This window comes from Balaenoptera ricei, chromosome X (assembly GCF_028023285.1).
Source record: "Balaenoptera ricei isolate mBalRic1 chromosome X, mBalRic1.hap2, whole genome shotgun sequence".
Classification (NCBI taxonomy): domain Eukaryota; kingdom Metazoa; phylum Chordata; class Mammalia; order Artiodactyla; family Balaenopteridae; genus Balaenoptera; species Balaenoptera ricei.
The window spans coordinates 61917445-61989123 of NC_082660.1; the positions used below are offsets into that span (position 1 = coordinate 61917445).

Sequence of the window (71679 nt, forward strand, 5' to 3'; positions counted from 1 at the left end):
GAGTAGTAGTGTCACAGTAGCAGAAGAATCAGGCCAGTGCCCACACCCCTAACTCCTGTATAAGGACACAGAGTTTCTGCCCAAGAGAGAGACAGACCATAAGAACAGAGAACTCACACTTACATGGGAAATTAATCTACAACAAAGCAGTCAAGAATATACAATGGGGAAAAGACAGCCTCTTCAATAAATGGTGTTGGGAAAACTGGACAGCTAAATGCAAAAGAATCAAACTGGACTACTCTCTCACACTATGCACAAAAATAAACTCAAAATGGATTGAGGACTTAACTGTAAGACCTGAAACCATAAAACTTCTAGAAGAAAACATAGGCAGTATGCTCTTTGACACTGGTCTTAGTAATATTTTGGGGCATATGTCTCCTCAGGGAAGGGAAACAAAAGCAAAAATAAACAAATGGGACTATATCAAACTAAAAAGCTTTTGCACAGTGAAGAAAACTATCAACAAAATGAAAAGGCCACCTACTGAATGGGAGAAAATCATTTCAAATGATAAATCTGATAAGGGGTTAATATCCAAAATATACAAAGAACTCATACAACAACTCAACATCAAAGAAGCAAATAGCCTGGTTAAAAAACGGACAGAAGACCTGAACAGATATTTTTCCAAAGAATTCATAGGGGGACTTCCCTAGTGGTCCAGTGGTTAAGAATCCGCCTTCCAATGCAGAGGACGTGGGTTTGATCCCTTGTTGGGGAACTAAGATCCCACATGCCGCAGGGCAACTAAGCCTGCATGCCACAACTAGAGAGAAGCTTGCCCGTGCACCACAATGAAAGATCCCACATGCCACAACGAAGATCCCACATGCCGCAACTAAGACCCAACACAGCCAAAAAAATAAAATAAATACATTTAAAAAAAATAAAATAAATACATTTTTTTAAAAACGCAAAGGAAAAAAACCCTAAGAATTCATATAGCTAGCCAACAGGCACATGAAAAGATGCTCAACATCACTAATCATCAGGGAAGTGCAAATCAGAACCACAATAAGATATCATGTCATACCTGTCAGAATGGCTGTCATCAAAAAGACAACAAATAACAAACGTTGGCAAGAATGTGGAGAAAAGGGAACCTTCGTACACTGTTGGTGGGAATGTAAATTGGTGCAGCCACCATGGAAAATAGTATGAAGGTTCCTCATAAAAGTTAAAAATAGAGCTACCATACAATCCAGCAATTCCATTCCTGGGTATTTATGTGAAGAAAATGAAACCACTAATTAGAAAAGATATATGCACCCCTATGTTCATTGCAGCATTATTTATAATAGCCAAGATATTGGAAGCGACCTAAGTGCCCATCAATAGATGAATGGATAAAGATGTGAGATAGATAAATAGATAGGTAGATATACACACAATGGAATATTACTCAGTCACAAAAAAATGAAATCTTGCCATTTGCAACAACATGGATGGACCTAAAGGGTATTATGCTAAGTTAAATAAATCAGACAAAGACAAATACTGTATGATTTCACTTATATGTGGAATCTAATAAACAAAACAAATGAACAAACATAACAAAACAGAAACAGAGTCATAGATTCAGAGAACAAACAGGTGGTTGCTAGAGGGGAGGGCAGTGAGAAGAGGAGAGAAAAAAGTGAGGGAGATTAAGAGGTACAAACTTCCAACTGCAAAATAAATGAGTCACAGGTATGAAATATATAGTGTGGGAATATAGTCAATAAATATGTAATATCTTTGTATAATGATATATGGTAACTAGATTTATCATGGTGATCATTTTGAAATGTACAGAAATATCAAATAACTATGTTGCATAACAGGAACAAACAATGTTATAGGTCAATTATACTTCAAAAACAAACAAAAAAACTCGTAGAAAAAGAGATCAGATTTGTGGTTACCAGATGCAGGGAGTGGGGAGACAGGAAATTGGATGAAGGCAGTCCAAAGGTACAAACTCCTAGTTATAAGATAAATAAGTACTAGGGATGTAGTGTACAATATGATAAATATAATTAGCACTGCTGTATATTATAGTTGAAAGTTGTTAAGAGAGTTAATCCTAACAGTTCTAATCACAAGGAAAACATCTTTTTTTATTTCTTATTTTTGTATCTATATGAGGTGATGAATGTTCACTAAACTTATTGTGGTAATAATTTTATGATGCATGTAAATCAAATCGTTATGTTGTATACCTTAAACTTATATAGTGCTGCATGTCAATTATATCTCACTAAAACTGAAAGAAAAAAAATTTTTTTAAACAGAGAGCTCTGTAGCCCTCTTCAAAGGAACTGACATTATTTGGAATAGAGTATGGGGAAGTTCACGCCTGAGAGTGTTGTTCAAAACAATGGAGACCTTGATTGTGAACAATTAAAAGGAGGTTAGTAGCTCCAGAATACTCAAAGCAACAAGCAAAATGGTATACCACCTAGAAGTTTAACAGAAAGACACAGAGCCTATGTGGGATCTGAGCAGCCCCAAACATTGGTTAACACTCTGTTTCTACAAAGGGAATCTACTTTAATCAGATTAGACCATGGAGTGATTCATACCCCCAGGCCATCATCACAAACAACAGACAAATCAGCTAGCAATTAGTTGAGGCTAACAACTGGGTGGGATACCGGCAGAGGAAGACCAGCCCAGGCATTCAAGGAGACTATGCACTTGCCCAAGGCTGTGCCTCTGAGGAGTGACAGAATAGGCAGCATACTGTGGGTGAAACAGATATCACTGAAATAGTCCAGCCAAGTCACTAAACCATAACCAAGAAAACAAGCAAACAACAATAAAAACGAGCCCCCAAGGGACCAGGGGAATCAGTATCCAGGGTTGCTACAATATATTATCTAAAATATTCAGTTTTCAAAAAAAATACAAGATGTGCAAACAACAGGAAAGTGTGACCCATAAACAGGAAATAAAGTAGGCAATACAAACTGCCTGTAGAGAAGCCCAGATGTCAGACTTAGCAGACAGATTTTAAAACAGCTATTATAGATATGTTCAAAGAACTAAAGGAAACTAAGATTTAAAAAGTAAAGTAAGCTATGATGGCAATGTCTCATCAAATAGAAAATATCAATAAAGAGATAGGAATTATTTTTTAAGAGAACCAAATGGAAATCCTGGAGCTAAAAATATAATAACTGGAACTTTAAAATTCACTACAGGGGTTTAAGAGTAATTAGAGCTGGTAGAAAAAATCTGTGAACTTGAAGATAAATCATTAGAGATTATACAATCTGAAAAACAGAGAGAAAAAAGGAAGAAGAAGAAATTAACAGGGCCTCAGAGAAGTGTGAGACATCATTAAATACAGCAACATACAGGTAATGGGACTACCAGAAGGAAAGGACAGAGAGAAAAGCACAGAAAAATACTCAAAGAGGTAATGACTGAAAAATTCCCAAATTTGATGAAAAACATTAACTTACACACTGAAAAGCTTGATAAACTCCAAGTACAATAAAGACAAAGAGAGCCACACCCAGATACATCATAGTCAAAATGTTGAATGACAAAGACAAGGAGAAAATCTTGAAAGCAGCAAGAGAAAAACAAATCATCACATGCTAGGGGCCCTAATAAGATTAGCAGCTAACTTCTAATCAACAACAATGAAGACTATAAGGCAGTGGGGATGACATATTCAAAGTGCTGAAAGAAACAAAAATTATCAACCAAGAAACATACATGGCAAAACTATTTTTCAAAAATGAAGGAAAAATTAAGACATTCCCAGTTTGGCAGTTACTCTAAATGTAAACATGGGGTTACCATATGAAACAAGAAAAATGAAAACATGTCCACACAAAGACTTGTACATGCATATTCATAGCAGCATTATTCATGTTAGCCAAAGGGTGGGAACAAACCCAATGTCCATCAGTTGAAGAAAGGATGAACAAAATGTTGTATATCCATACAATGAAATATTATTTGGCCATAAAAAGAAATGAAGTACTTACTGATACATGCTAAACATGAATGAGCCTTGAAAACATTATGCTAAGTGAAAGATGTCAGTCACAATAAAAACATATTATTCCATTTGTATGAAATGTTCATAATAGGCAAATCTATAGAGACACAGAATAGGTTAATGGTTGTTTAGGGCTGGGGGCAGGGGTGGGGGGAGCTGAAGGGTGATGGCAAAGGGATTTGGGGTTTCTTTTTGGATTAATGAAAATGTTCTAAAATCGATGTGGTGATGGTTGCATGACTGTGAATATACTTAAAATATGCTAAAAACCAGTGAACAGTTCTATGGGTAAACTGTATAGTATGTGAATTATATCTCAATAAAACTGTTACCAAAAAAGGGGGGGGGGATAAAGTATCAATATCTGATACACACAACGTGTAGAATATAAAAACATTATATGACCAAAATAAGTAGAATCCTAAAAAGTGTATACTGTGTTATTCCATTATATGAAATTCTAGAATACTAACAAAATATATCCATGGTTGCCTATGGGGATCAAGGATTAACTGAAAGTGCAAATTACAGAACTTTCAAGTGTGATAAAAATGTTTTATATTTTGATTTAAAGTGGTAAAAATACAATGTACACATTCATAAAAACTTACTGAGTTATAACATTTGAGATATGTGCATTTCACTGTATGCAAATTTTATTTCAATTACAAGAGAGAATATAGGAAACAAGAGAAAGGAAGAGAGGAGGGAGAGAAAGGGAGAGGGGAGGGAGCAGATATAGAAGCTATTTATAAAGTAGAATCTATAAATTTGGCATTTAGTAGGATATAAAGAGTAAGGAAGAGGAAGGGATCTAAAATAACAAAAGGTGGCAGAGTGATATTCTATAAGAATCCTGGCTTAAAAGCCAGATAGTCCGCCAAGACCTGTCTGTGAGACTCTGGCAATCTCACCTCTCCGAGCCTTGGTTTATGGATCTGTATAAAAGAATTATGATTCCTCTTTCACAAGGTTTTTATGAGGATTAATGAAATAATACATATAAAGCATCTAGAGGTCTTTATTATTATGACTTCAGATTTCTAACTTTGCCCCTAGATAGGTCAAGCTCTGCCTCTGGGATGGGGTTAAGGGTCTTGGATACAGGAAGGATTTGTATAAGGAATATCTGAAGGAAGGAGCCAGAAGTGAAGATGAGCAGCGGTTTCCCAGCATGCTGAGGGATGGCCTTAGAGCCCAGGATGAAAGTTGCTAGATCTATTTCTAGGAGCCCTCTCCCCACCTAATTCTTAAGCTGGGAGGTGGGATGCCAGTGGTATCCTTACTCTGCCAGCTCATAATCAGAGAGGCATAAACCCTCCAAACTTGTCTGGCTGGTCAGGCTTGGCCTTGAACTCATTTTCTGGCTCAGTAGGTAGAGTAGTACTCTCTCTCAGAGCAATGGGACGTTTCCCTGGGGTCCACAGAGAAGCCTACATCTTTTGCATCAGATCAAGAGCCTGCTTCCTCTTCCATCCACGCCCTAATGTCCAAAGGTGTGCATAGCCCAGAGGGTGAAAGGTGGGCCAGCTGGGCTCTGGGCCATGTCTGACCTGCCAGAGCTACCTGGCAAAGAACGATAGAAGCTAAGTCATGGCTCCTGAGTTAACTTCAAGGCATACTTGGGAAGACTCATGCTCTTAGACTTTGAGATGGGTGCTCAGGGATCTTAGGGGCCTTCAGGCTGGTGATTTTGAGACTGAGCATGCTCTGAGAGAAAGTATCCCATTCCCAGTGTCTTGAACACCTTCTTTCTCCATTCACTTCCCACATCCCTAAAAGAGCCCTGATGTGTGTGGGGGGGTCTGGATACAGGCCAAAGTGGGCAGCAGCCCCTCTCAGTGATGGCCTGAACCTTACCAGTCTCAGGACTTGACCAAGTTGTGTCTTTCCCCTGTCCCAAGAGAGAGCTATATTCATGACAACACTGCAGAGAGGGTCGAGGTAGCTATAAGGGGCTGGGGAAAGTGGCCAGTAATTTGGAGGTCTGACAGCCTTTTTTCACAAGTCACCTCAGGTGAGGAAAAGTAACCTCAGTTACCATGGGGGGGTGGGCAGCAGAGGCCAATTTACAGAACCCTTAGCCTAGACTCAGAACTCCTGGGTTAGAATCTGTTTGCTCCTGTGCACGGAGTCATGCTGGGTCAGCTCAATCCGAGGCAGCTCAGTCCTAGGCAGCATTACCTCCCTGAAGCCCAATTCATATGAAACCCAATGTAGAGGGTGGAGGCGGTCCAAAGAGCAACCAGAGAAGTCAGAGAAGATGAAAGGCTCCAGAACACTGGAACAGGCTTGGGGACCCAAAATACCACAATAGAGAAGTTCAAAGCATAGTAAAGGAGGAGGACCGTTCTTTGCATATAATTTAGTTCAGTCCTTACTATGTCTGTGCACAGAAATCTTTCCCTCCCTAACTGACTCACACATAGAAACATTCTCCCACTTTTGATACTCTAGACTGAGCTTTGCCAGCCTAGAAGAACTCTTGCTCAGAACAGCTGCCTCAACTTCACCCCCAGATCACTGTAGCAATGGCTTTTCTCCATGTCTACCACGTTGGTTTCTCTGGCTCGGAAAAGCCATCTTTTTACTTTTATGGTCCATAAATTTAAGGTACCCAGATATTATAAGAAGGCAATTTAGGGACTCTGAGAAGAGTTTCACCCTCCCCTTGGGTACACCAAAAGGGTGAATCATCAGTGATTTCTTGGGGAAGAGGGTGAGTCTTAATTAGTTACTAAACTCAGAAGACATTGGCCATCCACATCCCACAAATGAGCTGAAAGCCAGAAGCACTCCTTGAAAAATAGGTCCTTATTGGAAGAGTCTAGAGGTGAGCTCAGACTTCAGAACAGGAAGAGAGAGACTGATAACTGACATATCAGAGCCTCAAAGGGCATCCACTCAAGAGGCTACATAGCTGATAGAATAAACAGGCCCAGATGTGAGTTTAGATCAACCTGTGAAAGCACTGAGCTTCCCTGAGGGATACCTTGCAGAAGCCTCACGTGCTTTTCCTCCTAAGCTCCCAGACCATGTGTGAAGTTCATACCAACTCCAAGAGATCCACTGGCTTCCTTCCTGAAGACATAGGGATTCAGCCTCCTTTCCTTTCCTCTGTAAAGCTGCCATTGGCACTCATCCCTTTAGGTGGGGCACAACTCTCCTTTGGGCTGGCTAAAGAGTGAGATAAAGTCATCCTGGCACTCCCCCAAAACTAAATCCAAAGATAACCCTCAGGTAGAGAGCTCTGTCGACTACCACCAAGGCAAAACAGAAAAGAAGTAACAAAAGCAACACGTTGCACATCCTAGGTTTGGTGAATTGTTACAGTGGAATGAACATAAAATGGCGAAGCTTCCATCTTCCAAAGTTCCCAGATTGAGGAGATTGAGAATGAAGATGTTGGGCTCTATCTCCTGACTCCTTTCTGAGATAGCCACTAGAAGGTCTGTGGGGCTTTCTCCCTCTGCATTCTTTATCCTGAGGGTGGGAATCACTTCCCCCTAACACCCCCTCACACACATTTGTCCCACTCATACCTGAGCAGCAAGGGCACGGAGACTCCCTTTCTCTGGATCTCGGAGGATGTTTGCCCTGAGGGGCATAAAGACAAGCACCCAGCCCACAAGCCTCTGCTATACACAGAAATTGTTCCCTCTGAGAATTTCTTGTTAGCTGAGGACCAGACTTAATAACCTGCTAGTGAATGTGTCTCAAGCAACAGAATAAAGACACGATGAGAGACGAAAAGGGAACGCCTACCTTGTCCTACAAGGAACAGTTCAAGGTGGACTAATACATACTAAGGGCCATGTAGCAGACACTTTAGAGCCATCATGACATTTTATCTACACAACAACCTTATGAAGTAGCTATTTTTCCCATTTTGCTGATAGGGAAACTGATAGGCTCTGATGGCTTGTACTGGGCTGGGAGGCAAAACCAGGCCTGCCTGACTCCAGTGTCTGTACTGTTTTTACTACCAAAGTGCTGCTTCCCAAAGAAGGTGGGAGCCATAGACTAGAGCCCACAAGGCCAGCTGAAAGAGGCAACTTTTAGATCACCGTACCATGCCCCAAAACTAAGGAGGAGAATCACAGACCCTCCAGGGGACAGGACAGCTACAGAGCCAAAGTGCAGCATATGCCAGGGTGTGGGCCCCTAGCCAGAAGCGGTACAGGAGCAGGTTGTGGGAGGGACTGAGGGGGAAGCCCAAGTCTAGGAAACCCAGGCCTTCCTTCCATCAGAGCTCCAGATCACGGATGGACCAGCATCCAGGGAAACTTGGACTCTACTGCTCAGCCCAGTTCTGCTGCTTTACCACCTCCACTCAGTTCCCTTCTATATTCAGCTCTGCTGGTGGCAGAAGGTGAGGCAGACAGTAACTTGGTACTGAGTTGTGGAGGATGGAGGCCCTTCCTTGCTCCCTGGGCCTGCCTTTCACCACCTTCACTAGGCAGCTCCCTATGGCTTGATGAGGCAGGAAGCTGCAAAGAGGGGCTTTCTGGTCTTCACAAGCAATCTACACCAGATCCCAGACCAGGAGCCTTTCTTTTGACCAAGGCCTTGCCCAGCCTAGGGGGCTGGCTCCAGAGAAGATCTAAAGAGCAGTGCTGGACGGACCCCATCTGCCCAATGCCAACTGGAAAATCTACTTCTGTCTCTATAGATAGGTCTCTTGTTGACCCATGAGAAACTACCCAGTGAATAAAGAAACCACTTCCCTCATTATGGGAAACCCATTGTACTGAAAAGAGAATCTCCATAGGGAAGAGGCTGTGGTTGCCTCCCAACTCTGGTCTATTAAATCTCCCCTTTCTCCTTAGGGCCCTAGGTCTCACTCTGACCTTACCACTGTCACTCCTTTAGCAAAATAGAACATGGAGTCTCTCAGACTGGAGCAAAGAAGACCTTGGGAAGGAGAGTATGCAGGAGGGAAGTTCTCACTCCCAGGACCCTTATAGTGGGCCCCATGGTAGGGCTCTGCCTCTTTCTTATTGACCCTACTGCCACATACCCAGCTCCAGGCATGTGCCACTCTCTTTTTAACACTCTGGCCTATGAGGGCAACGAAGCCAATCTTTGGTTTTTCCTGGGCACGGCAGAGGCAGCAGGAAGCATTTGCACAAAGAGCTTCCTGAAGCACTCTGGGGGAAGCATGGGGCGATGACAGAAACCCAAATAGCTCAGCTTCCACAGCAACATCTCTGAGCCAACCATGGCTAACCCTTCTCTGGGACTGACACACTGTCTGTACTACATCCAGGCTCCAAAGGGTCAGAGGCCTGGTCCCTTCCCTTTCTGTCCCTGGCCTGTGTTCACAGGGTGGTCACTTCTCACCTGCAACTTCAGTGAGGAAGTATTTGAGGGCTAGGTTCCCTCCCAGCCAATATTACAGAAACCTGATTCCCAGACGTCCTAGAGACCTCCTCCTCAGCCCTGGTTCCCTCTCTGACAAATATACTTCTTTCTCAGGTGATCCTCAAGGTTATGATTGATACCATTTATTAACCCACAGTTTAGGTGAGAGCCAGTCCCCTACACTGAGAGGCATGGCTTTGACCCCTACAGTCTAACAACAGCTCAACCTTACAAGGCCCTTAACATCCGAATAACAAGAATAGCCCACATACAGTATAACAGATGGCACCTCAATTCTCTGTACTGTGAAATGTGGGGACTTATATCCAGCCCAAAACAATAACCTTTATTAAGAACTCTTTGGATATAGCTGGGACAGTGTACTTCCATCCTTACTATGAGAAGCATGAGGAAATAGCTTTAAATTTAAGCAGGAAAGATGAAAATTGGAAGCAAGGTTGCCAGCGAATGACAGAACTGGGAGAGCCTTGGAAGTTAAAGAATCTCTATCCACTGCCCATAGCAATCCTCAATGTAGAAAAAAATGCTGGTCCTCCCAAATATGGACTAGAAGAGAACTTCTTTGGAGAGGGAAGGAAATGAATGTGGTGTCAATGGGGCTAGGATCCTAAAGTGGTTTCTTCCATGTCTTTTCCTTTTTCCATCCCAGAGGGTGTCTGAATCCTCTTTGTTCAAGCTACCCTTTCTGTGTACCAAACCCTAGAATCATAAAGCCCTGGATGGCAAAAATTTTATGTCATCTAGCCTTCTTATAGCTATTTAACTACAAGAAAGTCATTCAGCTTCTGCTTAGATACCTTCACTGAGGAGAATTTAGTACCTCTGGAGGCAACTACAAGGGAAAGACCCTCTGTTTCTACATTGTGTGGTTCATGTTTGGTATTAAAACACAGTCATGCTAGCAGATCTGTTAGAGCAAGGCCACATCCCTGTAATGGGGAGGGGATGGTCTCACTTGAAGTGTCTATTCATCCACTTGCTTACTCATTCATTCATTCATTCATTCAACAAATACTGACCATCTATATGTTAAGCACTACACTTGCTGCTAGATAAACAGGGAGAAAAAAAACAGACATGGCTCCTGCTCTGATGAAGTTTGGAGTGTAGTGGTTGAGACAGTAATAAACCAAGGAATCATACAAATAAGGGTGAAGCCCAACTGAGATAAGTACTGTGAAGAAAGGAAGACATTTCTTTGAGAGATATAACAAAGGAACCTGACCTATCCTAGATGGACTGGTCTAGAAAACCTTCCTTGAGGAAGTAATGCTAGAACTAAGATCTGAGTATTAAGTAGGATTAGCCAAGCAAAACAGATGGAGGTGGGAAGTAGAGAGAGTGTTCCAGTAAGTGGAAAAAGCATGTGCAAAGGCCCTGTGGCCAACAATGAATGGTATATTTGGAACTAAAAGAAGGCCACCATGGCTGGAGCATAGAGCATGAGGGAGAAAGTGATGTGAGCTGAGGCTAGAGATGTAAGTTTAGACAAGATCTTACAGGATCTCATAGGCCACATTAACAGTTCTTTATTCTTGGGCTTCTCTGGTGGCACAGTGGTTGAGAATCCGCCTGCCAATGCAGGGGACACGGGTTCAAGCCCTGGTCTGGGAAGATCCCACATGCCTGCCAATGCAGGGGACACGGGTTCAAGCCCTGGTCTGGGAAGATCCCACATGCCGCGGAGCAACTGGGCCCATGAGCCACAACTGCTGAGCCTGCGCGTCTGGAGTCTGTGCTCCGCAACAAGAGAGGCCGCGATAGTGAGAGGCCCGCGCACCGTGATGAAGAGTGGCCCCTGCTCGCCGCAACTAGAGAAAGCCCTCACACAGAAACGAAGACCCAACACAGCCAAAAATTAAAAATAAACAAATAAATAAAATTAAATTAAAATTAAAAAAAAATAGTTCTTTATTCTTTTAGGAGTCATAGGAAATTATTGGAGAATTGTTATACAAGATGATAACACAATCAGATTTAACTTTTGAAAACATCACTCTGGGTTGGAGAGAAGCCAGCATGGATATGTGAAGAACAGTCTACTGTAATAGATAAAATGAGAGATGACTGCAAAGTAGACAAGGGTGGTGGCTGGCACTGTCATTGGAAAGATGTGGATGGACTAAGAAACTTTTAAGAGGTAAAACAGAACTTAGTGATGGATTGGATATGAGGGAGAGGGGTTGCTGAGAATAACTCCTAGGTTTCTGAATTGCATAACTGGGTAGTTGGAGATTCCATTCACTGCAAAAAAGGGAACACTGGTAAAGAACCAGATCTCAAGGAGGAGATCCTAGGTTTGGTCTTCGGTGTATTGAACTTGAGTTGTGTTTCAGTCATCTCAGTAGAGATATAAATATGGGATACATAACATGATCATAGACAAGATTTCCTAGTGAAAGAGTATAAGGGGAGAAGATAATGCAATTTGAGGAACTCCAACATTGAAAAGCCAGTTAGAGAAAAATGAGCCCCCAAAGGAAACTAATAAGGCATTCTCAGAGAGGTAGGAGAAGAACAAAGAGGCTAACGGAAGAAAATGTCTCAATAAAGAGGAAGCAGTCAATAATGTCAAATGCCACTGAGATGTCAAGTGAGATAATGATTGAAAGAATTCTTTGAATTTAATGTCATGAAGGTCATTGGTGACCTGAGTGAAAGCACTTTCAGGGTAGTGATGGGGAGGAAGCATGTTTGGAGTAGACTGAGGAGTTAATGTAGACAACTCTTTTGAGTTTATTTTGGCAGGGGAGAAGAATGACTGATAATTGCAGGAGGGTGTGGAGTTGAGGGTGACATTATTTTTAAGATGGTAGAGACTGTTTTACCTGCTACTGATAGGGTGTAGTTGAGAGAAAGAGGTTGAATACATAGGAGAGAAAAGGGATTGTTAATAGTGTGAGAAGGAGGGAGGGGATAGGCTACAAACACCAGTGGAAGGAATTGCCCTCTGAGAAAAAGAGACACCTCCCCCACCATTACAGGAGGAAAGTCCTACAGAGGATGTTGATGAGGTAATGTGGGAAGTAGAGGCCCTGCCTGATGCTTCAATCTTTTGATAAAGTAAATGATGAGGTTATCTCTCATAGTCATCTGCTATGGGAGAGAGAGAGAGGAGACACAAGGTTTGGAGGTTTAAGAAAAGAGTGGAGAAGATTTGAAATTGTCATTCTGGAGAGTGAGAGATACTAAAACAATTTAGTACCTAGTAGGATTATGAAACAGTATTGAAGGCTCAACTGAGATTGCTGATTTATAGTGGAGCAGATCCAGTTTGTGACAATGGAGGTAGGTGGCTCAGGTGGAGTGAAAGAGATGAGGATGTTTAGGAAGCAGGAGGTCCAAGTGATGGCTGAATCATCGACATGGACACTGAAGTCTCTTAGGATGATGGCAGGACTTGCAGTGGGGAGAATGAAAGCCAGTGAGACAGAAACCAAAGTCTTCATTGAGAAAGAGCATGTATTGGGCTTCCCTGGTGGCGCAGTGGTTGAGAATCTGCCTACCAATGCAGAGGACACGGGTTCGAGCCCTGGTCTGGGAAGATCCCACATGCCGCGGAGCGACTGGGCCCGTGAGCCACAATTACTGAGCCTGCGCATCTGGAGCCTGTGCTCTGCAACAAGAGAGGCCGCGATAGTGAGAGGCCCGCGCACCGCGATGAAGAGTGGCCCCCGCTTGCCACAACTAGAGAAAGCCCTCGCACGGAAACGAAAGTCTCAATACAGCCATAAATAAATAAATAAATAAATGAATGAATGAATGAATGAATGAATGTAGTAGGATTTAAAAAAAAAAAAAAAAAGAAAGAGCATGTATTCATTTCCTAGGGCTGCTCTAACAAATTACCACAAAATGGTTTGCTTAAAACAACAGAAATTTATTCTCTAATAGTTCTGGAGGCCAGAAGTGCTAAATCAAGGTGTTGGAAGAGTTGATTCCTTCCAGGGGCCCTAAGGGGGATCTATCCCATGCACCTCTCCTAGTTTCTGGTGATTGTCAACAATCCTTGGCATCCTTTGACTTGCCCTGTAGACCCATCACTCCACTATCTGCCTGTGTCATCACATGGCCGTCTTCCCTCTGTGCCTGTCTCTGTGTCCAAATGTCCCTTGTCTTATAAGGACACCAGTCAGGGACCCACCCTAATCCAGTATGACCTTCTCTTAACTTTATTACATTTACAAAGGTCCTATTTCCAAATAAGGTCACCTTCACAGGTAATGGGGGTTAGGACTTCAACTCACTATGGAGGATATGACCAGGAGGTCTGTACATGACAGCAATGAACAGGATTGAGTGATATATCAATATGATGTGAGTCTCAAAAGAGCTGTAGTTTTTGCAAGAGGGAGGAAAACAAATGGTCTAGAAGTAGTAGTGGGGAGCAAGGAAGACACCTACCCTACCTCCTGACCCTAAAATACTGGACAAGAAAACAAGCAGCCTTCACATAAGAAGGCAGCAGGGGAAACAGAGCCCTCTGGGTAGAACTAGGTTTCTGTTAGGTAAAAGAAGTTGAGAATGCTGATTAGGGAGCAGCTGGTCAAGAGGGCTCTGGTGGAAGACTCGGGAAGGTGGAGAAAAACTGGAAGGATGGATTGGATAGTAGTACTATCACTACTCTGATAGCAATGGGAAAATCAGTGGGAGGGTGGAGGTGAGGCTTACACTGTGGGAGTGAACTGATGACTTTGGGAAATGTGGGTCAGGGTGGATTTAGTCCTAGTATCTTTGAGGAGTTATCAGACTCTGGGCCTGGTGGCCAGAAAACCAGCTCTCTTGGCCTGGGTTGGTAGCAGCTGCAAGAGCTGCAGGCCCTAGGGTAGTGGTGACCCCAGAGGTGGCTGGCCATCTCTACATTTTCAGCCTAGAGTGGAAGAGTCTAGGGTGAGGTCACTCTGTCAGTTACCTAGGATTGAGGTTGGATTCCTCACACTAGAAATTGGAAGCGAGAGGGAAAGCCCAAGGTGGGCTAAGATGTGAACATTTACTTCTCTTGGTTTGGACTGAGAAGGTATCAAAGTATCTAAGAGGAATCCCCTGAGTTAGAGGTCTTAAAATGGGGCCCTATATCTCTCTGCCCCATCTGTGCCAACTTACTCACCACAGCTGAACAATCAAGCAAGCTGCAAATGCTCTCTGGTGTTCAAATCTAGGCAATTACCCAGAATCGCCAACCCTCTTCCAAGAGGAGGTAAGGTGAGCATGAATATCTGTGTTCAAATTCTACCTCAGCCACTTGCTAACTGTGTGACCTTAGGCAAGTGACTTAACCTGTCTGTCTTCATCTGGAAAAATGGAGACAATAACAATTCCTATCTCGCTGTCCTAGAGGATTAAGTGACTTAATATATGTAAACGCTTAGAACAGTACCTGGTACATACCAAGCACTATATAAATGTTTGTTTTTATTGTTATTGATTCTCTCTCCCACTTAATCACTTGATACTACCCTGCTTGCTGTAATATCCCTGGCTCTGAACGCTAACTTGAATAATTACTTCCGACCCTTCCTTCTCTGGGCCTGTTTACCTCCAGACCAAATAAGCCCAGGTCTTTCAAGTGTTCCTCACATGATGTGGCTGCTGATGCACCAGCCTAGTGACTCACCTTTGGACACCTTGCACTTTGTCATTGTATCCTTATTTAAATGGGATGTCCAGGATGGAGCACAGTGCTCCAGGTGGGATGTGACAAGTGTAGAGAAGGGCAGAACCACCTTTTCTCTTGTTCTGGTTCTATACTTCTATTAATGCAGCCTAAAATCGAATTACCTCTTTTGGCAGTATCATCACTCTGTTGGCTCGCATTGACTTTACAATCAAATCAAGGTCTTTCTCACATGTGCTATTGTTAAACCAGGCAGGTCTCTTCTATCCTGTGCTAGTGGAACAAACCAGCTGTAGTTGCTGTGAGGAAGTCAAGTCCAGCAGTCAAAGCCAAGTATCTGCAGGGTTTAGTAATAAAGGAAATGTAGTCCAGGCAACCAGCTGGTGGTTGGGGTTCATGGCAGATGCTTCCAGTTGCCTGCTTAGTAAGGATCTCTCTTTCTTGCTCACTTACAGAATCCCAACTTTGCTCAGAGCAGCAATTTGCCAGCTAAAAGTATTGGATTTCCCAGCTTCCTCTGTAGCTAAGAGTGTCCATATGACACAGTTCTAGTCAAAGAGATGCAGGTAGATATCACTGGGGAAAGTGTTCCATTCTGACTAAAAAAGCAAAGTCTCTCTATAAGGTCCATTGTCCTTAGCCATCTTGCCCTGTGGCTGTTTCCCCTTCTTTCTGTCTATAATACAGACAGGAGGCCCAGAGCTGCAGCAGCCGTCTTGTGAACATGAGGCTAAAAGCAAATAGATGAAAGCTGACCCTAAGGATGGTGGAGATGATAAGCCAGGGTCTTGATGGCATTGTTGAACTGTTCTTCCATCCCTGGACCATGTACTCAGGGAACTTTTGTTGCATAAGACAAAGAAACATCTATCTATTTAAGCTGTGGTTGTAGAGTTGTCTATTATTTGCAGCCCAAAGCACACCTAACTGACATAGGGTTATAATATAGGAAAACTGGGGATCCAAATGGAGGGCAAACATGACTAGAGGCATCTAAACATTTATAAATACAAGTGGGCAGCAGGATCAGAGGAGTCCATCAGTAAGACATCAGGCCTCAGCAACTGGGTCGGGGCTTGGGGTCAGGACTCTCTCCCTAGATGGTGTACTAAAAGAGCATGACTGGGCCTAGGCCTTGACAGGTGACTGGTGGTCAGGCCGGGTCTCTGACTGGGGGACTCAGACACAGAACATGAGACAAGGCCAGGGATCAGGACTGAACAATGAGACAGCCTCAGTGGAAACTTGAGATCAGACTCAGACCTGTGGCAAAGGGACTACTAGATCCTGAGTTCTAGTGTGCAGGGTGGGGTGACTTCAATCCTTCCCGCCTTAGGACAGGTATAGCCTGCAGTTGGGAGGAAAATTACTCCAACTATGGAGGGAGGAAAGGGACAGAGGGTGGGATCAGGCAAAACCTGACAAGCTTCAGCTCAAGCTGTGCTTTAGCCATCCTGACACTCTTCTTACGGGTATGTAAATTCACCCTTAATTACGGGCTCTCATTTCCATCTTTTGCCCATGACCTTTTAAGATCTGAGCTTAACAGAAAGCTCCCTGTGTCACCACATTGGTCTCTTTAAATGGATCCCACTTTTACTTCTGCCTAATTGTCGGAATTTCACTGTGGAAAAACCCTTTCCCTCCCTCTACTCCAACTTGTCGTCCCCGCTGCCTGGTTTGAGAGCACTCTCTCACTCTTCTTGGGCAGTCTGGGTCCCCTCAGAAGTGACCCACCTTTACCCTCTGGCTTTAGCCCCTGCTGATCTGGGAGCAGGTAGAGAGGAAGGGCTGGGAAGAAGGCTGGCCAGGGTCCACCAGCTCTGCGAAGCAGCAGCCCCCTCCCCACCTGGCTATTCTGTTCCTGGGGCCCAATTAGAGGCCAGTGCTTTCCCTTCCCTCATCCCAATTTCCTGTGTCATCTAGAGCGGGAGAAAGAGAACTTCCTCTGACCCCTGGTGTGCTACCACTTCTCCTTTGTGTGCAGCGGGTACTGCGTGGGTAAGTTATTGTTATATTGTGTTCCTGTGATAAATGGACCTTTGTGAGACACTTTTTCACCCTGTCTGTGCTGGGGAGAAGGGAGGGAGTCTTGCCTGAGTGACTTCTCACAGAAAGCTCCAGAGGTGCTCAGAGCTGATAGCCTAGGCCTGGCAGGCTGCTCTTTCATTGGCACTCAAGGGTGTCAATCACTGTGGTCCTGCCAATCAGCTGTGAACTAGGTATCTGTAGGCGATTAGCCTTCTTTGTTAAACAGAACACTGAACCCTCCAAGGACTAAACAAAGAATGGCTCTGGAAAGACGGTTCCTAGGTGCACAGGGGCAGTCGTGCCCATGTCACTAATTTGAACCCTTTAGTTTCATCCTCCTTCTTCAGGCCCTGTCTCTCCTTGATTCCTTACATCTAGGCCCGTCCTAGGTTCTTTCAGTTCTACCCCTGTTATTTCCCTCCATGTGCATTTCTTCTCTCCTCCCCTGCTGCTGCTGGCCTTGTTCAGCCCTCAATAACTCTTACCTGGACTACTAACCAGTCTCCTAACCAGTTTCCCTGCCTCGAGTCCCCCGGACCCACCCCCTGCCCCACCCAACACAATCTCCATCCTGCAGCCAAATCAATCTTCTAAAAATACAAATCTGATTGTGTCACCTCCTGCTGAAAACCTTTCAACCTCTCCCATGGCTCTTAGTACCCTTGGGATAAAGTCCAAACTACTTAGCACGGCACCCAGGGCCCTTCATGATTTGGCTCCTGCCAAATCGTCAGTCTCATTTTTGGTAGTGCTCCCATTTCACACGTAGTCACAATGAACTACTTTGCAGGTTTCTGAGCATGCCATTCTTGGCTTTGCTCCTGGGACTTTACACATGACATTCCCTCTGCCTGGGACATCCTTCACACACCACCTTCTCTCCCATCTGTCTAGCCAATTCTTACTCATTTCTTAAGACTTCGACTAAACTCCCGCAGCCCAAGACATGTATTTTACTCATGTCTATATCTCTGATGCCTAGTACAGTGTCTGGAACATAACAGGTCCTCAGTAGATGTTTGCTAAATAAATGAATGAATGCCCCCAACTCAGTTGGCTATGTGCAAAATCATCTCTGAGGGACGCTGGCAGAGTTGATCAGTCCCTCTCTCTACGGAGGGAGACCTCTCCTCCCTTGCATATCATCCTTACTATACTGGGTTACAATTCCTTCTCTAAAATATCTGCCTCCCTAATTCAACTGTGAGCATCTCAAGGGCAGCACCATGTCTGATCCACCTCAGGCTCCTACCTAGTCCCCAGCATAGTGCTTGGAATATAATGAATAAGCCTCCCAAATGCCTGACAGTTTTGTCCCTTGTCTCAAATCCCTCTACTCTTCCCCACAAATTCTCACCACCAATACAGCCAAACTGTCACACTCGTGGCTTTGCAACCATACAAAGCTCCTCCTCATCCCTGAAACTTTTCACCTGCAATCCTATTACCTGAAATGCCCTTCCCACCCACCCACCCACTCAAATTCTGCTACTTCTTTAGGAAACAGCTCAAATTCTCCTTCTTCCAGAGAGCTTTCATGCATCCACCCCAGCCCACCTCTGAGTAATGCTAACAATGCCCACCGATCTCATACAGCCCTGGGCATCCCCTCGTGTTACTCAGGGGAAAACCAAGACTCAGAGAGAGAAAGGACTCTCTCAAGGGCACAAAGCATGTGCAGTGGTAGAACTATTACCTGAACCCAAGTCTCCAGTCCACGAGTTCTCCCAGTAGCCAACATATGTGCCTCATCTGTATATTCCTCATGAAGACTACAATTTCCTAGAAGGCAGGACTATTTTCCACCCATTCATCTTCCCAGGGCTTGACTGGAGTGTGGAAAGCTCTAGAGCCAGACTGCCTGCGTTTCTCTCTTGGCCTCATTGGTTATTAGCTGTGTGACTTTAGGCAACCTAACCACCCTAAACCTCAGCTTCCTCATATGTAAATGAAGATAACAGCAGTGCCTATGCAAATAGGCTGTTGTGAAGATTAAATGAAATAATGAATGTAAAGTGCCTAGAGCAGTATCTAGCACCTAGTATATGCTCAACAAAGGCTACTTTATTGTTGGTATTCTTAATATTAACAAAAATTAGAGGTGGGACTTACTGGGGTGGGAGGGAATGGGAAAAGGAAGCAAGCGATCGGATCAGTCTGAGATTTGGTGGAATCCAAACAAGGTTAGTGGTGCAGCAGGACGTTTGTACCTCTGAGTTCCTAGTGCCATGTGACTCTGTGAGGGCCCCAAGCACATGGTTCCATCCTGGCGGCGCAGCTTCCCTAACTCTCGCTCAGCTATTCTCAGCAGCCTGTAGGGGGAGCCAGGAAGCTAGGACGGGGGAGAGGCTGCTGGAAATCTTACTAAGGGCAGAAACGACACCCCATCGCTACTACCCATCTTAGCCCACTGTCTTGCCCCCTCCAGGACGCTCTCTAAGCTCTGTCCTCTGCAGCAGCTAAGCCGGGAGCTGTCCTTCAGCACCAGGGGCCGCCTTGGCCTGGGGCAGGACAGTGAGGGCGACAGCGGAGTTAGGGACACGGGACTGGTCCGATCCGCAGCCGGCTCCAGCGTCGCCTAGTCACGGGGACGGGGGCGGCGACCCAGGGTGGCAGCGAGACGCTACGGAGGTGCCTCCTGCCTTCTGCCTCTAACAATCACCCTCAGAAGTCCCCTAGCCCTCAGGGGGAGCGACCGGCTGCTTCGGGGAGGGAGGCGGGCGCCCGGGTCGGCGGGGGAGGGGGAGCGCCGGGCCTGGGACTCAGCGTGCGGCGAGTGCACGCGGGGAGCGGGCGGATGAACGGAGGCGCTGAAGTGAATGGAGTTGGGGGTGGACTGGAAACGTCCCCAAACAGCACAGGCTGCGGCCGGCTGGGGGGGCGGGGGGGCGGGGGGGAGTCCTGAGGCGCAGGCGCAGTCGGGGCCCCAGTCCCGCTCCCTCCTCCTCTTCGTGGCTCTTTCTCCGCCCCCACTCCCCCCCAAACACACTCGCACACGGGCTCTCAAGGTGTTCTCTGCACAGCGGAAGATGGCGACAGACTGAGGGGGCATGGCCAGCGGGAGCCAAGGGGCCGTGCCGCTCGGCGGCCGCCACAGCGGTGCGAACGCGAGGCGGAAGCGAGAGGCGCACTAAGTAAAGCCCCGCGTCGGCGTCCGGCGCCTGTGGCGCCGCCGGGAGCCAGGTGGCCCGCCCGAGCCGGAACTCCGGGAGCGGCGGGCGCGGAGCCGGAGCGGAGCTGACCCGGGACCGGCCCCGGCCAACGGCCAGAGCGCGAGCGAAGCCCGAAGGGCCGAGCAGCGGGCCGGCCGGCGGGCCTAGGAGGGCGCGAGCGAGGCTGGGAGCGGCGCAGAGAGGGCGGCCGGCGGGCAGGCGGACGGGCGGGCGGGAGCTGAGCAGCGCGGCGCGGGGCGAGCGAGCGGAGCGGAGCGGAGCGCGGCGGCCGGGCCCGCACGGCGGCGCTGAGGGGCGCAGAGCTGCGCCGAGCCGAGACGGCCGGAGCGGAGTGCTAGCCGGGCGGCAGCCGGCGCGGAGTGGAGTGGCGCTGAGCCCAGGGCAGCTGAGCGGCCCGACACTATGAGGAGTGCGGCGCCGCCGCCGCAGCCGCCACCGCCCCAGTGCCCCGCACCGCCCCCCGCCGGGACGCCGGGCAGCGCCTAGCGGGCCGGGCGGCCGCGCCCGGGCGGCGAGCGAGGGAGCGCGGGAGGGGCGCGGGGACGGCGCGAGAGCGCCCCGCCACTCCGGCCTGAGCGGGGCCCCGGGCCGGCCGGCCTGCCTCGCCATGCAGCCCCCGAGGTAGAGCCTGGACGGCGCCGAGGAGCGCGGAGCGGCGCGCAGCCGGCTTGCCCGCCCGCCAGCCCGAGACGGCCGTCCGGCCTCGCGCCCGCCTTTTCCCTCCAGCCCGGACCCCCCTGAAATATGTTCAGGGGCGCTTGGATGTGGCCCGGGAAAGACGCCGCCGCGCTGACTATCTGCTGCTGCTGCTGCTGGGCTCCCAGGCCGAGCGACAAACCTTGCGCCGACTCCGAGCGGGCGCAGCGATGGCGACTGTCCCTGGCGTCCCTGCTCTTCTTCACCGTGCTGCTCGCTGACCATCTGTGGCTGTGCGCGGGGGCCCGGCCCCGGGCCAGGGAGCTGAGCAGCGCCATGCGGCCGCCCTGGGGGGCCGGCCGGGAGCGGCAGCCGGTGCCTCCTCGCGCGGTGCTGCCGCCGCCGCCGCAGCCGCCCGGCCAGCCCAGCGCGCCCCCAGGCACCTGCGGCCCGCGATACAGCAACCTGACCAAAGCCGCCCCCGCCGCCGGTCCCGGGCCGGACTGCGGCGGCGTCCCAGAACCCACGGGGCTGGACGCAGCTTGCACCAAATTGCAATCTTTGCAGAGACTTTTCGAACCGACCACCCCAGCGCCCCCTCTACGGCCCCCCGACTCCCCTTCCCGTGCCCCGGCCGAGTTCCCCACCGCCAAAAAAAACTTGCTCAAAGGCCACTTTCGGAACTTCACTCTTTCCTTTTGCGACACCTACACGGTCTGGGACTTGCTGCTGGGCATGGACCGCCCCGACAGCCTGGACTGCAGCCTGGACACCCTGCTGGGGGACCTGCTGGCCGTGGTGGCTAGCCCGGGCTCCGGGGCCTGGGAGGTGTGTAGCAACTGTATCGAGGCGTACCAGCGGCTCGACCGACATGCTCAGGAAAAATATGACGAGTTCGACCTCGTGCTGCATAAATACTTACAGGCAGAAGAGTACTCAATCCGGTCCTGCACGAAAGGCTGTAAGGTAGGGACTGGCGTCCGCGGCCACAACGGCTGCCGCTTCGGCGGCGGGAGCCGTGGCGGTGGGACCGGGAGAAAAAAGGTTTCCCCCTCTACCCACCTCACCTCCCCCCATCACCCCCACCGTTCTCAGTGGGGCACGGGTAGTGCTACCTTGGGACCCTCCCGGGAAGCAGGGCCTCAGGGATTCAAGTCAGGTAACCACCTGGCCAACTTCTATTGATTCTGGCTTTGGGCACCATATGACTGGGGCTTTCTCCCGCCCCGCCCCCCGCATGAGGAGGGAGGGGTCCGGGGGCCCCCCGGTTGGCAAAGGGATGGAAAGAGGGCTCTGGCTCCCCTAGCCCCCGTCCTCACCTAGCGGTGCCCCTTTCCTTTCCTTGGCTGGAATGGAAAGTCCTGGGACTGGCTGGTGAAGGGGGAAGGCCAAAGGCGGGGGAAGAATATTTGGCAACCTAACCCTGACCCTTTGGCCCCTGCCAGTGGGTGAGAGGAGGGGCACTTGGTTGTGGGGCACAGCACACTGTTGACCTTATATGACCTGAGGTGGCTGGTCAGAGTCTAAGCAGGTGGAGCCCCAGGGTGCCTGTTTTCTCCCGAGGAGGGTACCTGCCAGCTCCTCTCCCCTGACAAGAGAAGGAGCTGGGAGCAGGGCACAGCAGCTTGTGGGAGGACCACTGGAGGCTGGTGCATTACAGAAGTCCCAGTGCTTTCCCAGTGCCCTGGGGTGGCAGTGGAGGGAAAGCTGGCTTACTGGCTGTTGGGGACGGGCATCCAGAGGAGAGGCGGGGCCCCTGCAGAATGGGCCTGCCTAGGGCAGAGCTGAGTGTTGAGAAACTTCTTGACCCTGAGCAGGGTCGTTCTGGACAGTGGGTGTATGGGGGCTGTAAACATTTGGGACATGGTGCTACTGCTCTGTTTGTGCAGCCTGGCCAGGTGGCCTGCCTCTGAGAGGAAAGAGAACAGCAAGGTCAAAGGGTCAAGTGAAGCGGAGACCAGGTGGGGTGCTGGTCTCAACCCATCCTCAAGCTGGGGGCTGAGAGCTGGAGAGGGAGACAGTTGCCTCCTAGCCTAGCTTGTCTCCCTCCGAGGCTTTGGGGAGGGACAGAAAGTGCCCCTTTCCATCTGACGTGACCCCTGCGGACTTCTGCACGGTTCCACGCTCTTGGTGGGCTCCTTAGGGATTTGGGCAGGGGGTTGGGGAGGAAAGGGGTAGCTCCTTGCTCCTGACTTCACTTTCTCATTCTCCTTTTTCCTGTTCTCGTAACCTAGCAGTCTCCCTCCCGCCTCCCTCAGCCTCAGCTGACTCACTGCCTCACTCACACTACCAAATGAGATATTCCACTTCTTAAAGGTGTACAGACAGATAGACACACACACACTGCCAAACAGCACCACCACCACCCCGGGCAAAGTCACACAGAGGTAGAGAGAGGTCGTCACACCCACAAACGGTGCCACAGAAGCAGACAAGGTGTCATACACATGCACATCTCCCCAGGATGTCAGAGACACACAGGCAGAAGTACTGTCACATGAAAAAGGACACATTTTGTCATATAGAGATAGAGACACACACCCTTGATGTCAGTGCGAGCAGAGGGACACGGGCCACTAGCAGACGGAATAAAGGATGTCTGTCTTTTGTGGCCTTCCCTCCAACCCCGTGGCCCCGACTTTTTCTTTCCCACAATCTCCAGGATGAAAAAGAGACCATGCTACAACTTTCCCGTGGGGTTTTCTCCGGGTCAAAGTTGGCTTCAGGCTCTGTCTGATCCGGCACTAAATAATAATCCCTCATGTTGATTATTTTTACCGAGCAGTTTGATGGAGGAGAAAGACAACTGATCTCTTGGATTCAGGAGGCCTGATCATCTCTACCACTTGTTCGTAGTGTGACCTTGGGCACGTCACTTCACTTCTCTAAGCTTTTGTTTCCTCATTCGTAAAACAAGGATAATAATCCTGGCTCTGCCCACATCCTGAGTCTTTTGTGAGATTGAAGTGGGAAGAGGTAGCTGATAGTATTTTGTAAGAATAATAGAACACCTGACAGTGATGTCCTGCTTAGGGTTTGTAGCCTCTTTCACGTGTATTATGAGATCACAACTGCCTGGGGAGGCTGGTAATACCAGCGTCATAAGCCCCATTTTACAGATGGGGAAACTGAGGTGCAGCGGGCTCAAGCAGTTTGCCCGAAAGCCACTCGGCTAAGGAGCAGGAGTGCCAGGCCTCCAACCCGCGTGGCGTCGGTGCTAAGCTCACGCTTTGGCCATGGCCTCTCATCAGGTTCGCAATGGCCGGGGCCCTCCCTGCTCTCCTTTGTCTCCTTGTCGCTTTCACATTCTCACTCTCTCTCTCTCCCTCTCAAGTGAACTCCGCCTGCTCTCTTGCTGCCTGCTGTGCTGGGAGAAGGGCAGTGTCAGCTCCACAGCTTTCTTCCTGTCTTTCCCACCCTCTCCAACGTGTTCTCCCTTCACTGAGGCCTACACCCACAGGCCTCTAGATTCCAGCTGTATTACAGGCCCTACAGGAAAAGACAGCCCTGCTCTCCTCCTTCCTGCAGCCCCTCTGTCTTCACCCCAGTGCCCCACCTCTATCCCAGGCCTTTTTTGCAGATCCCCGAGCCTGCCCCCCAGCTTCAAGCCCTGCTGTCCAGCCCCTCTCCCAAATGGGATCCCTTGGAGATAATACCACATCCTCCAAGCTTCTCCAGGGTGGAGAGCCCACCACCCCAGGCCAGGGTGAGGAGGCTTCCTCTGCTGCTGGAAACCAAACCTGGAGCCTTTGCTCCAGGGCCAGGTGACCCCCATCCCCGGGGGCCTGTCCCCAGTATTTCAGTTAGATCTTTCCCGGGCAGCCCCAGAAACCCTGTTCTCTCCCTTTGCAATATCTGCCCCTGTTTTGGGCCCCACAGGGCCCCACACATCATACCTGTCCTCACTGCTGCCTGTGACACCTCCCAATTTAGTACCAGCTGCGACATTTCCTTAATGTGTGACTGACTTCCTCTCACACAGCAGGGCGATGATAACTTAGGAAGGCCAATGCCCATTCTCACGCTGGCCTCTCCCAACCCCTGGGGCCCCACTCCACCCCTCCCTTACCTCCCTGTGCACGCATCCCCTCAGCCCTTGCCTCCTGCTCTGCTTGGCCCTTCTGGCCCTGCCTGTGGTTACTGGACCACCCCCTCACTCCTCCAGCCCTCTCCATCTCCCAGCCCTGCCAGGCCCCGCCTGGTTGTGATTGCCTTTTCCTCCACCTCTGCCCCTTCCCTATTCTAAATTGAGGATAGCCTGATGGGGGGTGGGGGGGCAGTGGCGGAGATGGGAACAAAACCCTGGCCTCTTCTCTCATAGCTCTGATCCAAGAGGGGATAGAAGCCCAAGAGAAGGCCAGTTCTCAGTTCTCTCACTAGCCGTAGGGCCACAACCGTAAAGGTTAGTGCCAAGGAAGGATGCGATAGTTCTGTTCTCTTCGGGACTGGCCCACACCCACCTGGCATATTGTGTGTTTGGTTCTGGGTCTCACACTGAGCAGTTTAGGAGGAGGCTAAAACTCAAGTTCTCCTGGACAGAGTTGAAGGAGCTGTTTCACCTGAAGAAGAGGAGACTCAGGAAGGTGTGGTCTCCAACTTCAGACCTCAGAGGAGTTGTCAGGGTGCAAAAGAAGAGGCATGTCCTGCTTAACCCCAGAGGGACTTCATGGTTAGAAAGTCCTGGGTTCAGACCCAGCTTTTTTATGTATTACCTGTGTGACCTTGAGCTAGGGACTTCAGCTCTCTCAGCCTCACTTTTCTCATCTGTAAAATGGAGGTAATTCATCAGAACAGCCCTATGAGCTCATTATTAATGAGAAGTCTGCACAGTACCTAGGCCTGGCATATCAGTTGTTCAGTTAACAGTTTTTTCCTTCCAAAGAGGGAACAGAGTGCCTTGAGAGGAGGTGAGTTCCTGCTCCCAGGGGAAAGGTCTAGCCTGATTCAGACAGAGCCCTGGGGGAAATGCTGTGGAGATGACTCTGACTCCGGAGTCTAGGGCAGGTTGGACCAGCTGACCTCTGAGGTCTGTGTCAGCTCAGAGTTCAGGCCAGTGAGCAGAGCCTGCTCCCTCAACAGCAGCATTGGATGGGCAAGGCCAGGGAAGGAGGCCCAACACCCACACCCAGGGGAGGGGGCTGCCAGAGCCAGCACCTCGCCTTCTGCCCGTACCCGTTGGGGACCTGCTCTTCCTCCACTCCGGCTGGCAGCTGTTTCTGCCTCGCTGCCTTCCTCTCTCCTCCCACCTGCCACAGTTTTCCTGCCAAGCAGGATTCCCAGGCTAACGCTGGTGCCGAGAGCAGGAAGCTCGGGGCACTGGGCAAAGGGCAGGAGCCCCAAGTTGGCAAGTGGTCCCTGTTGTCACCCAAGCTTTCAGGCACGGAGCAGTGCCCCACAGTCAGCCTCCCTGACCCAGGGTTCGTGAGGGCAGAGAGAGTACCCTAGTCCCCACTTGGGGGTGGAGGAAGGGGGAGGCAGTCAAGAAGCAGCCTCCCAGGACCATGGCAAAGGCTCCCGTGAGGAGGGGTGTCCGGATCCACCGAAGCTCGCTGGCCATGAACGTGAGCACCGGGCTTCTGGGAAGGGCCGGGGACAGGGAAAAGGCAATGTTTGTAGCTCAGACAGGGTACAGGGGCTTAAACGTGAGAGTGGGAACGTGGCCTCGTGCTGCCCACACCTCTCCGGATCCCCTCACCCCTACCCTGACCCACCCCACTACCAATCCCCATATTCCTCCCAATTTTGCCCCACAGCCAACACCCCCCACATACCAATGACCCCACAGCCTTCCCAACCTTCTACTAGACCCTTCCCAAACCGCACCCACACCTCACTCCTCCAACGCCCACTTCTCCCCACAGTTACCCCCACCTGCTCCCACCCCTCCCCTTCCCCCCACGGCCCTCCCTGCTCCTTCTAACGGCCAGCCCTCTCCCATCTCCCATCCAGCTCCACTCCCCTCATCTCTCACCTCTACCTCACACTCCACCAACCTTTACCCTGCGTCCTGACCATCTTCTGGCCTCATCCCTAACCCCCGTCCCGGCACTGCACCTCTTGCCCTTGCCTCCTGCATGCCCCCTCACCCCTCGCATCCCTCACACCCCACTCACACTTCGCCTCTCTGATCCCCATCCCTCCTGCTGCCCCCCCTTTCATCTTCTGGTCCCCTCTTCTCCTGTCCCCTTTCTCCCTCTCTGCTCTTTTTCTCCTTCCTGCCTTCTCTCCTCCCCACTCAGTGTGGACGTGTGTGTGTGTGTGCATGCACACATGCTTAGACACATAGACACACACACAGACACAATCTTCTTCATGGCGACTTCCCACAGGCTGGTGCCTGACTACTATAGTCACCATAGCAACGGGAACCTCCATGAAGGATAAACTGGTATCTCCTGAAGGTGGGGGCGGAGGGGAGTTAAGTGGAGGGAGGGAGCCCAGCAGCCTCCCACCCAGTCTCATGGTCTGACTGGAAGAGTCTGCTGAACACAGTGGAGGTAAGGGTGAGGAAAGGGAAGACAGTGGGTGGGGCTGAGATTAAAGGAGAGTCAGGGATCTCCGAACACATCACAAGCATGAGAGGGTGCCTCTAAGCCATGTGGGTGCGTGTTGGTCTCCTCCCCAGGCATCGGTGTCTCAGGGAAAGGGCACACCCACCCTTCAGTGTGTGGGTGCATATGTAGGACGACACCTTAGGCTCGAGGGTGGGAGTTTGCCCTAGAAAAACTTCTCCCTCAGGGCAGTTCTTTTATGTTCCCACCCTGTGAGGCTGTTTACCTGCTGTGTGCCCTTGCAGACTGGGCATCAGACCTGCCCCCACCCCTACTCCCCCATCCCCAGCTCACGTCTCAGCCACATGTGGATTCCAGCTGCAGGTGTTTGCTGGAAAACCAGGGGCAGCTTCTGAGGGGGTTTAGACAAATGTGGGCCTCCAGGAGCACCATTCCCCAATGCTGAGCCGGGAGGCCTCTGGGGAATAGGTGTGTTGTGTTCCTGTGGTTACAGGCGCACAGACCAGGGTGTGTGCAGGGACGCTGGACCAGACTTTTCTCCCTGGGCATATGAGGGTGTTCAGAAAAGCCTGAATTTTTGATACCTCAAGCCAGGCAGGTGCTTAGAGAGGAGAGCAAGGGCACCAGGTGAGTTGCAGCTGGCCCTGGTGAAGGAAGGAGTTACCATGGAGTGACAGGAGCTGCCAGGACCAAAGCTCCTGTTTGAATGGATTCTGGAAAAAGGAGCTGGAACCTGAGCCACAAGTCTCTGGGCCAGAAGGTGAAGGCAGGCTGGTGCCAAAGAACAAAGGGAAAGGGGAAAAGAAAACTGCCAGCTTTCAAGTGCCTGGGAGATGCCAGTGGCTTTATGTGTGTCCATGAACTCATTTAATCCTGATAGTCATCCTAGCAGGCAGGTACTCTCATTATTCCCTTTTTACAAATGTGACAACTGAGGTTCAGTGAAGGAAAGTGACCGACCCATCCAGGCCACATAGCTAAAAGGTGGGAGAACTGCCACACAAACCCAGGTCTGTCTGTTCTTTCCCCAGTGCACACATGTATAAAGAAAATCTTAATAAACTCCCCCAGCTGTCAGAGGCAATGCCCAGCTGGCTCTTGAGAGGCTGGAGTGAGAAGCTGACGAACTGCAAGGGAAATCCAGCAGCACCTACTGGCAACTTGTAGGGACCCCCTGGAGTGGCTCAGATCCAAAGTGGGGACCCACCAACATCCTCCTTGTTCAATACCCCAGTCTCTTGCCCTTGAGCGCCAGTGATAATCACCAGTATCTTCTTGAGATTGTGACAGAGGATGGGCGTGAGGAAAGGAGGTGTTTGCTCCCTCCTTTTTCTGCAGGCTCTACCAAGGAGATGGGAGGAGCTGGGCTCCTCTTGCCTGGAAGGAAGGTATCTGTTAGATTCTCAGCCCCAATCTGCTGGAAGGATCAACCAGGGCAGGAGAGGAGTAGGTCTCCTAGACAGACCTAGTGCAGGCCTGAGCCCTGCCCAGCAGCTGCTGGGAGAGCTGGGAGGGGAAACCGTGAGACCTTGTCACCCCAGAGCCTGTGGAGGCCTGGCTTGGGCTTTGGACACCCAGTTCCCATGCCAGGCTTTTGGTGAGCCCTGGCCTGGGATGGCTAGGCTTCTCTTGGAGGTAGAAGGAAGTGCCAACTCACCAGGCTCTGCCCGGAGAAGGACGAGTGGTGGTGGTGGGTGTTACCATTGTTTCCTGTCTTTGTATTTGGTTTCCAGCAGATAGCATGGCTACCTGGCTGATCTGTGAAAGGTGAGCGTATCTGCTTAGTGTTGAACTCAACTAAAACTTCCAGCCAGGTTAATCCTTCAGAGCTATTATAGACTCAGAATCTTTTCAAAATACCTTTTTTTCCAGTTGCCAAAACAATGGTCTCTGAGAAATTTTGGAAAATAGAAATATAACAGAAAAAAGGTCCCAGAGATGCTCTTAATGTTATAGTGTATTTCCTCCTAATATGTCTTTTTGTGGCATAGTTTTTTATTGTGGTAAAATATACATAACATCAAATTTACCATTCTAATCATTTTTAGGTGTACAATTCAGTGGCATTAAGTATATTTGCAATGTTGTACAACCATCTCCGCTATTCATTCCTAAAATGTTTTTATTCTCCTAAACAGAAACTCTTTACCCATTAAACAATAACTCTCCATTCCTCCCTCCCCCCAGCCCCTGGTAACCTCTATTCTATTTCCCATCTCTATGAATTTGACTATTCTGAGTAATTCATATAAGTGGAATCATACAGTTTTTGTCCTTTCGTGTCTGGCTTATTTCATTAAACATAATGTTTTCAAGGTTCATCCGTGTTGTGGCATGTATCAGTACTTCATTCTTTTTTATGGTTGAATAATATTCCATTGTCTGGATGTACCACATTTTTTAAATTCATTCATCTCTGTGGACACTTGGGTTGGTTCCACCTTTGGACAATTATGAATAAAGCTGCTATGAACGTTCATAGACAAGTTTTTGTGTGGACCTATATTTTCATTTCCTTCCACATTTTGGCTATTGTGAATAATGTTGTTATGAACACTGGTATACAAGTATCTGTTTGAATCCCTACTTTCAATTCTTTTGGTTATATACCTGGATATGGACTTGCTGGATCACGTGGTAATTCTATATTTAACTTTCTGAGGAACCTCCATACTGTTCTCTACAGTGCTGCACCATTTTATATTCTTATGAGCAATGCACAGGGTACCAGTTTCTCCACATTCTCATCAACATTTATACTTTTCCTTTTTTTTTTGATAATAGCCACCCTAATAGATGTGACTATATATTTTTACATAGTTGAAATCATCCAGGTTTTTTACCCTGCTCTTTTTAACTTATTGCTAAAGTTACACTGGATATCTTTCCATGTAATTAGATATTCACAAACCTCTTTTTTATTTGGCTGTGCCCCATGGCTTGCAGGATTAGTTCCCCTAGCAGGGATTGAACCTGGGCCCTTGGTAGTGAAAGCATGGAGTTCTAACCACTGGACCGCCAGGGAATTCCCACAAACATCATTCTTGATGAGCATGCAATATCCCATCCCATGAATTTAGTGCAATTTAGTTACCTAGTACCCTATTGTTGGATATTTACTTTCAACTTTTACTATTGTAAATAATGCTGTGATGGATATCTTTGTCCATAAATCTTTGTCAGATCTATGATTCCTTTTTTTTCTAATAAATAGTATCTCAATCATTTTTTTCTTATTTCTCTACTTTGCTGAGTTTCTTAAATCACAAAATAATGCACCTTCATTGTACCAAATCTAACAATACAGAGGTTTATAAAGAAACCTCTGTATTCCACTTAGTAATCTTCCTGTTCCCTCCCCTCCCAGTCCCACTGCCCTGAGGTCACTGATGTTAACAATTTGGTGTGTATGCTTCCATCCCTCTCTGAGCTTACATCAACATTTGCACACAAAATGACTTTTTCTTTCCCTTGTTTTGCATACAAATGGAAGCATATACATTAATCCTTCAGGATGAACATTTGGAACTAGTCTTACAGAATCAAAGAGTATTAACCTTTCTAAGGCTTTTGACATACAAATTTCTTTCTTACCAAATTTCTTTCCAGAAGGCTGCTTCTAGTTTATACCCTCGCCAAAAATGTGAGACTAATTTACCACCCTTGTCTAATATTGATTATCATATTTTTTTAAACTTTACTAATTTGGAGCTGAAAAGTGTTATAGCATTGGCTTGTAATTTGCATTCCTTAGGTCAAATTTTGTTTTTCTTGTTTATGGGTCATTTGTATTGCCTGTTTTGTGAATTGTCTGTCCATGTCTTGTGTTTTTATTATTGATTTGTATGTATTCTTTTATATGTATTAATGATTTTTTTCTGATTACATTTGTGGCAGTTGTTTTTTTTTTTCCATTTATTATTTGAATCTTAGAGCTTGAAAGGAGGGCATGGGAAGGAAAGGAACTATCCCAGGCACTTTTTGTATACTTTATCTCACTTAATTCTTACATCTGTCTTGTGAAGTGCATATATATTTATCCCCATTTTACTTAGGAGAAGAGAGGCTCAGAGAGGTTAAGTAACTGGCTCAAGGTCATCCAGCTAATAAGAGTTGGAGCTGGGATTTGAATCCAGGTCAAATCCAGGGTACCCAATCTGTACCAGTGTAATTTTACTATAGGTAAAGCTTTGTGCTAGTTGCTTTACAGACATCATTTACAGAAAGGTTAAGGATATGTGCTTTTATTATCTCCATTTTGCAGACAAGGAAAGTATAGATCAGGGAATTTAAGTAATTTGTTTGAGTTTTCATAACTGGTGAGAGCAAACCTGGGATTTGACCACAGGACTGTTTGAGGTTAAAGATGTTTGACCCTGTCTTCTCCCCATATATGCTGCCTCCCTAGGGACCATCTTCTCGGATCCAAATTGAGACTCAGAGAGAGAGAGTACTTTGCTTACAGTCACATAGCAAATTAGTGACTCAGTCCCTACCTCCTTACAGATGACTTGTCCAAGTTCATACATCCAGTTAGTGGCAGAGCCAGAATCTGAACCCAGCTCTGGCTAACTCTCCACCTGACTGGAGCAAAGGCTTTTCGAGGAAGAACATTTATGGAGCAAGCTGGGGAGAAGGAGCAATTAGGTAGAGTGTTGTGGCTGCCCTGAAACCTTTCTGAAGGAATGGACTCTAGTATTGGAGTCTTCCAGGGCAAGGCAGTTCCAGGAGCCCCTACGTGACAAGACCTAGAACAGGAGAACTCATGTCCAAAGGCAAGAAGACCTTTCTACAAGGAGACAGCTGCCTTCCCATCACCAGTTGCCAAAGATCAGAGCAGGAACAGTTGCCTCTTTTCAACACTCCCAGGGTGTGTGTGTGTGTGTGTGTGTGTGTGTGTGTGTGTGTGCTCCCATGCGTGCGCACATGCATGCATTTAGAGGAAGGAGGAAAGAGAGTGCTTTGATGGGGGAATGGAAATGGTCATTTGTAGCCCCTAGTACCCAAGTATTCTTCCCCCGACACTCCCTTACAAAGAAAACTTTACTCATATTGGGAATGAGCTGAATACACTGATTTTAGAAAATCACTCTCCCATCCAGTCCTAGAAATCTCTCCCCAACTTGACTTGAAATTCCATCAAAAAGATTTGTTTAAGTAACAAGCTAATTACTTCAATGGTGATAGTGAAATGGAGGGACCATCCTAGGGGCAATATGGTGTATAAGCTTGGGAACTGAAGCCCAGGTAAACTTGACTTCACATTCCAGCTTGAAATCTGTCTTCTCCATAAAACAGTTGTTGAGACCTTTCATCTCTCTTGGAACCTCATTTTCTTTGAATTCAAAACTAAGAAATAGGGTCATTATTAGGCTTCAATGACATATAACATGCTAATCTCTTAAGAGCACAGTGTCTGTGAGATGGAAAGTGCTCGGGAAATGGTAGCCACCATATATTATTATTGGCTGTGTGGCCTTGGACGAGCTTTTTTTTTTTAATTTATTTTTGGCTGCGTTGGGTCTTCGTTGCTGTGCGTGGGCTTTCTCCAGTTGTGGCGAGTAGGGGCTACTCTTTGTTGCGGTGCACGGGCTTCTCATTGCGGTGGCTTCTCTTGTTGCGGAGCACAGGCTCTAGGCACATGGACTTCAGTAGTTGCAGCACGCAGCCTCAGTAGTTGCAGCATGCGGGCCCTAAAGTGCGCAGGCTTCAGTTGTTGCGGTGTGTGGGCTCAGTAGTTGTGGCTCACAGGCTCTAGAGCACAGGCTCAGTAGTTGTGGCGCACGGACTTAGTTGCTACACGGCGTGTGGGATCTTCCCGGACCAGGGCTCGAACCCGTGTCCCCTGCATTGGCAGGCGAATTCTTAACCACTGTGCCACCAGGGAAGTCCTGGACAAGCTATTTTAACTCTGGTCCTTCCTGTCCTCACCTGTAAATGTATCTCCATCTCAGGGGGTGGTTGTGAGGATTCAATGAGTTAATAAAGGTCAGCTGCTTAGAACAGAGCCTGGCGTATGGTAAGCACTTAAAAAATGGTAGCTATTATTATTGTCACCTTAATTAGATGTGTTTGATCTAAATGACTGCTTAATACTCAATTGAGATTGACAACACTTTCCCTTAGGAGAAGGGAAAGGTAATTTGGGAGCAGCAGGTGAAGTGTCTAGTGTGGAGGTGGAAGGTTAGGAGCCAGAAGGCAACTGGAGAGATTCTAGTGAATGAGAGCACAGAGATATGCTCAGGTAGGGGAGGGAAGAGCCAGAGATGGAAGGACTCCAAAGCCTTGATTTACCTCACCCCCAGAGACCAAGCACAACTAACAGGTCCTTTTATTAGGTCTCTCCCCAGCCTCTCATCTGTTTAGCAAGGTACTGTGTTTGGGGACAGAAGTAAGGTAGGGGCAAGGAGCTGGTTTCACAATGATCCCTGCAGGAAGCCGGAGATTTCTGCCTGGGCCTGGGCCCAGACTAGCAGTGTGTGCCCCCTGGGAGGGGGCAGCGGGATTTTATACCAAACACATTTGTGTGCAGCTCAAATGAAGCTATGGTTGTCATGTCACACTGGCACCATTTCTATGGTGGGTGGCCTGCACAGCTGTTGGGCACAGAGGCCCTTAAAGTTCCCCTCCTCTCATATTAGTTCTCTTTGGCTATGGGGCCACTCATTAATTCTGCTGGCCTGTTAAGCTGACCTGACCTAAGCCCATACCCCAGACAGTGGTGATGGAGTAGACGATCCATGACTGGGCAATAGGGCCTGGGGTTTTGTGGCTGAGTCTGGCAAGGTTGGTCAGGTCAAGTCTTAGGGATTTTGTTTTGTTGTTTTTGAGGTTCATGGCTGCATATCAGTTTATATATTTATTTTATTTTCATTTTATCAAAGTAATATATGTTCATAATTTTAAAAGACATATAAGCTACATATATATAGTCACTCTTCAGAGTTAAACACTTGAAACTCTCTTAGCTTTTTCTTCTGATATTTATTGTCACATTTTTAATGGTGTGCCAATACTGCTATTTCTTGACTTTTCTGTTTGAAATATCTTTGTGCACACAAAGATACACACATATACATATATATACATGTATACACATATGTATATCTATTCCATATATAGATATATATTCTTGTAGCATCTGTCTTTTAAATGATATATAATGTAATATCTTTTAAATGATAAATATAGAGCTCATTGCTTATGATTAAAACAGAAGCCCTCTGCTCCAACCCTAAGCTTCACTCAGAAGTCAAATACTTCTAAACCTCTTAGCTGTTTCTTCTAATATTTACCTCCACATCTCTAAATGATATACCAATACTGTCATTTCTTGATTTTTTTTCTGATTTAAATATGTACTACCTTTTTATTTTTTTAGAGTGGGATTTAGCTCTCTTACTACCAGCAGCACTGTATGTGCACTCCCCTCATATATCGAATATTGTCATATCACAATTTCTGGTTTTAACAGTATTCCATATTTACATTATAAGGATTATAAATATTGTTCACAGCTGAGTCATGTAGAATACTGTGATTACATTTTCTTCCTTGGCCAACTTGTTTTCCTGGAGTTAATAATTGCCTCTTTTTTTTTTCTATTTGCTTAGTTTTCTATGATTTTTTTTTTTTTTTTTGCTAATGCATCCCCAATTTCTCCATCAAAGCTGTAAAATTCATGCAACACATTACATAACCCATTACTTTCACCCTTTTCTTGGAGATCTCCACCTTACTCCAGTCTGAGCTAGTTGCTGGAGGCTTAGTTTTCAAGTGCTTGGATTTCAAGTACTTAGCAGGCATCTCTTCTGTATACCTAATTCCATGTGAAGTCCTGAGGGAAATACACAGATAAGACACAGTCCCTGTCCTCAGAGAGCCTACCATCTCAAGGATGTTTAATTCATTCAGATATCTTGCCAGAAGGCTTGAGCTCCTTCCAGGGACTTTGATCTAGGCTGTGTCTTTGATCCCACACTCCAGGCAGAAATTCCCCTCTCCATCTCCACTGAATTACCAAAGGAATACAATACAGTCTCCCAGAGAGCAAATGTGGTCTTAGGCTGCATTAAAAGAAACAGAGCTTCTAGCATAGGAGGGCTGATACTTCTACTTGACTCTGTGTTGATAAACTCTGTCTGGGGATTGCATTCAGTTGCAAGGGACGTAGAAAAATAGGAACTTGTCTGAATAGGAACAACCAGGGTAGAACAGAGAACTGGAAACCACATCCCAAAAAACAGTTGAAAAACTAGTTTGGCTTCTTGGAAGAGTAGTCTACACATAGCTCTCTCCATTTTTCTTCCCTCACATTCCCTTTTAAATTGGCTTCAATTTGGTTTCTGCCCCCACTGCTCCACTGAAACTGATCTCACCATGATGAGACTGCCAGCATGTCCTCATCTGCTGACCACTCTTATTCTTTGAAACTCTTCTCCCCTAATTTATAGAATGCCACTCTCTTCTGTTTCTTCTCCAAGCTCTTAAACCACTCCCGCATCTTCATCAGATTCCCTTCTTCTACCTGCCCCTTAAATGTTAGTGTTTTCCAGGGATCCACTGTTGGTCCTTTTCTCTGTGCGTTAATTTCCCCTAGGCAATATCCTCTACTTCCTTGGCTTCCACTATTGCTTTATCAGTCAGAGTGAGCCAGGTTACGCTGTAGTAGCAAACAATTCCCAAATATCAGAGGCTTAACACAACAAACAGTTATTTCTTGCTCATAATACATGTCCAAAATAGGTCAGCAGGGAGCATCTGTTCATGATAGTCACCAAGAGACCCAGGCTAGTAAAAGGTCCATTTCAACACCACTTCCACAGTCAGCAGCAGAGGCAAATCGTACTCCAGCTCTTAAAGCTTCTCCCCAGAAGGGATCCATGTCACTTCAACTCACATTTCATTGGCCAAAGTAAGTCTTATGGCCATGCCTAATTTCAAAGGGTGTGGGAAAGTATAGTCCTACTATGTTCCTGATGATTAACTCCTTAACCCTTGATGACTCCCAAACCTTTAGTTCTAGCCCAGACCCTCCTTCTGAGCTCAGACCAAACCTTTATTTCTAGCCCAGACCCTCCTTCTGAGCTCAAACCATTGTGTCCAACTGCCTCCTTGACATTTCTACCTAGCCTAGTGTATACTGACCTATGTTTCAAAGTCAGCATGACCAAAGACTGAATTCATCTTCTTCACCCCCAAATCTACTCCTCCTCCTGGTTTCCCTTCTTTAATGAATGAAACGACTATTCATCCTGCCACCCAAGCCAGAAACCTGGTATCCCCATCATCTCTCATTCAGATTGTTGCAATAGGCTCCTAACTGGTCTCCCTACCTCCAGTCTTGATGCCTATGCTCCATCGTCCACACTTTCAGAACATAAGTCTGAAAAGTTAGTCAGTGATAAGACTAACTTTTCACTGACTTAGAAGTGATAAGCAATCTTTTAAAAAGCAGTTATTTAAAATCCACTAAAGGCTGTCCGTTGCCTATAGGATGAAGCCTGGCTCCTCCTTAGCATGCAGAACATACCATAATATGGGCATGGCCTTCCTCCGTAGCCTCATCTCCCATCATGGCCCCCTTTGTACCCTCTAACTATGCTAAACTACCGACAGTGCCTGAATCCGGCACTGTTTCACACCTCCAGGCCTTTATACCTGCTTATTCCTTTGCTTTAAGTGCACTTATTCCTGCCCTATTCCACCCAGTGAACTTCTACCCATTTTTTCCAAGCCCCAACTCTAGCCTCTCCCACATGGAGATATTTTCCTGTGCTTCAGCCCTCAAAGCACCATTGATCCTTCCTCCCTTTATGCTATCATTGCACCAAGTACATACTGCTTATCACAGTGACTTCTAATGATTGATGCACAAGGTTGTCTGTCCTGCTCCTTAAAGATAGCAATCTTGTCTTCCCTATCTCTATCATATGTAGTTCCCCAGCACAGCGCCAGGCACTTGAACATGTTCAGAAATTGATCATTGCAGGAAAAAATGAATGGGAAGACCTGACCTGATTCAGGGACGTTTACAAATACCTCCTGCAGGGCTGGCATGGGGACAGGAACTTTATGGTCCCAGAAGAGCTAGGAGGAGCCATGAGCAATGCCACAGAGAGGCATTATCTCAGCTCAGAAGGAGAAAGAACTTCTTTAACTGCGAGACTGGTCTGAAGATGTGGGCTGCCCTAGGAGAGAGCGTGCGCCCTGTGACAAGAGGTGCGCAGTCAGTAGCTGGATAGCTTGTGGCAGTGACGTTGGAGTGGAAATTCCAACAGCAGATCAGGAGGTGGAGTTATGATTCTCACAGTCCTTCCTATTCTCGAGTGGTCGTGAACCTGCCTCCTCTGCTCACCTGATTGATATGGGTCATCTAGGCTCCTTCAGAGAACTGCTCCTGCACTAGGGACGCCACTTCTCCACTAACCAGGCTGCCCCTGGCCTTGGAGCAGGTGGCCTAAGAGGCTTGGAGGTGACTGGACCCTCTGGAACTGCAGTGGCTCTGGGTTCTTATCCACCTCTCAAGCCATCTCCCCCGCCTTTCCTCCAGGCCAGGCCAGGCCAGGCCACTCTGACTCATGACTGCTCATTCTCAGCAGCAGGAAAGCTGTTGCTTATTTTTACAGCCACTTAAGTAAAGCCATGTCATCCACCTGCATTTGCCCTGTAATGCCTCTAATCTCAGTCTGACTCTGCCAATCCCAAGGAACTACTCCCAGAGTTACGTCCAAGATCTCCCTCCCCTGGGTTGGAGAGATTGACTTTGACCTTACCCTGTTCTGATCCAACTCTCTGAAAGCCCAGAATCAGGAATAGGAGCATGTGGCTCTTTTCAGACCTGCCCAAGGAGGTCCTTCACACAGTGCTATGTGTATTGATGGATGCAGCACAGAGAGACGTGGGATTAGTCACCAGAGTACCTCCCTTCTAATCCTGGCTTTATAGTTGATTTCTTGCATGTTTATGACTTGGCTGAACCAAATCCCTTTTCTGAGCCTCAGTTTCCACCTAGGCGAAACCTAGGGGCAGGGTGGTTATTTGTGTGCTGTGGACAGTGGGTTTCATTCTCAAGCCCAGCCCAGATTGCCACTCTGCCTCCACGGTCTCTGCAGCTGCAGCTCCTGGCCAAGTGTCCCAGGAGTGCATTAGGAAAACAAACAGCGATGAAGAGGTCTGTAGGGAGGATTTGGAAGGGGAAATAGGCCCTAGGGAGGGAAGCAAGTTGGAATCCAAGAAGAAAACTGCCGACTTCCTGGTTGGCAGGAACTGAAGCTCTCCTCTCTGGAGGGTCTTCCCGCCCCCTAACCGAGGAGTCCAGGATGGCCTCCTCTTTCTAAACCCTCTGGCCCTGAGTCTTGGCTGTGGGCTGTGTTTGTAGGTACGCACTTGTATGCATTCCCGTAGCACCCTGGGGCCCAGGAGAAGTCACACGCTTCTTCCCAGAGGAGCGTAGGGATGAGAATGCCCTGGCCAAGGCTGCAAGCCGGGGAGCAGGAAGGTAAGGCTCTCCAGGTCCTCCCACTCCTCCCTAAACTAGCAGCTGCAGAGCCCAGGATGGGTGGGGATGCCCCTCGTCTTACCTGCTCCCATTTCAAGAGTGGTTTAAGGGACTTCCCTGGTGGTCCAGTGGGTAAGACTCTGTGCTCCCAGTGCAGGAGGCCTGGGTTTGATCCCTGGTCGGGGAACTAGATCCCGCAGGCATGCCGCAACTAAGAAGCCCACATACTGCAACTAAAGATCCCGTGTGCCGCAACTAAGACCTGGTGCAGCCAAAATCAATCAATAAATATTTTTTTTAAAAGACATTATAAAAAAACAAAAACAAAAAAAGAGTGGTTTAACAGCCCAGCCGGGAGGAGGGGTGGGATAGCCTTCTCAGCTTCCTTTTTGGGTTAATTGGTGTTCCCTCTAGTTACTCCCTGCTTCCTTCCCCTCCCAGTTCCCATAGCAACTTGGCTGTAGCAGCCAGAACTTGATTGAGCCCAGCGGTGGCCTGCTGGAGGTGGGGAAGGGGATTCTGTAGGGAAAGGAGGGCACTGTCAGGTCAAGGCTTTCCACCCCACCCATCATCTGCTGCTACCTTGAGGGTCCAGGATGGTTAAGCTCAGAGGACAGGGCATGATGAAGAAGGCTTTCCTGCCAGGGCTGGAGTTTGAAGAGCCTGAAAGCCAAGAGCAGGCCTGGTTCTCCTCAGCTCTCCTCCCCTCCCCACGCTTCTGTGTCCTGCCCCCTGAGTTTGGAATGCAGCCACTGGTAGGATGGTCCAGTAGGAAGAACCCTGGAGTTCGAGTCGAGAAACTGGGTTTCAAGTTCCTCCCTCTGCCACTACTTTATGTGACTGTAGACAAGTCCTTCCTCCCCTTTTCTGGGCCTCAGTTTCCTCAGCTATAAAATGAAGCAGGGCTAAGTTATCTGCATATTAAAATTAACTGAGGTGTTTTGAAAAACTCTAGATGTGTGGGCCCCACCCACAGGGATTCTGACTGACTTGGTCTGGAGTGCAATGTGGGCCAAGCAGAAGCATTTTTAAAAGACTCTCTGAGTGATTGTAATATGCAGCCAGAATTGAGGAACTAGAGCAAAAGACCTGCGAGGGTCTCCCAACTGACTGTTGTCTGGTTCTGAGACATTTCTTCCTTTGCCCCGCATGCCCCGCCTCCAGCCAGCCCCGCAGCTCTCCGAACGCAGCTCTCCTGGCTCTTCCCCATCCTTGTGGCTGAGTGCCCAGGTCCCCTGCAACTGCCCAAGCAACCCGGTCCCCTCTGGCTCAGTCCTAACACTGATGAGATGGGGCAAGTGACTTAGGCCTGCCTAGGGAAGAGGGCTACAGAGACTAAGGCAGGCTTGCTGTCCAGGTGGTAGCCCTGAGAGCCAGACTTTTCATCTGAGAAAGACCCCAGCCCCTTTTTAAAGCACGTGGGCCAGCAATGACCTCAGCTGGCCATATGTGGGGCTAAGGAATTGGATTACCTCTCAGCCCCTTGTCACTCTACTTCCTCCATTCCTCTCACTGTCTTGCCACCCACAGGCCTGGTGTCCTCCTCTGGCAACCTGCTCGCCCACTTGTTGCCATGGTGACTCTGGGGCCGTGGGGCTTGAGGGAGGGCCGTCCAGCTAAGGAGAAAGGCCTCCCTCCCACTGTCAGGCCACCCCTCTCCCAGCCCCTCCTCCCTCAACTCCCTCTCTCTCTCCCAGAGCAGAGGCGGGGTGTGCCCGGCCACCAGCGCCTGCTATTAGGCTAATTGCAGTTGCCTGGGAGGAGGGCCGGCCCTCCACTGCAGCCTCACCTGGGAGCAGGAATATTGAACCGGAAGAGCCCAGGGAGAATCCCGCAGGGGCCTCTGAACCCCAGCAGTGGAGGACTGGGCTGTTCCACACAATTCAGCGTGAGAGTGGAGGTGGACTCTGGGTCCAGGCTGCAGAGGTTGGGGCAGAGGCTGTGGGCAGAGCCGCCTCTTGGCACCCTGGGACCCACAAGATGGAGGGGGGGTCTCCAAGGTACTGGGGCCCTTAGCGTTAGGGATATCCTTTTTGTTTCCTGTCTTACTTTTCTTTCCGTCTCCCCCATCTCCTTCTGCTCTCTTATCCCACTTTCTCATCTCGGCTTTCCTCTGTTCCCATCTTCTTTACCCCCCTTTATTCCCCTGCTGGCTCTTGAACCCTCCTCTTTCTTCCTCCGTCTTCCTTACCCCTCCTCTTCACAGCCCGTCTTCCACATCTCCTGTCCCCCACCCTGTTATCCCCTGCTCTTTCTTACCCTTCATCTTCTCTCACCCTCACTGTACCCCTTTACCTCCCTTACACCCTCCATCTCTTATTCCCCTGCTTCCTCCCCAACGCTGTTTTTTCCTACCCCCACTATTACCACTATTTCTCACCCTCCAACTCCCTACTCTTTCTTACCCTCTCTTTCTTCCTCCCCTCCTCCCTTGTGCCCCCGGACTCCACTGCCACTCTATCCAACCCCTGAGCCCCTCTCCTACCCCTCTAGCTCCCTCTTCCCCTGCCTCTTACCTTTACTTGTTCCTTTCCACCTCCTTCCACTCCCTTCTCACTCCATTGCACATACCTTTTATCCCAATAATTTCACTCTTAAGAGTTTATATAAATAAAATATAACACAAGTGTTCAAGAGAGGTGTGTACAGACCTACTCACCGAAGCATTGTTTGTGATAGTGGAAACCTGGAAGTAATTTAAATGTCCATCCACGGGAGATTGGTATCCTTTGCACTTCATTCATATGAAACCATTCTCCATTCTTTTAGCACACCATGCGTGTGCTCACATCTGTACCTTTCCTTAAGCTGTTGCCTCAGTCCAGAATGCCCTTTTGTCTCATCTCTGCCCATCCCATCTAAAATCCTACTTTGAGTCCCAACTTAACTCTTTTTTTTTTTTAATATTTATTTATTTATTTTTGGCTGTCTCGGGTCTTAGTTGTGGCACGCGGGATCTTTCGTTGTGGTGTGCGGGCTCTTCGTTGCAACACGCAGGCTTCTCTCTAGTTGTGGCGCGTGAGCTCCAGAGCACGTGGGCTCAGTAGTTGCGGCCCTCGGGCTTAGTTGCCCCATGGCATGTGGGATCTTAGTTCCCCGACCAGGAATCGAACCCGCGCCCCCTGCATTGGAAGGTGGATTCCTAACCACTGGACCACCAGGGAACTCCCCCAGCTCAACTCATACCCTCACTGAAATCTTTCCCGGCTTTTCTATTTGCTTCACTCCAGTGGCCAGTGGTTTAACTTCTCTTATAGTATAGAAAATGTGCCATAGTTTCAAGTTAGATCTGTCTATCCATGAAACTGAAATTTCTTTGAGAGTAGGGACATGTCCTCATTTACTCATCTGGTTCATTCCATCAACAGACTTGTTTTTTTACATATATTGTGCTGAGTACTCAATATGGTCAATAAGACCGACCCACGTCTGCTTTCACGTGTCTTACATTTTAGTGAGGATGACAGAGAAAAACAAAACAAGGATGCAGACAAACTCATACTGTGGTGAAGAAACATTTAAGAAAAAGAATAATGAGGGGGCGTTCTCTAACTAGAGTGGTCAGGGAGACCCTCTCTGAGGAGGTGACTTTTGAACTGAGGCTTCAAAGTTGAGAAGGACCTAGCCAGGCCAAAAGTGGGGGGGGGGCAGGGGGAAGAGCATATCAGGCCAAGAGAACAGTGTGTGCCAAGGCCCCAAGGTGGGAAGAAGTAGGGCATGTTCAAGGAAAAGAAAGAAAACCTCAGCGTGTGGAGCGTTATGAGCCGTATGGGAGAGGTAGAAAATGAGGTTGGAGAGACAGACAGGGGCCAAGTTATGCAGGGGTTTGAAGTCTGTGGTCGAAAGTTTGGGTTTTATTCTAAATGCATTGAAGCGTTTGAAGCAAGGGAGTAACATGATCGAATGTCATTTTGAGATCGCTCTTACTCCTGTGTAAACAGTGCATTGGAAAGAGCAAGAGTGGAGGCGGGGAGGCCACATAGGAGACTGTTGTCCAGGTGACAAGTGACAGTGCCTGCACAGAGTCGTGGAAGTAGAGGTAGAATTGGCATGCCTTGCTGATGGACTGCGTGTGGGGATGCTGGCAAAGAGAGGAGTGATGGCTGACACCTAAGTTTCTGGATTGAATACCCAGGTGGATGGTCATGGCACTTAACCTAAGTGGTCAAGACTCAGGGGTGTGGGCAGATTTGGAGTAAAAAAAACAAGAACTGAATTTTAAGATTTAGAGCATGTTAAATTTGAGAAGCCAGTGAGATATCAAATCTGTGTTCCTCAGGGGGGTAACTTGCACCACAACCCACTACCACCCACCACTACCACCCATCACCATGCCCCTGCCCCCACTTTGGAAAAGGCCAGTGTGGGATTACATTGCCCAAGTCCATGTTCACAGTGGAGTTATTTGTATTTGAGTGTAAATGTTTAAAGTCTGTGTAAGAAGCTCTGACCACGTTGCTCAGAGTGTGGTTGAAAGGCCTCTGGCCGCAGAATGACCTGGACCCTTGTTCCAAAGGCAGATTCCTGAGCCCACCTCAGTCCTCTTGAAGCTGAATTGGAGGGGGCCATCTGCCTTTTTAACAAGTGTCCCAGGGGATTCTGAGGCACACTGAAGTCGGAGAACCATCGCTACAAGGAGCAACTATGGGAAAGTGCCCCTGAAAATATGAAGAATGGATGTGGGCAGGGCTCTGGGTATCCTGTTAAAATGCAGGTGTGACTTGTCAAGTCTTGGGCAGGGCCTGGGATTATGCACTTTTCACAAGCTCCAAGTGATCGTGATGTTGCTGGTCCAGGTCCACACTTTCAGTAGCAAGGAGTTAGATCAGTGGTTCTCAATGGGAGATGATTTTGCCCCCCACCCAGGGGATATTTGGCAATGGCCAGAGACATTTCTTGGTTGTCACAATGAGGAGGGGGAGGATGCGACTGGCAACTACTGGGTAGAGGCAAGGAATGCTTCTCAATATTCTATAATGCACAGGACAGCCCCCACTACAAAGAATCATCCAGTCCAAAATGTCAGTAGTGTCGCCGTTGAGGAACTCTGGTCTTGATGATAGCCAAAGAGTATAGAGCAGGGAACCTTTCTTAGCCAGGACCAAGTGCCTGGTGGAAATGGGCTAGATGAGGGGCAGGAAGTATACCCATGAAGTGAAACGGCTAAGCAAAGTTTCCAAATGAAATGTGGTGTCTGCTCCACTCCAGGGTGGACGCCAACAGAACAGAGCATGGGTTAAGTAGAGCTTGAAGGCACATGTGGTGCTTGGTAAGGCAGATTCCTGTTTTTATTAAAAATAACCCCTCACATTTGTATTGCACTATAGAATTTACAAAACATTTTCATATGTGTCATATTATTTGATCTACACAACACCCTAATGAGGTAAAGCAAAGATTATCCTCTCCATCTCTTTTCTTGAGTTTAGAAACTTAACACCATCAGCCAAAGAAATGTTTGCTGAATTGAATGGAAGTGAAATTTACCTCCATATAGGTGACCTCAGACAAGTCAGGACATCTCTTGGGACCAGCTATAAAATGGTATGGTTGGATGGGCCTCTGCCAGCTCTGATTTAGGAGTCATTTTGTGATTTTACCAATGAACAAATTCAAAGTCTTGGATGACTGCAGATTGGGGACTTGGGAGTTCTGGCTATGAAATGGGAGATTTTAGGGTAGGAGGTAGTGGTCTTGACCCAAACCCTTCTTCCCCACCCCCTGGATCCTGGGGTTGGGTTGGTGAGCACACCGTACCCTCCCCCTATAGAGTACAGTTACACCCCTCCTCATCCCTCTCCTCTGAGGCAGAAAGGGGCTGGCGCCTGGGCTGATGCTTTTTCCTCTCCCTACAGGCTGTCTACAAGGCCTGGCTGTGCTCAGAATACTTCAGCGTGACCCAGCAGGAATGCCAGCGCTGGGTGCCCTGCAAGCAATACTGCCTGGAGGTGCAGACCCGGTGCCCCTTTATCCTCCCTGACAATGAGGAAATGGTGTACGGAGGGCTCCCTGGCTTTATCTGTACAGGTAAAGGCAGGGCCCTGGGAGGAGGGAGGAGGCCAGGGGCCCAGAGCAGGCACCAGGTCGGGGCTGTGGGAGCAGGGAGGACAACAAGGAAGTTGGGTCAGGAGAAGGTTAGTGGCTGCAGGATTAGGTAGTGAGGCCCCAGGTTGGGATGGGGCAAAGTGGAATAGGGGGAGAGAGCAGAGTGGCCATCTGTATCCAAAACATACCTGGCCAGGGAGTTATCCCAGAGAAACTGTCTGGGGTCCCTGGAAGATGTGTCCAGAAAGGGGTGGTGCTAAGGGGCAGGGGGAAGAGTCTTGGGCAGGACTACCAGAGCAGCCCCAGCTTTGACAATCACCTCTCTGAGAAAGGCATAGCCAGCAGCCCCCTTAGCACCCCACCCCGCCTTGCTTATCCATTGGCAGGGTTGCTGGATACTTCGCCAAAGCGGCCGGAAGCCAAGTGCTGTGACGTGCAGTGGGTCTCCTGTGAGTCGGAGAAGAAGAAGTTCAAGGAGTCTGAAGCCCCCAAAACCCACCACCAGCAATTCCACCACTCTTACTTCCACCACTACCACCAACAGTACCCCCACTACCACCCCCGCCACGACCCCCCAGGCCGCCTCAGCCGCAAGTCCTCCCTGCTGCCGGTCTCTGGGGGCTCCCGCCTCAGTCCCAGCAGGATCCGGCTCTACGTCCTTGTTCTCATGCTCCTCCATACCATGGTGTCCTTCTCCAGCGGCCAGGGTGGTGGGGGACCGGGCCTGGAGGCACTGCCTGCCCTAGACGAGGGCCTGACTCGGGAAGAGTGACAGCAAGGAGGGAGATCAGACCTCCACCACACACCGACATCAGCTCCAGCGCCCCCCTCAGGGGGAGGGGGAGGGGGCCCCTCCCGTGGGAGGTGTAGAACCAGGTGGGGGGCGGGGGAAATGGGGCAATCACACATCGCCCCCTACCAACCCCCACTCCAAAAGCAGCTCCAACAGAACCGCCAGAGGGCCTCAGGGAGCTGCAAAACTCACTGGGAGAAAAAGGCAGGAGCAGCAGGTGCCCCCCTCCCAGGCCCCCATCTATGGGGCTTAGCCAAAAAAAAAGGGGGAGAGTGGGGGGTGGAAATGCCCACCGCCACTGAGAGCCCTGACCCCAAGGAAGGAGGCTGCTTACCCAGCCTTGGCCCTTCAGGGAATGTTGGGGGGCACAGAGGGGAGAAGCTCTTTCCCCCCTCCGCATTCCTTTTGTTGCCACGATCCTTAATTCCCTCCTGCCCATACCCCTACAGGCAACGGCAGACGATGCAGCGGCCCTCCTCCCGCTCCAGCGCACCTTGTCCCATGTGGGGCCGCCACAGGGAAGGGCCAGGCTGGGACATGAGGTGTACACAGTTGCAGCTAGGTCAGGGCCCCAGTTAAGCTGTGCCCCAGCACCCTAGGCGATGAGGTATAGGAACGGGGTGCAGAATGAGTGGCGGGAGAGAGTGGAGATGATAGGGAAGAGGGAGAGGAGAGGAGAGAGGTGGGCAGAGGGCTTAGAGAGATGGCTGAATGGGCTGTCACCACCTGGCTTTGGGGAGGCAGATGATCAGTGTTGAGGCAGGCTCGAGGACACGTCCCCAAATCAGAAAGGGTTGCGTAAGGAGCCCTCTGGAGAAGGAGCACAGGGACTGCCGCTGTCCGAAGGGCCATATCTTACAGAAGGTGCACATACTCCCAAGGGCCACTCTTGCCCTGGAGATCTTGGCCTTGGGGCCAAAGATGTTTCCATTTCTGATCTCCATGGGGAGGAGGGACTTAAGCCCAAGAGGGTCAGGCCTGGCCTGGGTCCCCAGACTCCCCCATCTCGTCCTAGCCCAGGCCTCCATGAAGGAAACCTTGGTGGCGTTGCCCCAGAGCTTTCCAGAGATGAGCCTCCCCCATCCCCAGCCTGTCCCCGTCCCCAGCCTACCAAAGAGTATTCATCCCTTCTCATCCCTGACCCCATGGGTTACTATCCCAATTGTGGAACCACCAGACTGCTCCTCACCCTGTAGCAGGTCCCCTAATCCAGCCACCCCTGCCCCTAGCTGGAGAAAGTCCAGAAACTGGCAAGAGGACCCGCTAAATAAAGACGATGTGCTGTGGTCCCTTGGTTGAGAGACTTGAAGTGTTTAGTCAGGCTAGAGAGCTGCACGAGAGAAGAGGCCTGGAGAGCCCCTTGGGGGCCATTAGCCTTGTGCTGATCTCCTAGGAGTGGGAGGCCACATGGCCTGGGATATCTACAAGCCAATAGGAGCAGACGAGAAAGGAAGCCACAACTGTGTTCCTGGGACAGGCCAAGCGGCTTTCAGTTCCAGAAGGGCCTGTGTCCTGGGATGCAATGCCAGTGAGTTAAGGGGAGGGGTGGGCTTGGAGCTGCATTAGGGAAAACCAAAAGGGGGAGGGGGAGGGGACAGCTGGAATCGGCTGGCTGGGGGATAAATGGGAAACCTCACTAGTAGAGAGGGAATCATTCAAGGGCCTCAGCTGGGTCCCCAAATAGGCTTTGTGAGACCGGGGAATCCTTCCCTGCCAGTTTTCTCATTTCTCACAGCGTGTTCCCCTCCCCCCGCCGAGCCCTGTGCCCTGCCCACACACTCCATATTTGGCCTTCAGCACTTCAGGCCTAGCCACATACCCCATCCCTAGAGTGCTCTTTTCAGCTGGGGAGGGGAAGAGGTGCTGGCTCCTTTCCAGAGATGCTTCTGTAGATGTGAGAGACCCTATGTACTGCCTTGTAACTCCTGCATCCTCAGGAGGGGAAAAGGGACTGGGATGTAAAGGGGGACCTTAGGACCCCAGGGAATGGACCCTTGGAGACTCCCATCCCCTCTTCCCCCTCACCAAGTGCCCAGGAGACCCCTGGCTCAGACCAGCCCAGGGCCTTGCCCAGTGGCAGGGGAAAGGGGCACCTCACTCCACCTCGAAGTCATTTGACTGTCCCCATCCACCCCACTGCCCAGATCTTCCACCACCCCTCCAGCTGCCCCTGCCATTCGTCACAGGCAGCAGAGCTGGGCAGCTTTCTTACGCCATTTTCTACACTGTGCTTCATGAGTAGGACTTTCTTGCACTAGTTCCTATGACTGAGTCTCCAAGCTGGATTCCTAGTAGTCCCCGTCCCTTCCTCCCTCACCTGGCTATGGTTCAGTTGTCGCCCTTCCCCTGCCTCTGTGTTTCAGTGAGTGTCTCTGTATGTGTACTGCTTTCTGTTTTGTTGCATTGTGGGGCAGAAGCCTCTCTGCTCTTGTTTAACCCCATAAAGAAATAAATGGTAAGACTTGATGATAACCTTCCCTTCATGGTTTTGTTCTGTGGCGTCAAAAATTGCCCAAGGAAAAAGTCTATGGCTTGGGGAGGAGGCGGGACCAGAGGACGCTGAACCTCTGTGCCACCGCTTGTTGGCTCAAGTCTCAGAAAAAAAGGGGGAACTCTGTAGTAGGCCATTCTAGAGAAGGAAGTCCAAACTCAACCCCCTGCAGGGATCAGGCAGATAAGTGTGAGTGAAGGAAGTGTGCTGGGCTGGGCTGAAGTATGGACGCCAAGGCTGGAAGTGGTGACAAGTGCAGGGTGTGGGTGTCTACAGGGGCAGCTCAAGCCCAGGGTTGACTTGTGGGAATGTGGGCCCAGTGTTGCCAGGTCTTCTCATTCTTCAAGGGACATCAGGACTCGAGGTTTTTACGTGAAGCCTCTAATTTCAAAATGTTGGCTCAAGTCTAAAAAAAACCCCACATACCTCTGTGTGGACTAAATATGTCTGCAGACCCCACATGGCCTGGGGATTAGCAGTTTTTCACCTTCGTCACGGCCTTTGCTTCTAGTCTCCCAGCCTCATCTCTCGCACTCTGCCTCACCAGGCCCATCTTCCTATCCCAGGCAGGAAGGTGCTTGGGGAGCACAGGAGAGGGGACAGACAGAGCCCTCCACCACTGCCACCTTCTCACATACCCAGGAGAGGGGAGAGCATGAGCTGGGAGGGAATCTGGTGTCCTCACTGAGCTGCCGAATTCCTTCACTGAGAAAACCCAAGTCCCTCAACTCCCCAGAAAGCAGCAGAGCACAGAGTTTAGGGCGTGGTCTCTGGAGCCCGAGTGAATGAGTTCACGACTTGGCGTGAGTTCCTTGACTTTCTTGAGCCTTAGTGTCCCCATCTAGCAAAAGGGTTATTGTGAGAGTTAGATGATGGACATAAAGCGCTTCGCCCAACAGCTGGCATGAAGGAGCCGCTCAACTATTGATCATTATTATTGTCATCGGTCACCCGGTCTTTCTTCTCTTTCCTTGACTTCCACCTAAAACAGTCACCAAGTTCCGTCAATTCTTCCTGTGTAAAATGTGTCAAATCCTTCCCCTCCTTTCCACCCGCTCCCTCTCAGCCGCTTCAGGCCCTCAGCAGCTTTTGCCTGGACTACTACAATACCTCCCAACTAATCTCTTGTTCAATTACTCCAATTTCGATCCATCTTCCCCAGCACCGCACACTTCGGCACTTAGGAGGCACACCATAAATATTTTGTGAAAGAACTGCTGCCATAAAGCACACACCTAACCTTCCCAACGGGAACATATTACACCCGTGATCAGAAACATCAGATGGTTCCACATTGCCTGTAGCGTCAAGTGTAAACTTCTCAGCATGACTTTCAAGGCTCTTTGGACTCCTATCCCATCCTACCAGTCTGAGGCTGTCACACACTCCCATCCCACCTTTCACTGAATGAGCTCTGCACCTTCTCACCTCCTGCCCTTGGCTCACATGGTTTCTTTTCCCCGGGATGTCCTCTCTCCATCTCTTCCATCACTGCCTTTCAAAGTCCAGTTCAAATGCCACCTCTGCTGTGAAAACTTGCACATTCCCCCTCTCCCAAGCTGAACACTCTCTTGTCCTCTTCTGTACTTCTGTAACACTGTGTACCTTAATCATGGTACTTATCACATCCTGCCTGTATTCGGCTTATTCATTCATTCAAAACATACCTATCGAGCAATTACTATAAGTCAAGCACTATGCTGGGTGCTGGGAATAGCAGTAAAATACAGACACGTTATAGGTCCACAAGATAACATGATGTCATGTGTTCAGCAACCATCATATGCTTACTATAACGTTCAAGTTTTTGTCTCACCACATGTCCATGAGGGAGCCAGACTCTCTTGGCCTTGAGCATAGGAAAGAGAGGCAAGGGACTGGAGGAGGCTATATACCCACAGTGCTAAGGGAGTAAAGGGCACAATGGCTATGCCAAGGAAGTGACCCTACACGTTGCCCTTTGACTCCTGGATTTTGCCCTGCAGCTGCTCCTCTGAGCGACTCCTTCACGCGCTGGGCCTAGGCCCTGGTGCTCTCCCTTCAGGGCAGTCCAACTGCAGGCAGCCTCAGTCTCTTCCAGCCTCAGCATGTGCAGGAGGGGCGGCAGCAGTGACTCACACCCCTGGCCATGCAACAGAATCACCTGGAGAGTTTCCGCTCTGGTCCCACCAGCAGAGATTCGAATTGAATTAGCTCAGGTTGGGATCCCAGCTTCAGTATTGTTTAACAAACTCCACAGGAGATTCTAATGTGCAGCCAGGCTTGCCAATCATGGGATGAAGAGGTGGCTGGGGCTATGTGAAGTCCTTGTTATTCTCAGATAAGTGGTGCTAGAAAAAGGCCACTTACAATGAGTCCATTTGAAGTGGGGACCAACATTTCACAATAGAGTGGGGGAAAAGGAGGAAAGGGTTTGACTGGGACTTTATCTTGGAAAGTAAAATTGGAAAGGTGAAAAAATTTTTGTTTAAATTTAAAATGTGTAAATAATTGCAAATATGCACTAATTCTTAGAATGAACAAAGAATGAATCAAGCATTGGGGGATAACAATTTTCCTGACTGACGTGCATGACAACACAATATTGGCTTTTGCCACACAATCATAAACAGAATTTTGTTTTATTTTTCCAAAATTAGAGAGCTTCTTCAATTATCCCAAGGACCTCGTGTAATCCTTTGAGAGTTGAATCATTCTCTTTGAAGCCTTGATCCTGTCATTACCCAAGTCAATTTTCTCTTCTGCTGGTGGTAACTGGTCTCTCTCTGCCAAATTCCATTTATCAATGACTCCACATGACGTTAGAGATGGTCTTCTACGTCACTTTCATTGACTTCATGAAACCCTATATCTTTTTCAAGACCTTCAGTTTCACTCTGAAATATATTTGCATTGTGTAATACTAGCAATTAACAAGAGGCTGAAAAAGACCTTAGCATAATGGGTTTGGATAAACTGTATTAGGCTGTGAAATGGGGGGGAAGGGACTTACATGTAGGACTCAAAATAGTGAATACTTTGTGCTATGACGACTTTGCCTTTCATAAAGTCCCGTTTCCTTTTGGGGTTTTTAATGTACTTATCTCTAACATAAAAGGATAGGGTTAGATGTCGTTATAAAAATTAAATAAATTAACTTAAACGAAGTAGTATATGTGATAGCGTTGAGCACAGTTCCTAGCACAGAGGAGGAATTCATAACCCTTGATTTTCCTTCCCTCCAAAAACATTCTTAGATTCTTTTAGAAGACGCTGAGGGACAAAGAAGGAGAAAAAGGAGATGTGCATCAGAGTAACTAGAAAGGATGCCCAGAACTTCTGCCCTAGGCCAAAGTTTCTATCTTACTATCATTCTCTCCTGTCACAGAGATCTAGTCACTAAACACTGAGCACCTATTAGACTAACTGTTTGGGGGTGTAGAGTGGGACTCCAAAGATCACTCAGACAAGGAATCTGCCCTCAAGAAGCTCCTGGGTTGGTTGGGAAGAAAACACATGAACAGAAATTGCTCAAAAATACCTCTAGAGTCTGACAATTTCTCCCACCTCCATTGTCACCACTTAGACCAGGCCACCATCAACTCTCTCCTGGACCACTGCAATGGCACCCTAACTGGTCTCCCTGCTTCCAATTTTGCATCCCCCCCCCACACACACACATAGTCCACCCATAGTGATCTTTCAAAAATGCAAATCAGATCATGTCTCTCCCCTGCCAAAACCCTCCAATAGTTTCCCAGCTTAATCGGAATAAAATCCAAACCCCTTACCATGGCCCACAGGGCCCTACATGACCTGTCACTTGCCTACCTCCAATCGCCCAGTACACTCCCTTTAGTTTCCTTCAGCCACCTGGCCTTATTTCTTTTCCTCTGATACACTCAGCTTACTCATGTCTCAAGACCTTTGTACCTGCCCTTCCTCAGCCTGAAATGTTCTTCCCCTAGATTTTTGCAAGACTGACTCCTTCTTATTATCAGATGTCAGCTTACATGCCACTTTCTCGAAAGGCCTTTCCTGACTATTCTAGGTATGGTAGTACCCTTCTTGCCCACAGACACTCTATCATACCACTTGTTTCTATATGATCTAGTGCTGGTAACTATTTGAAATGATCTTGTTTACACATCGTCTTTCTTGTTCGTTGCCTCTCTCTTCACGTGAATGTAAGCTCTGAGTAGACAAGCGCTTTCTGTCTGCTCCCTGTTTCCCCAGTGCCTTAGTAAAGGTTCGCTAAGTGAATGGATGTGGATGCGGATCAGTGGTTCATATGGGCAGGCGTGAGTGGTGGTCGGATGCGTGGAGTGGGTGGCAAAAGATGAAGCCTGAAAGACAGCCTGAGGTCAAAACATGGAAGGTCTGGAAGGTCAAGCTGGGAAATTTGAGCTTTACACCGAGGCCCATGGGAAGCCATGGAAGATGGTTGAGCTTAAGAGGAGTATTATCAGCTGACCCGGAGGAAGAGTCATCTAGTGCCACGTGCCGTATGGATTGGTGGGCGAAGCGAATGCAGGGTCTGGTTTAAGAGCCCATCAACCACTATGTGCCCCACCTTCGCACTCGCTCCCCTCTAGGTCCTCCTCCGCTGCCCTGGTCCACTCAGCTCCCTCACTCTTCTGGGGCCACGCAAGAGCCCTGACTGCCGTTCCCGGCCACCGGCCGCTGGGTGGCGCTGTGGCTCCTCCTACCCGGGCAGGAGGCGCCAGGGAGGCGGAGGCGCAACCGCCGAACCGGGCCTTGGCGCGGGGGTCCGTCGGCGCCTGCCCAGTGGGCTCTTCCTAGTCCGCCTCGTTCTCCCTCCTCCGCGCTGCCCCGCGTCCAGGCCCTTCCCGTCCCCGCCCCCACCCCAGCCCGTGGGACCCGCTTTCCTCCCCCTGTGGCTCTCCTTGGCTTTCCGACCCGCCAGGCCAAAGTGGGGCCAGAGGCGGGGGCCCGGCGGAGCGCAGGGGCGGGTGGGGCCCAGGGGCGCCCTCCCTTCTCAGCCCATTCGGGCCTCAGGCCTCCCTGGACCCCAGGGACGAGAGAGAGCTTCCGCGGCCGCCGCCCTGAGCCGCTCGGCCGCCCGGTGCAGCCAGGCCCGAACTAAAGGGATGTCAGGGATTCAGGGATAGCCTTTTGATGAGCAGGGGCCCCAGCCGTGAAGGGGCCAATTCCCCGTTTGTGTTAACAGCTCTGCTTTTCCTCTCGGCCCCTGGAGCAAACAAGAAGCCAGTCATCTGGGATTCCTCCTTTGGTCGCTTCTACTCCTCTACTGTTGGCCCAGGTATCCGATATCTCTGTGCATATTCTATATCCTAAACTGATCCCTCCATCCTCACTGCTGTCGGCTGCCCAGTTCCTCATCACCTCCCAACAGGCCTCCCTGCCTCCAGCCTCCTGCGCTTGCAGCCGAGACTTCCTTGCACAGGACCAGGAGCCTCCTGCAACACCGGCCTGGCATGTTGCCCCTGTAATGGGTCCCATTGTTTGGAAAAATGGGAAGCTGGCATTCAAGACCCTCCACTGACCTCACTATTTTGGCCTCTCCTCAACTTACATCTAGAGTAAAAGGCCTGCCGCTGGTAAGCTGCCCTGAGTAGAAGAGTAGCTGGAAGGGGAAGTGAACACAGTGGGAGGCTCTGTGGGACTCTGTACAGGGATCCATAGGCATCTGTTTGAACAGTTTTAACTCATGATCACACTGTCACAGCTGGAGAGATGCAGAGAACACAGCACCTGCCTCCCCTAGAGCATGGGAGCATATCCATGTTTATTCCTTTGCCCCCTCCCTTTGTCTCCCCTGTCCCCTGGATCTGTTTTGCTCTCCTGCTATCTCCCTGTCCCCTTTCCCATCCACGTTGCCCACGCCTTTAGGCCCCTCCTGCTGGTCCATGAGGCTTTTACTCATCAAGGGCACACCATCCTTTCACAAAGTGGTTGATGACATGCATGACCAGGTTTCTCCGTGATGCTGAGTCTCACTTTCAGCAGTTTTTTCTTGAGTAACTTAATATTCACAGACGCTAAGACTATAGGTAGCTCTTCGTGAGGAAAGGTTGGAGACTCCTGTATTGAATTTAGCCTTGTTGAACCCAGCACGTAAACATGGAAATTAACATGGAAAAGCATACAAGTGAACAGGAAAATTGGCAAAGGCAGATGTATTGGCAAACAAAGCACTGATGGTTAATTTCAGGCTGCCTTGCGCCCTTGAAATCCGTGCCCAGAGTTAGACATGGCTCATTCATGGTCTTAGGAGTGGCCTGATAGAAGAAAGAACTTGGAATCAAAAACATAACCCTGAGAAGGGTGGGATAAGAGGAGACATCTCATCTTCCCTGACTCCATCTCAGGGTAGCTTCCCCGGGGAAATGGCAGCTTCCTGACCCCTAAACAAGCTCTACTGCTAAGAATATCCTCTTCCATTTGCAACGCACATGTACACACAGCGTCTGGTGCTCCTCACCATAACCCTGTGCAATAGGGATTATCAGTTTGAGTTTACAGATGAAGAAACTGAGGCTCAGAGAGGCTAAAAGCCCCACCTTCGCCCCCACCACCAAAAAAAAAAGAGAAAGAAAACCATAAATAAAACGCAGAGCAAACGGCCAGGACTAGAAGCCAAGATTCCAACTCCAAGAGCAGTGCCAGTACCCTTTCACCGACAGTTTGGTGACCTGTTGAGGACCCAAAGGTAAGCCAACTGGCCCAGGCCCTGTACCGTCACTCTGTTCTCAAGAGCAGTTGAAAACGCAGGTAGCGTGAGTGAAACAGAGGAAAGGGCTTTCACCTGGATCCTGGGCTGTGCTGACACCCTGCCTGGGTCTGAATGATGGCAGGGGAACTCAGTCAATATTGAGGTTTGCAGGACCAACAGAGCAAGAGCCAGCCTCTTGCCAGGTAGCCTCTAAAGCTGAGGTCTCCAACGGGAGGCTTCCAAAAGCATTTTGTCTGGCTTGGCAGTGTTGGTCTGTGCAGTGCTTAAATTTGACTTCAGTTTCCTCAATAAGAGGTTTAATAAGAGTGTTAAATAAAAGTTCAGTAAGAGTATAGTCATTAAGAGCATGGCCCGGGTTTGCATCCTGACTGTGCCACTTGTTCTGTGTGACCCTGGGAAGGTTACTTAAACTCTGTGTGCCTCACTTTGCTCATCTGTGAAATGGAGCTACACAGTAGTCCTCTACCTCATAGAGTTACAGCGAATTTTGAGTTAGGATATCTAAAGCACCTAGAACAGTGCCTGACATGTAGTAAGTGCTATAGGCATGCTTGCTATTACTATTACTATTTTTATTGTATATAGATTAGGGAGAGTTCACATAAAATCCAGATTTCTATCTTCTTAAATATTCAGCGGTTCTGGCATTAGTGGACCCCCATTGCCTGCTGGAACAGAATCTTCCCTCTTCCGCTGGAGTGCACCATTGCTTAGTAAACTACTTGGTGAAGTCACTACCACAGTCATCCATGTCCAAGTGTAATTAGGTCAGTTTCACTCTGCTCCTTCCTGCCCAGGCCACCTGGTCTACTCTGGTCTGCTTGGCTTTACTAGACCTCTACGAAGTCCAGGTTTGGGCTGCCTCCTTGGCACCTAGAGGTGAAGCCTTCTGGGGATTTCGGCTGAAGTAAAAAGGGGTTGGCAAGAGAAATGCACCAGAAGACCAGGACTTAAACCCTCCTTCTCCGAAAGCGTTTCTCCCAGTCATCTGGGAGGGAGCTTCGAAGTGGGCAGAGCGCCTGCATCTGAGTAGGGCACCCTCCCTACCAAGGCCCCCCTCCTTTACCTGACCAAAGGTCCCCAATTTGATCCAACAGACTTCTTTCTTTTTCCTTTTTGTTTTTTAAAAGTCTGTGTGAAGCCCTGGACCGGTGTAAAGGTCCTGAGGTACGGGGAAAGCAAGGTAAAGGAGACAGAGCACCTGCCTTCTAGAGACTCACAGTACAGATTCTGAAAACGTCTGAGTTGGAAAGAATCTGGAGAGATAACTGAGGTGATGGCTTTTGCCCAGAGTTCTGTGCAGGCCTCGGGCTTTAGAGATGAGCTTCGGGTGTTCTGCAAACATTGGATGTGTTGGTAGCTATCAGACAGCAACCAAGAGCCATAACCCTTCATTTCAAATCACTAATTGGATCAAAATCGCCCCATAATTCTGCTTGATTTACTTTCTAATAAGGCAAATGAGATAAATTTGAACTCAATAAACACATTTCTATTCACAAAGCACTGCTTTGATCTGTTTTATTTAGTACAGTTCTGTTAAGATTTCATGAAAAGGGAGGGTTCAGCTGCCTTAGAAGGGTCTCCTTGTTTGACAGAAAAGGAAACAGACCCAGAGTAAGGAAAAGACTTACCTAAGGTCACAACCTGGCAGGAGCAGAGTCTGGTCCAGAAGCAGGGCCCCCTGTCAACCAGTACTAGGCCATGCCCACTATACCTCTTAAGTATTGAATACAAAATCTGATTTAAGAATTGAGTTGGATTAAGAGCATCGTTCCCTATGGGATCTTAACATGGCTAGAACAGATCCTGGCTCCAGGATACTTTGGAGCTCAACCAGCCTAGCAAACCACCATTTTCTCCATCATATGGCTTTCTTATGGGGCCTGAGCATTCAACAGGCCCCAGGTCTAGGCCTCTTTCTGTCAGAGGCACCACCCTCCTACTTGCTCTGTTTTCTGGGGCAGCCTGAGAGTCCCTCAAGCCAGAGCCTGGACTAGGAAAGCTGATATTTATTACTTGCTCAACATGGCTTGACTCCCAAAGGCTGGATCTGAGCTCTGAGCCTTTTGCCTACCCTTCCTGGGGACTCGCAGCCCTTGTCTTTTTCCTGCTCGTTCCACCCCCTTCCTCCCAGGTGTTGGACCCCTTCAACGCTCACTTGCTGGCAGACATTCCTATGGGCCCTCCGCCTTAGTCACCACTCCCCCTGAAACCACTACTGCTGCCTCAGACCTCCTGCCTTTTATCTTGCCCCAGAAGCTGAGCCCTCTGGTCCCTTAATTGTTCAGGTTGCTCTTTTCTGAACTCACTCCAACTGAGCTCCATAAACTGAAGATAATTGGACTGTCTCACTCAGGTTATGAGCCCCTGGGGCGGTGTCTTCTGGGTCTGGTACAGCCATGCCCAGAAAGGGTGGGGGCTGAGGGGAGGGGCACAGAGGAGACCAGCCTAGGGGTCTGGCTCAGACCCCTGAGGAGAAAGCAGAGGGTCACAGTACAGACATTCCTCCACCCGCTAAGCTTTGCAGCCTCAATCCCCGCTGCCTGCCCTAGTCCTCCCAGAGCAGTGACTGTGTGATGGGCCAACCCTTCTCCACCAACGATGTTGGCAGCAGTTGTCTGGTATATAAAATGGTTTTTCAAACACTGTCCAAGAAGTTCTAAAACTCTGGATAAAAGATCCTCCTTGGGGGACACCTGAGTGAGTCAGTCACCAGTGAAGAGCTAGAAGCTTATAGGAGGAAACTCAGACTGAGAATTCTGGGCAACTTGTCCCTCGGTGGACATGCTCCGTTCCATACAATAACATCTCCCCAGGGAAGTTGATGCCTATCTTGGAAGGTTGACTTGGCCACATCCAAGGTATCCAGGGAGATGGGGGTCATTGTTGCTCTAAGAGGTGGTTACAGCAAGGATTGAGGAGCTAAAACAGTAATGTTTTGCTCCACACTCATGACTCCTTCTCTGCCCACCATCTCATGATGTCACCTTGTCGTGGTACCTCAGTGGGCCAGGACACATCCTGGAGCAGCCCTTTGGCCATTCTCCCCTGGACATGGGAGGTGCTCACTCCCCACCACCACCAAGGTCATGCTCCACTGGCTCATCCTCTTGTGTTTCCCACTATGTCAAAAACTTCCCATCACGTCCATCAATAGTCCTGAAGGCAGGAGAACCCACATCATACCCTCAGAGCCTGGCACAAAGTAAATGTCTGTTGAATAAATGAATGTGAATGAGTTAATGAATGCAGTAATTATGGTCTGAATTCTTCCATGCTTTACGCCTCGACAGAATCTACTTCCTTCCTTCCCTTGAACGTCTAACATCATAGCACTCCCTCACAGGAAGTGACAAGGGGACATATATTGTCTGTCCTCTTGCCTCCAGTTGGGACTGTATCCAAATGCTCTGAAGTAGAGGGTTTTTTAGGACTTCCAAGGCTGAAAGGGAAGCAGCTGGGCTGTAGTTGAAAGAGCACTCAAACTTGGAATCAGAAGTCCTGTTGTGAGATCTGTTCTTGCACTCACTAGCTAGAACCTAAATTGCAAGAGAGGAAATGAGGCTGGAAAGTAAGAATAGGCTTTGTATACCACTTTGGAGAGAATTTGGACCTCCATTCATTCAACAAAACTTTACTGAATATCTAATCGCTCTGGCTGCTGGGTGAAGCAATCACTGAGGAGCAAGGCTATAGACAAGGTGACAAGTTAGGAAGCTGTATCACTAGTTATGGCGAGATATAAAGACCTGAATGAAGGCGGTAGCAATGGAGAGCAGTAGACACATTGGACAGCTATTTAGGAAGTAGAATCGATAGGACTTGATGATTAATTGGATGTGAGCATTGAGGGAGAGAAGACAGTCTAGATAGCTACAACAGGGTTTCTGTTGTGAGAGACTTACTTAGTGGATAATAGCGTCACCAATAAAGATGAGAAACAATGGGCTCTGGTTTCATAGTTTGATGGAAGAGGATTCAGGAAAGTAAAGAGCTTGTTTGGGACATGTAAAATACTAGGAGGAGGAAGAAGGGAGAGCCAATAGGCAATTGGATATATAGGTCTAGAGCTCAGCCAAGAGGCTTGACTGGACTGAGAGTTTGAGGACTCCTTAGTATGAAGCTACCTAGGGAGAAGGTATAGAAAGAAGCAATGAGGATTAAGGACAGGACCTTCAAATCTGCCAAATTTTAAAATACATATAAAAGACTATGTATGGGGGGATAAATTAGGAGTTTGGGATTAACAGATACACACTATTATGTATAAAATAGATAAACAACAAGTACTTATAACACAGGGAACTATATTCAATATCTTATAATAACCTATAATGGAAGAGAATCTGAAAAAGAATATATATATATACACACACACACACACACACACATATATATATAGAACTGAATCACTTTGCTGTACACCTGAAACTAGCACAACATTGTAAATCAACTATACTTCAATTAAAAAAAGACTATGGATGATGCAGCAATGAAGACTGAGAAGAAGCAGTCAGTCAGAGAGGTAGGAGGTGAGCCATGGTAGGGGAGAATCATGAGACCCAAGGTAGGTTTTCAAAAGGCAGAAGTAGTTAACACAGATGGTGTAGAGAAGCGTTCCAATCAAAGAAAGATTGCAAATGTCCCTGTGGCTTCTGCCCTGACCGTTGCCCATGCAGTTAGCGTAGTAGCAGAAGCCTGGTAGCTGTGGTTTGAGAAGTAACTGAGAGGTGAGGAAATGGAGACAGTGAATTAGACCACTCTTTCAAGAAGCTTAGCTGAGACCAAACACATGAAGATAGTAGCTGAAGGAAAATACAAGCTCAAGAGAGAGTTTTTAGAAGATGAGAGAGACTTGATGTGTGTGTGTGTGTGTGTGTGTGTGTGTGTAGTCTCAAGGGAAGAAGCCAGCAGAGATTGAAGAGTCAATAAAGAAGGAGGCATGATGATTGGATCCAGAACATGGAAAGAAGAATCAGCCTTGTGCAGGAAAAGGAACACTCCTCTGAGAGCAAAAGGAAAGAGAAAAGGACACCAGGAGATGCAAAAAAGCTTGTAGTTCTGGAAGGGGAGCTCATACCTATGGCCTCTATTCAAAAAAGGGGCAAAGGTTTAGAATTGTGGCCAAGGGAAATGGGAGAGAGAGTTGAATAGAAATCAAAGGATCAACAGTGTTCAGAAAACCACTAAAATTAGAAATCACACATTTGTAGTGGTACCCATTTGACTGGCATCCAATTCTTCTCCAGAAGTTCTGGCAGAAGAACAGATGAGGCAGATTTTCCAGTTGAATCAGGGTTTGGGATTTGTAAGGTAAGTGTAATAGGCAAGAGAGCTTGTGTAGTGAAGTTATACTGGTGAGGATGATCAGTCATGGAAGCCAGTATGTGTAGGGAAAGAAGCAAGGATGGGGGATTGCTAATAAACTAGAATGGTGGGTTTAAGGGTCAGAAGTTGTAATGAGATGGAAGAGGTATGGGAGTAGGGAGGCATGAGAGCTGGAAGATTGTAGTGGGACTCTTGGGATGACAGAATTCAGAGGTAGTGGGATTCCAGGTGATGCCAAGGTCAGGATATGACCATGAAATTGCTTTCTGAAGTGTAGTGGAAATGAAAGTCATTAGAATTGAGGATGTCAAGGATCTGTGAGGCCAGAGCAGTAGTCCTCAATCCTGGCTTGCAATGGCAATCTTAATCTTCACTGCAATTCTGGCACACTAGAATCACCTGGGGGCTAAAAATAAAACTATGCTAAAGCCACATCCACAGACATTCAGATTCCATTGGTTTGGGTTGGTCCCAGGCATCAGTATTTTTTAAGTTTTCCAAGTGAATGCAGGTTGAGAACCACTGGGCTACATAAACAGGTAGAATCATCCACATGGATTTTGAAATCAGCCAGTGTGACAATGGGAGTTGGAATGAGGAAGGAATATATAAACCAGAGAGAATCAAAATACTCTAAGAATGTGGGAGACTGGATAACAGCGATGGTGGAGGGAGGAGGATAGAGGGTGATAATATCAGACGGAAAGAGTATTGAAGGAGGAAGAGGTTTTACACAATAGTGGGGGGCAGTGGTCTGGAAGCAGCTGCAGGGATTTAGGTGACGCTGACCCTACTTGGAGGCAATGTGCTGGTGGGATGTGGGAGGAGGAGCTGAGTTGTAGAGAAAGCACTGTGCCCACAAAGAGCCTGGTTTCAGGAGTTAGTGCAGGAGGCACAGGGTGCACTCTGAGAAGAGGTTGAACGTGTAGGGGAGTTTGCTTACCTTAGAGTGGCATTTGCAGAGCACACATTGGAATCAGAGCTGCCACACTGCTCAGCTCCAGGGATGCCATTCACATTGGGAATGATGGGCTTGGTAAGGAAGAAAGTCCAGAGCAGTATGGGAGAGAATAAAAGAATGTGACCAGATGAGACTTCTGTGATTCTTCTCACTCTTCTTGCTTTAAGTTTTGTTTTGTTTGTTTGTTTGTTTTTGGCTTCATGAAGGACTGATAAACAAACAGGTTTTGGATCCCACTCATTTCAGGTGGGTCTCTTCTAATGGCCTTCCCCTTACATTTCTCAATGCATCTTTTTTCTTGAATTTTTCTCAACCTTCTTGGCCACTTACTCCTTACAATTTCCTGGTGGGCCCCAGCTTGAAAGAACACCATTGTGACCTGACTTCACCACATCACCTTGCATTCAAAGGTCAGAGAGTCAACCCAGTCCCTCTACAGTAGTGGCTGGTCTGCAGTTTCAGAGAGGCTGTTGAGTCTTTTACCACAAGGCTCCCATTGGGTATTCCCTTCTTCAGACCTGATTCTTTCAGGCAGAAGAGATGTGGTAGATGTCTCCAAGAGAAGGGCAGAGAGACAAAAGGAGTCCCATGGCTAAAAGAAGTCATAGCTAAAAGAAGTTTCACCTTTGGGCCCGAAACACTGATGATTAGCTGACTAGAACGCTTATTAGCTGAATAGAGCAGAGACAGAATACTGACTCTGGTAAAAGTTAGAAAATAGATTGCAAGAGAGTGGGCATTTCCTACGTTAATTGGGCCTAGGAAAAGCTTCTGCTCTGAGTTGGCTAATCCGAGCTCTATTTTCAAAGTAAAGGCTCATGTAATAGTGCCCTTCTCCCATCCCGTGCTTCGCCTCACCATCATAGCTGTTTAGTGCGGAGTGAAAGCACCCAGCCTTAACTCTGGGAAGGAACAGCCAAATCATATTTTTCTTGGGTCCTGGCATCACACATGCACCCTTACCTACCTTCAGCTCCCTCTAGAACTTTCCAAAACAGCCAAACCTCACCTAGACAAGACACTAAGGCTAGGTAGTCTTTCTCAAACCCAGGGGGAGAAAAAAAATCAGTGTGAATGGATGTTCCCAGCATGTGATAGACAGATTTGTAGGATGACCCCTCCCCACTAGTGATCCATATAATCCCCTCCCCTTGAGTGTAGGTGGGACTATTAAATATGATGGGCTATGCTACTATATTTTAAAAAGGATGTTCCAGATGTTATTAAGGTCCATAATCAGTTGACTTTGAGTTAGTCAAAAGGGAGATTATTCTGAGTGCTGACTGAATCAGGTGAGCCCTTAAAGGAGACAAGAAGTGTTTTCAACAAACAATGCTGCTGCATTTGGATATCCATAGCCAAAAAAAAAATATTAAACTTGACATAAACTTTGTACCTTATATAAAAATTAACTCAAAGTGGATCGTAGATATAAATATAAAATGTAAAACTATAAAACTTTTAGAAGAAAACATAGGAGAAAATCTTTGGGACCTAGGAATTGGTGAAGTGTTCTTAGATTTGACATGAAAAACCTGATCCATAAAAGAAAAAAAAAATTAACAAAATTGATGTCATCAAAATTTAAAACTTTTGCTCTGTGAAAGATCTTGTTAAGAAAAAGAAAAGAAAGCTACAGACTGGGAGAAAATATTTGCAACCATGTATCTGATAAAGGACAGGTATCTAGAATGTATAAAGAACTCTCAAAACTCAATGGTAAAAAACCATCCAATTAGAAAATAAGCAAAAGGTATGAAGAGATATTTCCATGAAGAGAATATGCAGATAGTAAATAAGCACATGAAAAAATGTTCAACATCAGCAGCCATTAGGAAATTGCTAATTAAAGCCACCTATCCAAAAGGCTAAAATAAACAACAACAACAACTTTTTAAAAAGTGACAACACCAACGCCGGTGAGGAGGTGAGAAACTGGATCACTCATATACTGCTGGTATTGATAGAAATGTAAGATAATATAGCCACTTTTGAAAAGACTATGGTAGTTTCTTTAAAAACTATACATACACTTACCAAGTAACTCAGCAATTGTACTCTTATATTTATTCCAAGAAAATGAAAACCTATGTTGACACAAAAATCTGCACATAATTGTTCATAACAGCTTTATTTCTAATAGCCAGAACTGAAAACAACCAAGATGTCCCTCGCAGGTGAGTGGTTAAACAAACTGTGGTACATCCAGACCATGGAATACTACTCAGCAATAAAAAGGAACAAACAATAGACACATGCAAAAGCTTAGATGGATCACAAGGGTATTATGCTGAGTGAAAAAAAGCCAGTCTCAAAAGGCCACATACTGTATGTTGTATAACATTCTCAAAATGACAAAATTATAGAGTTGGGGAGCAGATTAATAGTTGCCAGGAGTTAGAGATGGTGGGAGGGAAAGGGGTGGGTGTGACCATAAAGGAGTAGTAGGAGGGAGACTTTTGAAGTGATGAAATAGTTCTGAATCTTGACTGCAGTGGTGGTTACACAAATTTGTACATGCGATAAAATGGCATAGAACTATATGCATATGTTGCACCAATGTCAGTTGCCTGGATTGGACATTGTACTATAATTATTTAAGATGTAACCACTGAGGAACACTGGATAAGGATACATGGGACTTCTCTGTACTATATTTACAACTTCCTGCAATTTTATAATTATTTCCAAGTAAAAAGTTAAAAATGAGAGAGGGAGAGACAGAGACAGAGAGACAGAGAGGGCCAAGCAGATGCTCTTTTTTGGCTTTGTAGAAGTAAAACACCATGTTATGAACTGCTTATGGAAAGGGCCATGTAGCAAGGACCCGAGGGTGGCCTCTAGGAGCTGAGAGTAATCCCCAGCCAACAGCCAGCAAGAAAATGGAGACTTAAGTCCTACAATCACAAGGAACTAAATTCTGCCAACAACTAGTGAGCTTGGTAGAGAACTCCAAGCTTTAGAGGAGATTGCAGCCTTGTGGACACCTTGATTTCAACCTAGTGAAACCCTGACAGATGGCTCAGCTAAGCTTTGCCCAGATTTCTGATGCATAGAAACCATGAGATAATAAATTTGTTGTTGTTTTAAGCCACTAAGTTTGTGGTAATTTGTTACCCAGCAAAAGATAACTAAGGTAGAGACTCGAGGGTGAGATGCCATTGAACAACTGGGAGCTTTTCTTCTAGGGGCCACAGTTGAGACCTATACACTCTGACAAAAGAGATCAGCAACATCAGTGGGGAGGGGCAAATCTTGGAGTTGAAACAGATGCTCATGGTCTTTCCCCAAAAATATGGTTTTTCAGTTTAGAGTCTTGAACTGCCTCCAAACCAACCCAGCTCTGCTGGCTGCTTGACCCTGCAGTCTGCTGTCACATCCCAAATATGCTGTTCACAGTCACAAATGAATTGCACATTGATGGCACCATGTACTTGCCCTGCTTCTTGCTGCAGATTTTCAGCTGGAGCTAATTCCTCCTGCAGCATTCCTGGCCCTGCCTGGGGAGGTGGCCTCGCACCCAGGGCCCCAGCTGCATGAGCAGCCCTATCTAGTTCACAGGCAGCTGCATCAAGCCAACCTGAGCCTCAGAAACTGGCTCCTTTCCCCTTCCTTCTAGGCCCCAGAGCCAGGGCCGGGAAGACACCAAGGCTGGCTCTCAGTGTATACCAGAAAGGTCAAAGACATAGAGTGGGATTACACAAGTGGGCTGGGAGCTTTCTTTCGATCTTGCCACTGAATACCATGGTCACTCTCTCACTCTACTCAGGCTACCATAAAAAAATACCACAGACTGAGTGGCTTAAACAACAGAAATTTATTTTCCCACAGTTCTGGAACCTGGGAAGTCCAAGATCAAGGTGCCAGCAGATTTGGTTCCTGGAAAGGGCTCTCTTTCTGGCTTGCAGACAGCTGCCCTTCTCACTATGGCCTCACATGGCAGAGAGAGGGGTGGCGGGGAGAAAGGAAAGAGAGAAAGAGCTCTGGGGTCATCTCCTCTTCTTATAAGGACATCAGCCTGTGGGATTAGGGCCCCACCCTTATGACCTCATTTAACCTTTATTACCTCTACACAGGCTCTACCTCCAAATACAGTTGCATTGGTGGTTAAGGCTTCAACATATGAATTTTGGGGAGACACAACATTCAGTCCTTAACAGTCACCTTCTGCTGTGCTGCCAGCATTGACAAATACTGTTCCACTACAGGTGGGCGAGGTGGGAGAGGAGTGGGGGCAAAAGCCATCTAATCATGCCCTCATAGGCTTGATCACTCTCACTTCAAGTACTGGAAAGTGGTATGTATAGTGGAAGGAGCATGGACTTTGGTGTCAGGCACGTGTTTCCTCTTACTGGTTGTGAGACTTTGGGAGAATCATTTAAACACGCTGAGCCTGCTTCCTCATCTGTCAAATGGAGACTATAATATATATTTCTCATGGGTGTTGTGAGGGTTAAATGAAATAATGCATGTAAAAACACCTATCAGCACCTAGCACATAGTGAGTGGGTATTCAATAAATATTAGTGCCCTTCCTCACTGGATCTCTCAGCCCATTCCCCACACCATCCACTTTCACCAGGTCCAATGCATGCTCTGACTACTACACACACTGATCTGTTTGTTCTGGGTAGAAGACAGCAATACTCAACATCCCTGAATTGGAGCCTGTGGTAGGTGGAATTTCTAAGAACGGCCCCCAGGATTCCATGTCCTCATTCTCAGAACCTGTAAGTGTGATAAGATATTACTCCCATGCTTGTGTTATGTTATATAGCCTAGTTGACCTTAAAAAATGGGAGACTGAGTGGAAGATCATTCAGCCTTAAAAAGGAAGAAAATTCTGATACATGCTACAACATGGATAAATCTTGAAGACATTATGCTACATGAAATAAGCCAGTCACACAAGAAAAAGTATTGCATAATTTCATTTATATGAGGTACCTAGAATAGTCAAATTCATAGAGAAAGAAAGAATAGTGGTTTCCAGGGGCTGGAGGAGGAAGGAATGGATTATTGTTTAATGGATATAGAGTCTCAGTTTGGGGTTTTGCAGATGATTAGTGGTGATGGGTGCACAACAGTATAAATGTATTCAATGATACTGAATTGTACACTTAAAAATGGTTAAAATGGTATATTTTATGTTATGTATATTTTAACCATAATAAGAAAGAGTTTTTTCTAGATGTGCCTAATCTAATCACAGGAACCCTTAAAAGCGGAGAACTTTCTCCAGCTGGTGGCCGAAGAGAAGGCAGAAGGAAAAGTCAGAGTTGACACATTGTTGCTCGTTTGAAGATGGAGGGGGGCACATGAGAAGAAATGCTGGTGACCTCTGTCAGAGCAGTGAGGGCCCCCAACTGACAGCCAGCAAGGAAACAGGGCCTACAGCCACAAGGAAGTGGATTCTGCCAACAACCTAAATCAACGTGGAAATGGATTCTTACTCAAGCTTCCAGATAAGAGCCTAGGCGAGCCGAAAACTTGATCTTGGTCTTATGAGACTCCGAGCAGAGAACCCAGTAGAACCCATCCGAACTTCTGACCTACAGAACTGTGAGCTAATAAATAGGTATTGTTTTAATCTGCTTGGGGTTTTAGTCCTATGAGGAAGCACCATCCCATGCCCTAGAAGTTTGTTACTATAAGCTTTATTCTTTTAGATACGTATGCACGCATTTTCCCAGCTATTTGTTGAGTGCCTCCTATGTGCCAGACACCCAGGCCTTGAGGATGCAGGAACAGCACAGATAGAGCTATGGAACTTACAGCCTAGCCCAAGGGCAGTATTCCCTCCCTCTGGCCAAATGGAGGCATGCTTTCTGATCTGTTATCAAAATCCCCTTGGGCCCTCCTTGGGCACCTGAAGGCTTGGTGCCATTCCCTAGTGGTTGTGATGAGAGTGGCAGAAAGGTCCAGGCTGGGAAAATCTCTCTGAGGCTCAGAGCCTGCACACCGCCATTCTGTACCATAGCATGTCAACATCCCTTAAGCAAGCTTGTGGAGGCTGGGCAGGGGTCTCAGCATCCTGGGACAGACTGAGGCCCAAACTGAAATTGCCTGGGCTTCTGGAACAGTAAGCGTAGGGAGAGGAGGTAAAGTGAGCATTACCTGGGGCCATTTTCAAGGTTCATAGTGGGTATTTGGAAAGGAGACCCAGAGAGGGAGGCGCATGGTGGGAAATGTGCTTGAGGGCGATTGGGAAAGTGGCTGGGAGCAGGGAAAGACTGGCAAGAGATAGCAGAAGTGCACACAAGCGAGATGGGCAGGAGTCCAAGCTTGAGAAGAAAAAAAAGTTGGAGTGGGATTCCAAGAGGAGAAGGCAGGGAGAGAGGGGGCAACAGTGGAGAGAGGCCCAGGCCTGGCCAAGCTCAGGACTTCCCTCAGCAACTGAGAGGCTGGGTGGGGCCTATGCTTTGGAGACCCAATCCCTCTTCCAGGCCCTCCTGGGCAAAGCAGGGGCCTAAGCTTTGGGGGAAGTGCCGGGGGTGGGGCTGGGGACAGCTCAACTCTCCAACCCCTTTAGCAGCCCTTACTGACTCACTGGTAATCTGTTTATGTGTTTATTTGCAAGATTGGTTTCTGCTTCAGTGAGGGGAAGCTTGGCTCCCTGCCCTCAGGCCCCCAGTTCTGACTTAAACTCCTCTACAGGGCAAGCTGCCTGCTCCCTGGCCCATTTGGCTGACTTTCCCCTGCCCCCTCTGTTCCTTTGGCCCCTGACTGGGGGACAAGGAAATTCTGGGGTGTTGGTCCTCTGGGACAGGCCAGGGCTCTGGTTCCCTACAGACCCAGACATCTGGGGTGGGGGTGGGGCAGGTCTGGGCAGAAACTCAGGCTGCATAGGAACCCTGAGAACCTCGAACTGAAATCCTGCCCAGGGAAATCTGCAGTTGTCCAACAAGAGCTTCACTTTAATACATGTGGTCATTTTTTTTTGTTGTGCTTCTTCAGACTGCAACAACTGCAGTGGGGGAGGCCCTCAAGGGGGGCAATGAGGCTGGAACCGGGTGGCAGGGTGGGGAGAAGGTAAAGGCTGAGTTGCCACCAAAGGCCAGAGCCTAATGTAGGGAAAAGGGAGAGGTGCAGGCAGTTGGCATATAAGAGAAGAAATCCTCAGGAATGCAGAACTGTGTCTGGAGGGAGAGAGGGAGGGGAGGTGCAATGGCAGCCAAGGGGTGGGGTGAAGGCCTGATTAGAGTGGGGCATGGTGTGGATGATGGAGGCGGGGCAGAGGAGGGAGGGCAGGAGAGAATCACCCTTTTACTGTTTATGAAGATGGTCTATTACCTTAACTCAGCATGTGAAGTATTTTTCTACTGCAAAACTGGAGAGATAAAATTCTGGAAGGTCATTCCCAAGGATAGGAGAGGGACACCTGAATGAATCATCAGAGAAACCCTGGGGAAGTAGGTGGAGATTATAACCTGAACTGGGAAAGGCCTGATGATTCATTGGGCTCGAGACCTGCCAATCCTCTCTCCTCTGCCAACAGACTAAGAACTGGAGGCATTTCTCAGGCAAGACACTGAAACTCAGTGAGTGCTGTAATAGGGGGAGGGGAGTGAGTTTTGAAATGGGAAGAGACCGAGAGTCTGCTACTGACCTTTGAAGGGGCCTGACCTGAGTCATAGAACTAGAAAGGACCTCGTGATCATCTGATCCAACCTCTTAATTTTACACTTACAGAACTAGAGCTCAGAGAAAGAAAGTGATGTGGCCAAGGTCACAAAGTTGTGTTAGTGAACTGGGCAGATGGACGGGCTTCGGAAAGAAGCCACATAGGCCACTAGAGAGAACAGCCCCAGGTGTTAGCCTAGATAAGGTCTGCAAATACTTGGTGCCACTTAACCACTGCAAATACAGCTGGCCCTCCATGTTGGCAGATACTGCATCTGAGGATTCAACCAACCATAGATTGAAAATATATTTTTTTAATTTTTCAGAAAGTTCCAAAAGGCAAAACTTGAATTTGCCTTGCTCTGGCAACTATTTCCATAGCATTTACATTGTATTTACAACTATTTTCATAGCATTTATATTGTATTAGGTATTATAAGTAATCTAGAGATGATTTAAAGTACATGGGAGGACGTGCATAGGTTATATGCAAATACTATGCCATTTTATATAAGAAACTTGAGCATCCACGGATTTTGCTATTCATGGGGGTCCTGAAACCAGTTCCTCATGGATACAGAGGGACGATTGTATATAGTGCCTTATACCCATTCCTGTGCCTATGGTGGACATTACTAATTGGTCACTGCACCCCAACTTCAGTGCTGACTCAACCTCAAAATCCGTCTTAAACTGAGCACTCTAGGCAGCAATTGACATGGAAATGAAAGCAATTTGTAATTTCAGGCCTAGAATAACAGCTGTGTGTCACAAAAGGGTAGAAGTAGGTCTAACGTCTAATCGGTTAGATGTCATTATCTAAGGCTCTTTGGTTGCAGGTAACAAAAGGAAGAGTTGCCCTCAGGAGAGGAAGAAACCAGGACATCTCTGTAGACCTAAACAGTAGAAGTTTGTAACCCTTCCTCACAAGAGCACTGCCACTCGTGAGACTCAGCTCCAATGACTGGCACCCAAGCTTTGTTGCTTTGAGTCTCCCATTATCAAACTCCCCAGAGAGTGAAGTTGATTGGACCAACTTGGAACAAATTTTTAAACCCTGGAACAATAAGTTATGGAGGGAGGACAGGGTCATATAGCATAGGGCAGATTTGACTATTAAGCCTGTGAATTGGGGCATGCCCAGAGTTGCTTTCAGCTGCAATTAATAGAAAACACATCAGAAGTGACTTAAGCTAGGAGGAAAATTCATTGTTTTACCAATATCATGTCTAGGAATATGGAGTGCTGGGATTGGTTAATTCACCATCAAGGACCCAGCATATTTTCATCTGTTAGCAAAAACAGGTGGGGAAATAGCTATTGGCTAGACAATCAGCAGTGACTGTCACAAGCATGTTGTTGTGAGCCAAATCACCACCCCAGGAGGTGTCTACCCTAGATATGCTTCAGGAAAACCAAAAGGGACCAAGAGAAACAGGATGGGGTGAAGGTAGGCTTTTCAGAGACCAGAGCCATAGAGGTCTCTAAGAGGAGTTACAGAAACCCCTGCAAGGGCCCCTGAAGTGCAAGAAAGGCGTCTTGAGCACTCGATAAGTAAGTGCTTTCTTCATACATGGGACCAGGAACCAGGGTAGTTCTCTCAGGGGCCAGCAAAGCTACTCAGGACAAGTATAAAGTTTCCTAGGACCAGGAGATAATCTGGAAATGTTCCCACCTCACCCCCTGTCCAAAGCTAAATTAACAAAGCAGGTCCTGGAAAGGACAGAGAATCCCATCAGCCCTAATGGTGGCACCAACCCAAACTTTCCAGGCAATGAGTCTGAGTAGTGTGGTTGAGACAGAATTGAGGCCAAGACTAGGAATAGGGATTGAGTGCCCTATAAACTGTGCCAGCCAAGCCCATCAGTGGAAAGATCTGAGTTCCATTAGGAAAAGGAATGTCTTCTATAAACTCATTTATTTCTAGGGTTCTGGAATTTTTAAAAATTTGTGTGTTCCCCTCAATTTCTGAAAAATATTTCTTTTGCAAACTCCCATCTGATCTCAGATCAGTTCAAGTGAAAAGGCATTTGGCCACAGACAGGTCAAGACAGCTAGGAAGATGATCAATCTCCCAAACAGGAGGAATGGAGGTGGCTGTGATTGGCCACTTGAGGTCTTGGGATGAGAAGATGAAACCGAGGTAGATCGAGAAGTACCATTTCTATGAGATTAAGGTCCTTTCCGGACATTTCCCTCATGGAAAGGTGATGTACATGACTGTGGTCTTTAGATAGAACACTATTTGAGAGCTTTGGGCCTGAAAGCATGATAGAGCTGATGAGGATTCAGGGTGGGGCCCTTTTGAGGAAAGACTATCCCCTAGGGAGTTTCAGTTCTTTACTCTTTTTCACCTTTGCCCCTACCTTGAATATATATGTGAATGTGCATGTTCCCAAATCTCAAAGAGCCCCAGTTTTCTCATTTTTAAGTTAGAGATACCAAGTAGGGATGCTACAAGGGTTAAATGAGATAATATGCCAAGTGTTTAACATTCTTGGCCCGGAGCAGGTGGTCAAAGAGTCGATAAAATCAATAAAACATACTTTCTTTTTTCCTTACTTCAGTGTATATGTATGTATGTGTGTGTGTGTATCTTTGTGCCACACACTGGATACCCTGCTAGGGGCTGGGTATTCAGAGATGAAGTTATACAGTCCCCCTGCCCTCGAGTATCTTGAAGTCTAGAAAAGAAGAGAGTTAAGGAAACATCATTTACAAGGAAGTCTCTAGTAAGGGTATATATGAGTAGGCTCAGTGGTAATATGGAGAAAGTAAAGCCAGAGTCTACTTGAGGAATTCAGGGAGGGCTTTACAGAGGAGGTAGCATTTAATCTGGGCTCTGAAGGATGAGTAGGAATTTGTTCAGTGGACAAGCATGGGG

General features: G+C 48.0%; 1 protein-coding gene across 1 annotated transcript; it reads left to right on the top strand.

Moving 5' to 3' along the window:
* The first annotated feature begins 20722 nt into the window (after nucleotides 1-20722).
* On the top strand, nucleotides 20723-47255 carry NALF2 (NALCN channel auxiliary factor 2). The gene is made up of 3 exons (XM_059911386.1): nucleotides 20723-21808; nucleotides 44710-44881; nucleotides 45286-47255. Exons 1-3 carry the CDS (start codon nucleotides 20951-20953, stop codon nucleotides 45669-45671), a joined length of 1416 nt encoding a protein of 471 aa, XP_059767369.1. The 5' UTR covers nucleotides 20723-20950; the 3' UTR covers nucleotides 45672-47255.
* The last annotated feature ends 24424 nt before the right edge of the window (nucleotides 47256-71679 follow it).

Coding starts and splice junctions, on each gene's coding strand:
- NALF2 (XM_059911386.1), top strand. CDS start 20,951: ATGTTCAGGGGCGCTTGGATGTGGCCCGGGAAAGACGCCGCCGCGCTG. Junction 21,809..44,709: donor CCTGCACGAAAGGCTGTAAG/GTAGGGACTGGC, acceptor CTCTCCCTACAG/GCTGTCTACAAGGCCTGGCT. Junction 44,882..45,285: donor CCCTGGCTTTATCTGTACAG/GTAAAGGCAGGG, acceptor ATCCATTGGCAG/GGTTGCTGGATACTTCGCCA.